This window comes from Populus euphratica, unplaced genomic scaffold, assembly GCF_000495115.2.
Source record: "Populus euphratica unplaced genomic scaffold, PopEup_1.0 scaffold271.1, whole genome shotgun sequence".
NCBI classification, from domain to species: Eukaryota; Viridiplantae; Streptophyta; class Magnoliopsida; order Malpighiales; family Salicaceae; genus Populus; species Populus euphratica.
Window position 1 is genome coordinate 810,241 of NW_011499926.1, and position 54,168 is coordinate 864,408.

General features: G+C 33.7%; 3 protein-coding genes and 4 long non-coding RNA genes across 9 annotated transcripts; 2 read left to right on the forward strand and 5 right to left on the reverse strand.

Annotated features, from left to right (window-relative positions):
- Positions 1–16,198: 16,198 nt before the first annotated feature.
- On the reverse strand, positions 16,199–17,103 carry LOC105135718 (agamous-like MADS-box protein AGL80). Its single transcript, XM_011040749.1, has one exon. The coding sequence runs from the start codon at positions 17,093–17,095 to the stop codon at positions 16,247–16,249; it is 849 nt and encodes a 282-aa protein (XP_011039051.1). The 5' UTR covers positions 17,096–17,103; the 3' UTR covers positions 16,199–16,246.
- Positions 17,104–19,816: 2,713 nt separating this feature from the next.
- On the reverse strand, positions 19,817–21,185 carry LOC105135719 (uncharacterized). Its single transcript, XR_844230.1, has 3 exons — positions 20,653–21,185; positions 20,421–20,524; positions 19,817–20,055 (listed from the first exon to the last, which is right to left on the reverse strand). It is a non-coding gene; the product is annotated as an uncharacterized LOC105135719 (long non-coding RNA).
- A 3,551-nt stretch (positions 21,186–24,736) lies between these two features.
- Positions 24,737–25,515, forward strand: LOC105135721 (uncharacterized). The gene is made up of 2 exons (XR_844232.1): positions 24,737–25,028; positions 25,141–25,515. It is a non-coding gene; the product is annotated as an uncharacterized LOC105135721 (long non-coding RNA).
- LOC105135720 (uncharacterized) lies at positions 25,330–25,889 on the reverse strand. Its single transcript, XR_844231.1, has 2 exons — positions 25,723–25,889; positions 25,330–25,579 (listed from the first exon to the last, which is right to left on the reverse strand). It is a non-coding gene; the product is annotated as an uncharacterized LOC105135720 (long non-coding RNA).
- A 4,034-nt stretch (positions 25,890–29,923) lies between these two features.
- Positions 29,924–32,016, reverse strand: LOC105135722 (uncharacterized). Its single transcript, XR_844233.1, has 2 exons — positions 30,649–32,016; positions 29,924–30,561 (listed from the first exon to the last, which is right to left on the reverse strand). It is a non-coding gene; the product is annotated as an uncharacterized LOC105135722 (long non-coding RNA).
- Positions 32,017–40,485: 8,469 nt separating this feature from the next.
- On the forward strand, positions 40,486–45,484 carry LOC105135723 (transcription factor PIF3-like). Of its 3 annotated transcripts, XM_011040753.1 has the most exons (8): positions 40,486–41,426; positions 41,559–42,786; positions 42,886–42,990; positions 43,109–43,174; positions 43,517–43,582; positions 43,678–44,199; positions 44,851–44,980; positions 45,087–45,484. In XM_011040753.1, exons 1-8 carry the CDS (start codon positions 41,332–41,334, stop codon positions 45,095–45,097), a joined length of 2,223 nt encoding a protein of 740 aa, XP_011039055.1. In that variant the 5' UTR covers positions 40,486–41,331; the 3' UTR covers positions 45,098–45,484. The 3 variants fall into 3 exon arrangements, with proteins under 3 accessions (XP_011039055.1, XP_011039053.1, XP_011039054.1); XM_011040751.1 differs by having other exon boundaries at positions 44,851–45,484; XM_011040752.1 differs by having other exon boundaries at positions 41,562–42,786; positions 44,851–45,484.
- A 362-nt stretch (positions 45,485–45,846) lies between these two features.
- On the reverse strand, positions 45,847–49,939 carry LOC105135724 (neurofilament medium polypeptide-like). Its single transcript, XM_011040754.1, has 2 exons — positions 49,526–49,939; positions 45,847–48,308 (listed from the first exon to the last, which is right to left on the reverse strand). Exons 1-2 carry the CDS (start codon positions 49,571–49,573, stop codon positions 46,083–46,085), a joined length of 2,274 nt encoding a protein of 757 aa, XP_011039056.1. The 5' UTR covers positions 49,574–49,939; the 3' UTR covers positions 45,847–46,082.
- Positions 49,940–54,168: the final 4,229 nt, after the last annotated feature.

Consider the following 54,168-nt stretch of genomic DNA (forward strand, 5'->3'; position numbering starts at 1 on the left):
GACATCAGTCCCTAAAATTAGGAGACTTTGTTTAAAATGTCGATGTTTATCCCTAAAAAGGAGAGTTACGTCTGATTTACCAAAATAAATAATAATGGACATAATCCATATTTGGTATTTAATTTTTTTGATAGCGGTCCTTTTCTGTAAATAAAAGAGACGTGTCGACAAATAATATTTATTTTATAAAACAAAAATTATTTTGATATCATTGACAAATAGATATATCAATTCTTGAGAATTGGGTTTTTTACCCATGAACAGTGATATGATAAAATGGGTGTTGAACCCGCGTCGTTATTTATTTTGGTTTATTTTTTGTTCTTTTCACATGCAAAAATTTACAAGTATTTAAATATAAAAATATAAAAAATACCATAAATTATCATAGAAAATTACTTGAGTACCCCTGTATAGGCAAAAGACTGAAATACCCTCGGATTGATCGAAAATTTATGAAAATGCCACTGGCGGCGCTTGTGGCTCACGTGCGGTTACTATTGACGACGGTGAATTTTTTTGGTGAGATTCCGGCCAAACGATGGTTGCTTCTAGTAGATCTGAGGACGAGGATTCTGATGGTGGTGGTCTCGTTGGCCATTGATGTCTTAGGAGGGAGAATCGATGACTTGAAGGTTGATTGGTCGATGACGATCGCGGCCTTTTTCCAGCCAAAATAGCCGGTGAAAAAGTGTAACACGGCCGGGGTTTTGCTTCAGAGCAGGCGATTCACGTTTCTGTGGTGGTTTCACGGCTTGAAACGGCCGAAAATGGGAGATCGGCGGAGAGAGAGAGAATCGCCGGCGAGAGGAGAGAGAAGCTCTGGGTGTTGCTATGGTGTGGACGAGTGTATGGTGCACTCATGCGTCTAAAGCCTGGGAACTGTTGGATCTCGGATGAACAAATCGTGCGGTTGTGATTGGTTTGATCTTTAAGTTGATCAGACGGTCAAGATTGAATGAGCTACGATCTGATGTGTCGCGGTGTACCGAGTGCTTGGTACATCTGCTGACGTGGCGCAACAGGATCAAAGGATAGATTATTTTAAAGGCAGAGATTGATTTGGGTTTTAATCTGGTGTGGTAAAACCTATTGTATCCTTAGAAATCAAAGGCTCAGATTCAAACACTATTAGATCTAACGGTTGAGATATTTTTGGTATTTTTCAATTTGTTTAAAAAAAATTTAATATCATAGAAAAAATATTTAAAAAATAAATAGTACCAAATAGTAACAAATAGTAAAGTAAATAGTGACGCTCAATTCAGAATTCACAATTCTTGGTTTTTCTCCGTGTCCCTTGTCTCTTGATTTCATTGGCTATTTATAGCCAATGAAAGGAGACAACAAATCACATGATTATGAAAATAATCACGGGATTGTCAAAATTTTCAACGTGCACCGAGTACCATCGACAAAATTGAATTATTTTTTTTGTTTTATTATATATAATAATACTAAATAATAACAATAATATTTATTTATAGAGGTAAAATTAAAAATTCAAATCAATATTATAAAAAGTTTTTCATCCACTAAAAATCAATTTTAATTACAAAACAACAAAAAAAAATCTTTATACGGGTATCAACTCGGTGGACCGGGTTTTTTTGACCAAAAATATCAATTTTAACCAAAAATAGTCTAAAACTTTTTTTTTTATCGCGGTCGACATGGTGGGACCCGTATTGACCCGGTGGACTCGGTTTTGACTGAAAATGACAGTTTTGACCCGAAACAATCCGAAACTCATTTTTCATCTCGGTCGACATGGTGGGACCCGTATTGACCCAGTGAACGCGGTTTTGACCGAAAATGATGGTTTTGGCTCAAAACAGCCCGAAACTCATTTTTCATCCCGGTCAACATGGTGGGACCCGTATTGACCCGGTGGACTCGGTTTTGACCGAAAATGATGGTTTTGACCTGAAACAACCTGAAACTCATTTTTCATCCCGGTCGACATGGTGAGACCCGTATTGACCTGGTGGACTCGGTTTTGACCGAAAATGACGGTTTTGATCTGAAACAGCCCGAAACTCATTTTTCATCCTAGTCGACATCGTTTAACCCATATTGACCTGGTGGACTCGATTTTGGTAAAAAGATACGGTTGACTCGAGAAAATATATTTTAAACTCTCTTTTTTCTTCTTCTTCTTTTCTTTTTTTTCTTCTCTTTTTTTTTTATTTATTATATTTTTTTATTATGAATAATAAGATAAAATAACATTCAAAAAAAAAATTAGTGAATCCAAAATTGGGTTACAACATAAGTGATGAAATTATTAATAGGATTAATGCATTTCTTTTCATGATCTGATTTGACAAGCTGAAAGGAGTCCATGAAGAAGAACACTAAGCATTCAACAAAGAGCCTTTTACTAAAGCTATAAGATACATGTCTAGATAACTTGGCAATTCTATGAAGGTTGATGATGCATATACTTGAAAGGTATGTTTCAATTGGAGGCAAGTCCATGATTAATTGGCAATCTAAGACGAGGTCGACACTAGAAAACCTCTTAATGGGTGTTGGCAAGATGCACACAACCAATTAGAGAATAATTTTTAGAGGAATTCAAGAGATAAGTTCCTTCATGGAATCAAGCTACATCAGACTTTGGGGCATTGTTAGCTTGATAAACAACTAAAGCAGTGATCATCGTGAACAGACTAGGATGGGTACTGCACTTGTATTTGAGTGGAAGGCTAGCATGCAAATAAGCCAATACATTGAAAAAACAAAAAAGGCTTTAGAATGCAAACAAAGGCACCCTATGATGATGGGTCATCAAGTAAGGGGGACCTATATTCCAAATCATATAAGAATGCATGCATGTCATCTAACCTCAAAACATTGCACAATTGTTTTTGAATTGTTATAAGAAAAATCCTTAATGAGGTCCAGCAAGATTATGGAAAAAGAAAGAAGCATTGCATTGATGATAACAAAGATTCGATTTTGATCATGAAATAAGAAGAAGATGAGATGAACCCTGCAATTAGAAAAATCTCAAAGAAATGAAAAGATCAATCTCTGGTAAGCTCCGAGTTTTCAACCCCTACAATAAAAAAAGCATTGAGTTTCCAAACCCTATGATCAGGATTTATTAGGAAACACCACGTTTTCCAGCCCTTCTCCTGTTATCCTTTCAGGACTTCGCTAGGTAAATCCTGTTTTTCACACTTGTCATATCGCATCTTTCATCTGGGTAGGTCACCCATTATAATGAATTACTTTTTATATTTTTTTTGTTTTGGTTAAAGGAGGTTGCCAGATAAGATCTTAGGTGGTTGTGGTTATAGGGAATCACCAGATGGGATTTCAGGTTGACCGAGCTACACATATTCTTTAGTTTTGGTTAAAAAAGGTCGTCAGATGGGATTTTAGATAGCTTTGGTTAAAGGGAATCGCCAGATGAGATTCAGGTTAACCGAGCTACATATATTATTTTGGTTCTAGTTAAAAGAGGTCGTCAGATGGGATTTTAGGTAGCTTTGGTTGAAAGGAATTGCTAGATGGGATTTCAGGTTGATCGAGCTACATGTATTTTTTTTGTTCTAATTGAATAAGATCTCCAGATGAGATTTTAGGTAGCTTTGGCTAAAGGGAATTGCTAGATGAGATTTCAGGTTGATTGAGCTACATATATTTTTTTGGTTCTAGTTGAATGAGGTCGCCAGATGGGATTCCAGGTAGCTTTAGTTAAAGGGAATCGCTAGATGGGATTTCAGATTAACCGAGCTACACATATTCTTTGGTTTTGATTAAAGAAGGTCACTAGATAGGATCTCAGGTGGCTTTGGTTAAAGGGAATCGCAAATGAGATTTCAAGTTGATCAAGCTACACATATTTTTTTGGTTCTCAGAAGAATTTAAATTTTCAAATGTATTTTGAATGCATTCAACTTGTAACGCGTTAATTTTACAATCATTGATTTTTCTTGTTGAATCGATATTGATATTACTCATTTTTAAAAATAAAAAAAAATAAGAAAAAATCAAAATTGACAAAAAACATCCTAAACCTAAACCTACCAAGCACAAAACTAGCCACCCCCTATTGCTTTGTGGGTTTTTTAGCTTCATGGTGGCCGCTCCCTTTAGCAGCCACCACCAACCCTCTCTTTTTCCCTATACCGGGACCGACCCCTGATCTCCCTCATCTCTTTCTTGGCTGCACCTTTATTTTTAGCTGAAAATCAGAGGGGTCTTCTCTGCACAAACCTCTATTTTCCCCTCTCAACCTCAGGTCCCTCAACCATCTCAACCTCCCCTCCTTTCCCCGTTACTCCTCGTCACCACCAAGGAAGTCGCCTTCCAGTCTGCAGCTGACAGATCTTACCTCTTCAATCGGCTATGGTCTTCCTCCTCAGCACAGACGCGATGAAGCTTCCTTTATTTGCATGAACTAGCCACCAGCAACTATGCAGCCATCGACAAAAACCCATTCTCTAGTCGATCGCTTAAAATATAGAAGAAGGAAAAACCAAAGGAAAAGAATCAATATATAGAGAGAAATATATCCGAAATGGAGAAGAAGAGAAGGAGAAGTAGATTTATAAGGGAAAGAAAAATTAAAACCAACTATTGTTTGTGTGTTTTTTTATTGTTATAGGTGATGGTGAGCCTTACTGCCGGTGTAGGAAGATAGAGAAGAAGCAGGCATTCCCTATCCACCAGTTTTACTAACTTGACACTGTGCTACTGGCTGTAATGAGTAAAGGAGACACGTCGCCATTGTCTTGTAGCTCTAGAAATATGCTTGACACTGTTCTGATAGTGTAGAAGGCCTTCCCTACAAATTCTGAAGTTTTAGGAGCTATTTTGTAAATTTTAAATTATTTAATATAGTTTTTGTTTAGTGTTGAATTTTTATAATTTGTGATGTGGATGTAAAAAAGAAAAAGAAAAAAGAAAAATACAGTGAAAGTGATTTTTTTGTATTTTTTTATTGAATGTTTCTTTTTATGATAAAATTATAAAGAATAAAGAAGAATTTAATATTTTGATTTCATCACAGCTAAGAATTATGAGCTTACACATAAGTCGTATTTCTAAATGACAAATTGAACAAATTGACAGCCAAGGATGTTTCTGGAAAATGCGCCAAAATTAAAAGGCTTAATTGACAAAAATCGGAGGTGAAATTGAAGAAATTGAATGTTTAATGGTCAATTACGGGTTAAATTGCATAAATCCAAGACCAAGGATCATATTGCAAAAGGCGCATAAATCTAAGGCTGAAGTTGAAGTTACGCCGAGACCAAATTGTATTAAATCAAAAGTTTAGGGTCAATTAGGGATTCTATTGAAAGAAATTAAAAACTGGAGGACTAAGTTGAATATCAGCAAAAATCCTTAATTTTATCTCAAAATGGCGTCGTTTTTGTGTTAAAAAAAAAACCAGGTGACGCGTGGCCTGGTCACTGTCCATCATCTTTTCTGTGAATACTGCCTGGGTGGCACTTTTGCAGGTGTTTTTATTGCCTCATATATCCCCTAAAATTGACAACATATGCACCAAAATGGCCACCTGAAATCCCTCTATCCCCGTGTATTGTCCGTTCAGGCTTATAAACATCAAAACTGCTCTAGTGATTGACCTAAATTAGCCAACTTGGGCAGCCTTAGGCTTTCAAATTTGGCAGTTTGTGTTGCAGACTTTAAACCAACGGTTTGGATTCTTCTGGTCAAATTAAGGCCTGAAAATTTTTGCCCCGTGAAGACAGGATTGCCCTCTTCCACCTCCTATAAATTGAGGTGGATTTCATGGCCTGAGGAGAAGAAAATCAAGTGTAAAGTTGATAAAAAAAAATCAGTTTTTCTCCCTTGTTTCCATCTTTTTCTACTTTCTCTTTCTTAGTCACACCTTTGGCTACCACCATTATCACTATCGTCCTTCCCACTACATTCTACATCACATCTATACACTCAAAAACCTTGCATGGTGGTTGCACCATGACATGATCAAAAGATTGATATCTTCTCTCATGTGTAGGAGTCTAGATATAATAAATAATCAGCAAGATCGAGGTCGAACCACAGGGAAGTTAATTGTATAAATTATAAATACCAACAATACAATAATAACAACAATAACAACAATAACAATAATAATAATAATAATAGTAATAGTAGTAGTAGTAATAATAGAAGAAGAAGAAGAAGAAGAAGAAGTTAATGAGAACTTTAAGATGAAAGATCAATGTAAGGATTAAACAATGATAACAAAAAATGTCAAGGTTAGAGGATCCACTAATGGTATTTCTTACAAATATAGTATAAACTCTTATTATTCAACTGGAAATAACACACAAAAGAGGTTTCGATTGGATTATGAATTGTTAACATGATTACATTAGTTATGTTATTTGAATAATACTAATACTTGTAAATATTTTCAGGTATTCATGATTATAACTTATGTTAACAACAAATCAAGTTCTATTCATAGCATAGGTATAGGTTATAAAAGTGACAAGTATTTGTTATACCAAGAGTTATACAACATAAATCTAGATTAATCATTTAACAAGCAAAGTATTAAGAGTGAACAAGATAATAAATGCAAAAAATGTTAGTATCAAATATTAAAGTCCATATTGAGTTTACACTACACTTATTCTTACATCATTAGCGTAACCTTCTCACCTTGACATAATAAACTTAGTTAAATATAATGAAAGAGAGAAACATAAATAAACAAGATAAGAACATAAATGAAATTAGAATTTTAAAAGACCAAATTTCATTTGTACCAGTGAATTGATTGAAATTAAGGGCCAAATTATAAGAAAATTGAAGTTTTAGGGTCAATTAGGGGTTAAATTGAAGAAATTAATAGCCAAGGATGTTTCTAGAAAAGGCGCCAAAAGTAAGGGGTTTAATTGACAAAAACTGAAGGTGAAATTGAAGAAATTGAAAGTTTAATTATCAATTAGGGTAAATTGCATAAATCCGAGACCAAGGACCATATTGCAAAAGATGTGTAAATCTGGGGCTGAAGTTGAAGTTACACCGGGACCAAATTGCATTAAATCAAAAGTTTAGGGTAAATTAGAGATTCTATTAAAAGAAATTGAAAGCTGGAGGATGGAATTGAAGATCGAAAAAAATCCCTAATTTTAACCTAAGTCACTGTTTATCATTTTCCTCGTGATCACTACCCAGGTGACAATTTTATAAGTGCATTTAATGTCTCATATGTCCCCTCAAATTGATAACATATGCACATAATTGGCCACATGAAATCTTTCTATCCCCGTGTATTGTCCGTTCAGGCCTATAAACGTCAAAACTGCTCCGATGACTGGCCTAAAGTAGCAACCCTGGGTAGCCTTGGACTTTCAAATTTGACAGTTCGAGGTGCACACTTTGAACCGATAGTTTGGATTCCTCCAGTCAAATTAAGGGTTGAGAATTTTTGCTCCGTGAAGACAAGATTGCCTTCCTTCACCTCCTATAAATAAAGGTGGATTTCATAGCCTGAGGAAAAGAAAATCAAGTGTAAAGTTGATAAAAAAAATCATTTTTTCTCCCATGTTTCCATCTTTTTCTACTTTCTCCTTCTCAGTCGCACCTTCAGCAGTCGCACCTTCAGCCACCACCATTATCACCACTGTCCTTCCCACTACATTCTACATCATAACTTTACACTCAATAACCTTACGTGGTGGCTGCACCACCTCTCTCTCCCCCCCTTTTCTGCAAAACTCTTTTCCCTCTCTTCCACCTAGACCGTAGCAGTAGCAGCAACTACCCCTTCCAACAACTGCCACCTTTACCAGCAGTAGTAGAGGTGGCGACTCTCTCCCCATCCACTCCAACTGCAAGCAACCCTAGCACCTGGTGGCTTAACTCTCCACCATCGCCACCACTTGCACCACGTCGTCCTCATCAGTCAGACCACCTTTATGCCAGGTCATTTTCCTCTTCCTCTTTGTATCCCTCATCTTCTTCTTCTTCATCTTCTTCTTTACTATTGTTCACTACATGAACAGAAGGCATGAATTATAATTCATGTCGTCCTACTGTTCACATGAACAGTGGCCGTGAATTATTATTCATGCCCACTACTCATGCAATGGATGTTGGGTTAGGTCGTATCTGGCCCAGCCTATATTTATGGGCCAACTTCTGCTCGACTCCAAAAAAATAAATAAAAAGTGTTGGATCGAGATTGAACTAACCATTTTGGGCCGAAATCGACCCGCCCTCTTCTGTAGTTGTATATTTACACTGTAAAATACAAATTTGATATTAAAATTCTTGATTTTCTCTGAAATATTTCAAAAAATATATTTTCATGCATATGGCCAAATCCTAAAAAAAAATTCCAAGCATATTTTCACCTAAAAAACGACTTGCATCTTTCTTATGTTTTGAAAATAAAAAATGGATATCATAACTGGTTTATGATCATCCATTAGGGTTTGACCAAAATATAAAAAATCTTTTTTTTTAATTCTTTTGGGATCCAGATGTAGACTTTAATACTTGTGGGTGTAAAATTACAAGATAAAGTACACCTTCACGTATTAAAAATACAAGGTGTAAATAAATATGATGCTAAAATTTAGACTTTAGAATAGTTAGAATTCAACCCAATAAGATATAGACTTTCTCATGAAAAAAGATCTACCTTGAACCTTAAAAAAAACCAACGAATAGAAACTCGACTTAGAAAATAACTAAACAACAATGCAGATTATCCTAGGTATGGTCCACTAGGGTGATGCGTCTTCCCCTTGCACAACAAATCCCTTACCCCAACTCTCACATATCATAGGTTCCTAGTTACCATAATACTAGCTAAACAACAATGCAGATTATCCTAGGTATGGTCCACTAGGGTGATGCGTCTTCCCCTTGCACAACAAATCCCTTACCCCAACTCTCACATACCATAGGTTCCTAGTTACCATAATACTAGGTGGCGACTCCCAAACATTAATCATATTTTTATGATTAAAACAAAAAAAAACCTTTCCAACACAACACCTTACACAGGAGGCACAACAAGAGCCTCCACTGTCGCCAGATGACATCGCGGTACTATCTCGCGATAACCATCACCTCAGAATACTTATTTTGTTAGTGATTCTATTAGGGAAAGTATACCTTAATATGAATAGTTCTTTCCATCCAGCCTTACACTTACAAACTGAAGTAAATCATCTCTTTCAGTAATCATAATCAACAAACAAAGAAAACTAGAAAGCAAAGGAAGTGAAAAAAAAAATATCAAAGTGCAGAAATTGAACAAATATTGCAAGAACTGAACAAATATCTTCTCGAAGTTATATGATTGGTATCTATCTTTCGGCAGTTGTTCTTTGTATTTTGTGATATCTTCGAGGTACGGTCTTTCATAGTCTTTTACTTCAACGCGCCTCTTTCTTGGAGCTGCATGCATACTCTGATGTTAATCATGACAATGATCCTACAGATCACAAGTCTGTTATTGGTTTCTGTATCTTTTTAAATGATTTTTTTTTATTTTTTGGAAAAGTAAGAAACAATCCATTATGTTTCAATCTTCAACCGAAGCAGAATATCGTGCTACAATATCTACAAAAATATTGTTTGGTTAATTGATTACTTGCATATATGAAAGTCTCTCTTTCTCATCCTACTCCTCTGTATTGTAACAACTAAAATTCTATTCGGATTACTCACAATTCAATTTTTCATGAACGAACTAAACACATTGAGATTAATTGTCATCTTACTCATCATCATCTCAAGCATGACATCATTACCTTTTCTTTTATTTTTTTTCTTTTTTATAAATTGTAAATTTCTTTACTAAGTCGCATTTCATTTCCTGGTTTGATTTTCTAATTGGCAAACTCTCAATACTTATAGTGGTCAAATAATGAGTTTAAGGAGAGATGTTAAAAAATCTATTTATTCATTAAAGGTGGAATTGTATTTTTTGGTTTAACCGATATATAATCTTTTTGTTTTTAGGTTAAAACAAGAACTTTAGAAATAGAGTGTTTTATAAAACTCTAGTCTTCTCCTTTCTTATGTTTGTATTTCTTTTTATTTAATTTAGATTGTATAACACATAAAACTATCAAATTTAAATCTAAAATCTTCAATATCATTCAAGTTCTCATGAAATCGAATGTATATAATATTGTAATTGAGAAACCTATGGAAGCTCAAAATTAATTATAGGATTAAATTAAAGTTATTATGAAAATCAATGAAATGATACATTACTCTTTAGCATGATAAGATGTGATTGTTCGTCACATAAATAAAAAGATATGATTTATAAAAATTTAATTTAAAACTATCGTTAAAAACACAATGTTTTATAAATATATAATTAAAAAGTGATTGGATATAGTTATAATTTTTTAGAATAATTTCAATCCTTTCAAAATACAAAAAAGGTATGATCTATATCCTTTAATTTAATAAAATAAGACACAAAACTTGAAACTATATCATCTATAAATGTTATTAATTTAAATAAAATGAATGAAAGACACGATATTTGTAAATATACAAAAACATTTTATAGAGGTGATTATTGATGGGATGAAGTTGTAATTTTGAGCAATAGTTGAATTTTAAAAAAAAATTGAATTTCTAATGAGAAAATATATACGATTTTTAATATAATATACATAATTATTCATAAGAGAGGTATGATTCATAAACGTAATTAATTTAATGAATTTCATTAAAAACACATTTCTTTACATGGGTGTGATGGAAAGATATGAAAGTTCAATAATATCTTTTTAATACAAATAAATAAGAGATTTAAATTGATTCAAAATACTGTATTATGTATTTAATATATATTCATTATTAAAAAAAATCATTATATCTACAATAATACAATACATGATTGAATATTATTATTTTAAAAAATTTAAAACTAAAAGCGTATTAAAATTACAAGATTATCCTAGATATAAAATGCAAGTACACGACTAGCTAGCTGTAGAATAAATAAAATTATACTATCAATGCTGATGGATTTATATTCATCAAACCAAAAAGAAGAAGAAGAAACAAAGCGCTCGCACATGGACAATTAAGGCGACTAATCACCTGGGCCAATGAACATCGAAATAAGGGTTCTAATCTTATTCCTCTATTGGTAATGTTACAACTTAATTTTTTATTTTTTATTTTTTATTTTTATATAAAAAATGAAGGATATGAAACAAATAAAATGAATGAACAAAAATTAAGATTTAGGTTAAGACAACAAAAATTAAAAGTTTTGAGAATTAATCAAGATGAAATTATAAAATTGGGAGTCAATTTTGGTAGAAATTGAAAAACTTGATGAGTTTGGGGGCTCAATTAAGCTTTTTATTAATTTAATTGATAAAATCAAGAGTTTAATTGAATAATTAATAAGTTTGAGGACTTAATTAAACTCTAAATTAGTTTAATTAATAAAATCAGAGCTTAATTAAAAACGGTCTTTCATAGTCTTTTACTTCAACGCGCCTCTTTCTTGGAGCTGCATGCATACTCTGATGTTAATCATGACAATGATCCTACAGATCACAAGTCTGTTATTGGTTTCTGTATCTTTTTAAATGATTTTTTTTTATTTTTTGGAAAAGTAAGAAACAATCCATTATGTTTCAATCTTCAACCGAAGCAGAATATCGTGCTACAATATCTACAAAAATATTGTTTGGTTAATTGATTACTTGCATATATGAAAGTCTCTTTTTCTCATCCTACTCCTCTGTATTGTAACAACTAAAATTCTATTCGGATTACTCACAATTCAATTTTTCATGAACGAACTAAACACATTGAGATTAATTGTCATCTTACTCATCATCATCTCAAGCATGACATCATTACCTTTTCTTTTATTTTTTTTCTTTTTTATAAATTGTAAATTTCTTTACTAAGTCGCATTTCATTTCCTGGTTTGATTTTCTAATTGGCAAACTCTCAATACTTATAGTGGTCAAATAATGAGTTTAAGGAGAGATGTTAAAAAATCTATTTATTCATTAAAGGTGGAATTGTATTTTTTGGTTTAACCGATATATAATCTTTTTGTTTTTAGGTTAAAACAAGAACTTTAGAAATAGAGTGTTTTATAAAACTCTAGTCTTCTCCTTTCTTATGTTTGTATTTCTTTTTATTTAATTTAGATTGTATAACACATAAAACTATCAAATTTAAATCTAAAATCTTCAATATCATTCAAGTTCTCATGAAATCGAATGTATATAATATTGTAATTGAGAAACCTATGGAAGCTCAAAATTAATTATAGGATTAAATTAAAGTTATTATGAAAATCAATGAAATGATACATTACTCTTTAGCATGATAAGATGTGATTGTTCGTCACATAAATAAAAAGATATGATTTATAAAAATTTAATTTAAAACTATCGTTAAAAACACAATGTTTTATAAATATATAATTAAAAAGTGATTGGATATAGTTATAATTTTTTAGAATAATTTCAATCCTTTCAAAATACAAAAAAGGTATGATCTATATCCTTTAATTTAATAAAATAAGACACAAAACTTGAAACTATATCATCTATAAATGTTATTAATTTAAATAAAATGAATGAAAGACACGATATTTGTAAATATACAAAAACATTTTATAGAGGTGATTATTGATGGGATGAAGTTGTAATTTTGAGCAATAGTTGAATTTTAAAAAAAAATTGAATTTCTAATGAGAAAATATATACGATTTTTAATATAATATACATAATTATTCATAAGAGAGGTATGATTCATAAACGTAATTAATTTAATGAATTTCATTAAAAACACATTTCTTTACATGGGTGTGATGGAAAGATATGAAAGTTCAATAATATCTTTTTAATACAAATAAATAAGAGATTTAAATTGATTCAAAATACTGTATTATGTATTTAATATATATTCATTATTAAAAAAAATCATTATATCTACAATAATACAATACATGATTGAATATTATTATTTTAAAAAATTTAAAACTAAAAGCGTATTAAAATTACAAGATTATCCTAGATATAAAATGCAAGTACACGACTAGCTAGCTGTAGAATAAATAAAATTATACTATCAATGCTGATGGATTTATATTCATCAAACCAAAAAGAAGAAGAAGAAACAAAGCGCTCGCACATGGACAATTAAGGCGACTAATCACCTGGGCCAATGAACATCGAAATAAGGGTTCTAATCTTATTCCTCTATTGGTAATGTTACAACTTAATTTTTTATTTTTTATTTTTTATTTTTATATAAAAAATGAAGGATATGAAACAAATAAAATGAATGAACAAAAATTAAGATTTAGGTTAAGACAACAAAAATTAAAAGTTTTGAGAATTAATCAAGATGAAATTATAAAATTGGGAGTCAATTTTGGTAGAAATTGAAAAACTTGATGAGTTTGGGGGCTCAATTAAGCTTTTTATTAATTTAATTGATAAAATCAAGAGTTTAATTGAATAATTAATAAGTTTGAGGACTTAATTAAACTCTAAATTAGTTTAATTAATAAAATCAGAGCTTAATTAAAAAGTATTAAAATTCAGGGCTGATTATTGTTAAAATTACAAGAAATTAAAGTCCAATGACCAAAGTTAAACTTTGGGGTACTATGAGGAGTTTAATTGATTTTTCCAGTGATAATTTTGAAACAATTAAAAGTTGAAGAGTCAAAATTGATTAAATTGGAACTATGGACTCTTTTGTAAATGGCTCTGAAATCAGTGGTCCAATTGTAATTGACCCAGGGGGACACAATTAAAAACAAAAGGGGTAGTTTCCATGAATAAGGGTCCGATTGCACAATGTCATAAGACCAGTTACCAAATTGAAAAATGGCCGACCCAGCTTTCGTTTCGTGTTCCTTCGTCTTCTTCCTCCAGAAGCAGAGGAAAGCCACCAGCCAAAAACGAGGAAGAAGAAATGCTGCCCAGGTAAATGTGGACCATTTGGTCTACTGAAAACACAGCTTCAATCTAATCTCCCTCGAACCCCAACACGCAGCTGGAGTCCGGGTCAAAATCCATCACCAACAGTCCAGCCATGGCGAGACTGTTGGTGCCCGAGTCCTTGCAGGAAACCAACTCCCCATGCTTATCAGGAGAGGAGACGTGGGCTGAGGCAAAGAAGAAGGACAGAGGAGAGAACAAGAGAGAGAGATAGACCGAGAAAAACTAAATAAAAAACAGAACAGAAAAGGAACATGAAAGGAAAGAAAGAATCAGAGAGAAGAATAACGAAAGGAAGAGCAGAAGGAGCATTGTCCAGAGCGCGCCATCGTCTTCAACTTCGGTCTTCAGCTGCAGGTAAGTTTACAATTCTTCTTCCCCCGCTTTTGCTTTTTAATACACAGGTACTCTGGTGAGTAATTCACGCAAGCCAGGCTACATTGACCGGGCTGGTGACTGGCTCCGGCCAGTGACCGGTACAGGCCCTCTGGGTCTAGCCCAGCTTATACGGCTCCAACTGACCCAATTTCCCATAAACTAAGGGTGTGTTTGTAAGATCCAATTGTGAGGATTTTCATTTATAGATTTACGAGTTTCTTGTATTTTTTTAGTTTTTCCAATATATTTAATTTATGGACTTTCATTATAGTATGTGAATATGATATTAAATATTTTTTTTCTTTTCTTAAAAAAAATAAAAAATATTTTTTTATTTTAATCTAAATTTTATAGATTTATTTACTGATACTAAAATCAAGAGTATTATACTTTTTTGAATTACATAGTATTTATCAACTTCAATATTAATAATATTTATAAGTGAATATTTATTGATATCAGAGTCAAAAATAATATATAAAGACCATAAAAATAGAATAAAAAAAACTCTTAGCAATTTAAGATAACTTCAACAATGCAGTCTGTTTTAAATAGAATATTTAAGGGATAATAATATTTTTTCTTTAATGTAATCAGTCATGTATTATAGAATTTTTATTGACTAATTAGGATTTGTATTGAATTTTTATTGACTAATTAGGATTTTTAATTACTACCGTAATAGATGATGACTTTTTAAATTAGATATTTTTTTATCTAAAAACAATATGAAGATATCTATAAAGAATCCTTATCTTAATTATAAAGTAAAAATAGAGTGTTTAAGTATCGTTTGTCCAGGAGAATTAATACAATGATCTAAATTGATTATAAGGATACTATATAGTCTAAGATCATATTTATTGGCATATATATAATCCTTCAATTATGAAAATTGAAACTCTAATATCATTAGTACTAGAATATGATTGATTTGTGCTTATATGACTGCCAAAATGTTCTAAAATAGTTCTTTGGAATTGTGATATTTGTTATTTTTTAAATTATTATTTTTTTGTTTGGAAATATATTAAAATAATATTATTTTTTAACTTTTTTATGTCAAAATCATATATAAAAAAAGTAATAATTTGAAGTAAAAAATATTTTTTTAACACAAAAAAAAACACAATCTAAATCTCAACCATAATTACCATATATGAGTTTTAGTGAGTTGATATTGTGCTCCTTCTTCTTCCCTTTTTTTTCATGATGTAACATGGAAGAGTTTTACTATTTCTCTGCCGATCCTGCAGCTCAGTGAAGAGGTTCGTTTGGATATACAATATTTTCTTTCTAATTTCCCTGATCCCCGGCCACTAGTTGTCTAGTTAGTGAATTGCTAATTAAGACAATTTGCACGGTGTTCCAAAAAGAGGAATGAATTAGGGTCCTATCTACAACACCAAGATGATGCATTTGACCCCAAATATATGCATGCATAATGCATTTGGCTACACATAAAATTACTGCCCTTTTTCAAGAGAAATTATATATTTGTTTCAGATGGGAAAATGCGGTGTTAAAATATATGAAATTCGTCTGTTCTGTTCCTATATATCATTTATGTTTCACACTTCTTGCTTTTAGTATATGGTGATATTGTGGTTAGAAATGCTTTAATTTAATTGATTATTACTCTATATTGTCAACTAATCATCATTAATGGCCTCGATCGAGCTTGGTATGGAATATAGAAATGATAATATGATTGAAAATCAGAGAATACATTAAAAAAAAGGTGATTGAGAAACTTGATATAATACATGTAGAGATGATAAACAAGGATTTATTCATAGGAATAAGGCGCGACGATGCATGGTGTCTGTCTCCAAACGAATGAAATCAGGAAATTAAAAGATATTTCACGATTAATTAAGATACCAAGTTAATTTTAACCATCAATTCAAGGGGAAAAACGGATTAGAGAATAGAGCATTATGATTGGTATCCCCAAAAGGCAGCATCATATTGTCGTCCCCGCCAAACCCCATTGCAGTTTCTTGAGGGGTTACCATGTCCATGAACCATTGTTGTCTCAGCATGGAATCCGCATTAACCCCAAGATTAGTAGCAGCCAACACGTCTGCTTTCTGTGATGACTCTGGTGCTTGCTGTCCAGCATTGGTAGGTCCTGCCCCAGTGGCTGCAACTGCCGCCAATTGGGAAGTATGACTAGCACCCCCAGTACTACTCCTACTCCTTTTGTTTAGGCTTTCAACCCTATTTTCAACGTCCTTCAGGTTACGGTCGATCATCCATCCAAGGTCATTCAAGTCAATCATGTTTAGGTTAGCCAAGTTAATTTTTCCAGTCAAGCATAGGAACATGGCTTGAGTGACCTCCTTCTCACGGTTTTCCTTCCGCTGTTTCCTGAGTTGTTCGCTGGCTTTTGCGATCCTTTGCCTAAGGAAACTCTCTTGATTCACCATTTTCTTACTTTGCTCCATTTCTGGCATGGTTTTGAACTTAGACAACACTCTTTGGACTCCTAAAGGAGAGGGCCAAACCTCGGGTTGAGAAGCATACGGACTATAAATGATAGCACAAGCATCAATCCCACAAAGGGTGCTTAGCTCACTCACCTTCTTCATTAGGCCCTTCTTCCTTTTCTTGAAGGTGGCTTTTCTTGCAGAATCACTAACTATAAATGCAAGCTTCACCTTCTTTCTAGTCATGGCTGCTGGGCTATGAAGGGTTTTAGAATTTGTACAGTCTAATATGGTTTGGGTGCATCTTGCCTCAAACATTCTATGCCATATATATATATATATAGGGCAGGAACCATACAGGATGATTACGGTGCCTTTTGTGAATTCCTAGGTGTAGATGATCTATTTGGTAAGTACCAACTACACAAAAGGTGGCATATACACCTATATTAGCAAGGATGATATTTGGATACCTAAATGGGCATGCAAAATGATTATTTCTCAACAACTTTTAGGCTTAATCATGAGAAAACAATTGGTGATTCGAAGAGCAATTTGGTCTATATATTAAGAAAGGGGTGCCCTAATGAGGATAATTATAGCCTGAGATGTGATTTTAATTTTTGCGAGCTGGTAGGAGTTGAATCACAGTCAAAACAATATCTTTGATTAATGAGTGTAATCTACGAATTATTTTATTTTTGAGAATTGCTTATCTGTTTCCTTGATTATGCATTTTATAGAATCCTGCTTTGGTTCTCCTTGCATGTAACCGTTGATCTTATCCATACTAAATGGCCAGCATGGTTTTCCATATATAAACGTATGGGATATATCGGGAGGTAATGACGGATCAGGGGAGGCACTCAGGCAAGAATGTGGATATGACATTGGTTCAAATTTTTTTAATGGCTTCCAGTCGGCAAGGTGCCAGGGTGGTCTCACGTTCATGTTATGTTTTTTAATGAAATAATAATATATAGTGTTATTTATTTAAATTTGATGATCAGGGTTTATTCAAATGTTTTAGAATTCGAGAATCAATGTTTTCTAGAAATTTGGCAGAACGAGTTGCCGGCATTTTGGATTGGAAATACTAAAAAATTAAGAACCTGAAATACATGGAAGTATGAATAATCAGATTCGTAGATGTTGTGAATTTGTAATGAAATTGACAGATGATTTTTTGGGAAAAATACTGGTTTCCAGTTTAGAAAAATATTTTCCTTTCTAATATTTTTTTTTTCATTTTAGTTTAGAAATCCCTATAATAATTGTATTGTTATTTATTATGATTTTTCTTTCTTTTTAAAATTGATCTAGTATAGATAAAGATATTTAATTTATAATTCAATAGAATAACCCAAGAGAAATGATTAGTAATAAAATTTCAAATGAGTTTTTGTATGGTTATCTGTAAAATTTTGTATCATTTATGCTTCATGTCTTTCTTGTGTTATTTTTTTTACATTAATTAGTATTTGAGCTAGACAATTCCCGGTGCTTAGTGTTTTATGTTGGAATAACTATGATTAGAAGGATTACAAAATAAAACATGCTTGTATGTAGGGAGGATAAGGATATACTTCTCTCTTGGGAAATAAACATTTAGGAACTAATGATGATGAACATGAAGAGATAAATGATAGAATTAACTCATTAATCAGAGGAGATAAACTTGCATAGGTAAGTTGAAAAATTATTCTGTCAATTGAAAAAGATAAAGAAGTAAAAATTGAAAAATTATGAGAAAATTAATTATAAATTTATAACTAATTTAAAATATACAATGAAAAAATTGTTTGGTCCTTAGATGTTGTTTGGTCCTTAGATATCTTTAGAAACATGGTGCAAACTAGTTTCTTTAAAAATTTTAAAAAAATTATTTAAAATAATTTTTTATATTTTTAGATTGTTTTAATATGATGATATCAAAAATATTTAAAAAAAAAATTAGAAAACACTTTGAAGTGTCATCACTACCACAAACTTAAACATCTCTTAAGTCTTTAGTTAATTAAGTTAAAGTTTATGTTAATTATACTTCTTATCTTTCTTGTATTATTTCTGTCTTTGTAAAATATTAAGAATTAAATAATATGATAGGGGTTAATTTGAAGCCTTTCATTTTTTGTAATCTTTTGATTGTCAATCATGCAAAGAAAGATCAACTTGAAGCTTTATATTGTCCCTTTTGTTTTCGTTTGAAGATTGCTCCTTGTTAGCATTAATTTAATATTCGATAATGGAAGATTATGTCAATTCCTAGGGCAACGTCTTTGGATAATTCTTGTTTATCATGTGAGGTTATTCTTCATTGATATGGGATATATTAGATAATTGGATGTGGTCTTCAGGCTAGCTAGAGCCTTGTCTTTGAGGTCGAGACGCAACCATCTTGATTAATCACCAAGTGTTGTTCCTTTGTCCCTTTGTGCTCGGAAAAAAAAATAGTTTCGTTTGAAGAACCGCAATTCTAAAGCACTGCAAACAAAACATTAATCCCTTGATTTCATGATCCAGCTAGTCAGTGTTGACTCGTTTTTTTGTTTGCTTTGATAAGCCAGATGGCCACCTTAAGTTTGTTATTTAAATTGCCTGCAGGTTGAACGAGCGGTGCGCCAGTACTCTCTGCCTTGATGATGAGAAACGGTTGTGTGATATTGAGCTCATGGCTAATGCAGCCATATACAGGCCGGTGCATTATTCTGGTGGGGCAATCTGAGAGGATAGCTTCATGGCGAAGACAAGTGTACTGGTCTTTGTCAATGCTCTGTAAGAGAGTCCCACTATATAGTACTCTTAAGAGCTTGTTAGGGTAAAAGATGCACATGCATCTTCCTTTCTCGTTTTGCTCTGCTTTTGAGTCAGGAAATAAAGCTTTCTTTTCACTCTTGGATTGATTCAAAGTTGTATCCAACAGTCAATATCCAAGAAAAAGTAAGGAGAACAACTATATATCGCCTAACAGTCATTGAATCCACAAGCAATTAGGTAGACAAACATGCAAGGGGCTCACAACTATATATAGAGAAGTTAAGAGGGAAAGATACTGCTTAACAAGAACACTAATCATCCATTACGGCCTTAAGTACCCATACTCACAAATTAATGTCACTCAACAACAATTGCTAAGCTCCTTCACAACAAATCATTTCTTGCTTAATTAAGGAAAAAAAAAGACACAACTATGAAGAGATTAAGAAGAATAAATCCAAGTATTGATGTACACCAACAAGGGACTTTTCATTGAATCAAGCGGTTATGTGCCTCTCCACCTGTCCAAACAAACAAACAAAAAACACCCAGCAAAGACGTCATATATTAATTAATTAACCAACTAACTAATACATGTCAATTATTAAAGGCAGGTCATGTTGATCACTGGAGACCCCATGCATTGAACTATTGCCATGCTTTTAATAACATATATAAAAGTAGCCAAGGAGCATGTTTGGCAAGGCATCGCTTTCACTCATTCAATCAACAGTTAATACGTACCCCACGAGTCTTGAGTAGTGCTGGTTAAAGTGGGAAGAAATTAATTATATATCGTTTATTTTCACATAAAATTACTTCATAGCCCTTTAAATTTACAGGAACAAAGAGAAGGAAACAGCTTTTGGGGGGTGGAGGTGCTTACAACAGATAAGATCAGGATCTTCACTTGGTGATGGCGTAGACAGCATAAATAATGCCAGGGAGGTAGCCAAAGAGGGTGAGAAGCAAGCAGATCCAAAACTCCACCTGAACGAACCGTGCATATATATGTACATGTATATGTATATAATCACATGATCAGTGTTTAATTATAAGTAAAATCAACTGTGTGTGTGTGTGTGTGTAAATTAATGAAAGAATATGGACGGGCGTACCCCGCAGCCAAACTTGAGGAAGACACCAAGAGGAGGCAAGATGATGGCCAACAAGATGTCTATGCAAGTAGCTGTTCCCTCGTCTGCCATCTCCTTAATTCTTCTGAAGGATATATATATATACTGCTCTTAAGAAACTGTTTTTCTTCTTCGTGGTGCTAATATGTTCTGCGATGCATAGAGAGTTGAAGATTGAGGTTGGTTATATAGAGGCGCCCCAGAGAGCCACCCCACTTCCCACTAACACAACCTTCCGGTGTACACGTGTCCCACACGTACGTGGTCTAGTAATACGTAGCTAGTATAAAAATGAAGATCATATGCACTCTCTTAATTCCTTGGTGTGAGAGTCGTTAATTAGACGACAAAGGGAAGGGAAGGGGAGGGGTGGATGGCACGCTTTTGGGTTGTAATTAAGAATCGTATTCAAATTTGATATTTAATTATGTACAGGTAGATAGCTAAGTTTCCTCATCACGTGCATGCTGCTTTCCCTGCCATGTGATTTTGCTTTCTAATTCTACCACTGGGCGGGCACTTAGCTGTATCGGGCCACAAACACTCCTTCCTTCCTACGCTGCCATGCTTGTTCGTTTCTGCGATTCTGTGTTTCATTTAACTTTAATTAGTTAATGCATCTCACACTTTCTTATGAATCGTGCTAAAATTCTTTTAAAAAATTACATCTTATAACTTTCTACTTCTCTAGACATAATTTCTCAAATTATAATCATAAAAAATACCATAATTAACATCAAATATACTCAAATCCTGTAATTGATAGTTTTTTTTTTGTTATTTTATTTATAGTAATTAATATCTTCGTATAATTAATTAGCACAAGTATTCATAACAAGTGACATAGTGTCCTCTACACATGCATCATTGATACTGCATGCGTGTGTGAGATATGTATCTTATACTATATATACTTATCTATGGAATTAATTCACTCATCCATTCATGATGCAGCACGTTAGCTAGCTTAGTTGTTTTGAGATTCAAGATTTTAATTAATTTCTATATATTAGGTTGAAGGTGCGTAGATTTAATTGAATTGATTTTTTGAATTTGTCACTATTTATGTGTATTACAATTTGTTAATTTTGGAAGATGGACAAACATATTTATTGGTGAGGTTGAACATGCTCTTAACGTACGAAATTAAACGTTAACAATCATTTAGTTTTTTTTATTCAAATCATATATTTCTTTTTTTTCCCTTGGAGTTTATTGTAAGTAAAAAAAAAAAACATTCCCATACAAAAAAAATTTAATTAGTTGTATATTTAATTAATATTACCGCTCTTCTACACAATTTAACATAAATGAATACATTTAGCGGATGTCTCTTAGTGATAGCCTTTAGATTTTCCCTATATATTATAATTAAAAAAAAAAACAAAACAAAACAAGAAGAGGAAGAGAGCTGGTTTGAAACGAAGTCTGGTTTGTCAAGGCACCGGCCATTGTTTGACCACGTGAAAGCCATTGACTTATGGTGATAATTTCCTCCAACCTCATCTTATTATTGACAGTCAATAATGAAATAAAATCAGAGGGTTTTTAGGTCACCGCGTAGAGGACGAACAGCGGCGGCGATGGAGGCTGAAAAGGTGCATGCATAGCGTCGATATAAATATTGTTATATTCCATGTGAAGCAGCCGTCCTTCCCAATTCTTGTTTTTATTTTTCAAGGCTGATAATATTCTCTACTAGTTTTCTTTTTACATGTTTAAATTTTTTACTTAATAAGAAGATTATTCACATCAGAATTAAATGATTCATAAAAAATAAATTTATGTATCATTAATTTTATTTTAAATTTGAACTTGAAAAAAAATTCTCTTGAAACTATCTTAATCTTTTTCTTCGGTAGTATTTTTCTAAAACATGTTGATTAAGCTTTATGATAATGGTGTATAGCTTTTTTATTAAAAGTGATTTTTAAATCACTTTTCATTTTCGTTGTAGTAACTTAGAAGATAAGTCAAAACTTTCTTATGTTTTTAGTCGGTGAAATCTCATTTCAACAATCCACAGTTAAATTCACTTCTTTTTACTTTTAATTTTTTTTATAAATATTTTTTTAAATTCGCTAATCCAGTTAGCTGTATTTTATTATTGTATTGTGATATAATATTGTATCATTTATTATTTTAAAAATGAATACTTTTGCTTAGAATCCAATTGAAAAGGGATTTTAAAGGATCAATTCATGCATCATTTCTTTTTATTTCTTGAAATAATCATTAATCAATTGACATCTATTTAACCTCATCATTAAGAAGCATGGCCATAAATATTTATTGGTGCTCATCCTATCGAGTATTTTGGCCTAACATGTACTCTAATGCTTGAGCCCCAAGGTCCCATGGACCAGCCGAAGTTTTATTTTCCCTTTGTTTTTTCTTGTCCCCAGGTCAGGCGAAGTGGCTAATATTTTTAACTTAATTATTATCTTATTTTAATAATTTGAATACATGTGAATAAAACTATTTTTAATAGTTTTGATACTGTGTTTGATTCTATTTTTTAAGTATTTTTTAATAGTTTTAATATATATATATATAAATTTTAATTTGATTTTAATTAAGAAACACCCTTTTATCAATTTTTTTAAATACATGAAAAGCAAAATATGTGTATTTATTTTAACTTGAGTTATTAAATAGGATATAAAGATTCACAATTACACATGGGCTTGAAACTGAATTAGTGTTTAGAAAGGTATTTCTCCACTTGAACCCACCCACAGAAATGGGCTTGCTGTATGTGTAAATCATCTCACTTTATTGTTCTTTTCCTGGTGGGACCATTTTTATCACTGGGACAGCTGTTGGTGACGATAAGATGGGGTGTGTGTGAGCAGGTAACTAATGAAACTTGCCCTTTGATATTACAGGTAAGCTTGTCGGTCTACAGGACCCACATCGATCGAGCGTTTTCTTCATCCGATAAATGGCCCTCCCTCTGACACTGCAGCAACAGCCCTCCCGGCCCATTGCTCTTATCAAACCAGGCAGCATCTTAGTCTGATGTTTGTTTTTTAAATATTTTTTATATTAAAATATATATAAATAATATTTTTTTATTTTTAATGGGAGGTTTTAGATTAAAAATATAAAATAAATTCTTAAAATATTTTGAAATGATATTTGTTCTTTAAAACAGATATGAAAAGCATATTATATTATAAATAAAACTAAGAACATGGGATTAATTAAGTTCATATATTATTTTAATGACACGCCATCCTCCTTGTTTTGTGGCTTAATTAGTCAAAGCATGTGGCTGGCTTGTAAAGGTCGCGAGCTCGAGTGTAAGGAGACTAATATCTTATGTTATGTGATAAACATCATGTTTGTCAAAAACTTTTAAAAAGAAATAAATGCCTAGGCACATGGCCTGACTTCGGCCTAGGCGTGAGCTGTTCTATAACAGGCCCTTCGGTTTTTTTCAAATCGGTGTTTTTTTATTTAATTAAATCTAAATATTAAGTTTTTTTTTCAAAAACATCCCTGTTAATCTGGATTCCTAATTTTTTTTCAGTTTTTTATTTAATTTTTATAACTATTTTTTTATTTTATAAATAAATTTTTAAGATTAATGCTATCATAAAATTAAATAAAAATAATTTATAAAAACACTAAAAATATAAATCTATTAAAGTTATGAGATAATTAGGTCAATCCAAGTCAATCTAATTTTATATCATTTCAATTTTTAACAAAATTATTGTCATATTCTTTTCAACAATTTAAATAGTCTTTAAACTCATTATTTAATTTAAACACTTCAAAGACATGAGAATTAATTTAAAATAAATTATTTAAAACTCAAACCGAATAAGAAACTGAATTGGCAAGTTTAAGGTAAATACTATAAAAAAAAATCTACATATTCTTAATATTTTTTTAAAACCTAATTTGAGAAAAACTAATTTGATCCGCGGCCAAATATGCTAGTAATTTCTATTTATTGTTTATTTAAATACCGCAGGTGACCGCTACGTTTATGGTTTTTTTTTTTTTTGTTTCCTGGCTAGCTGTGATATTTTTAAAAATCTTTTCTTAATTGATTCTACATGCTAGAAACTTTCTAACAAATGTTATCTTGGAAAAACACCCAAAATAAAGCTAATCAAATGAGTAAAATTGAACTTCAAATCTAATTAAGGAGCTGAATTAGGGACCCATGTATATATTAAATTAAGTAAAATGAGTTAAAATTAACTTTAAATCTAGTCAAGGGCTTGAAATAGGGACCCATGTAAATATTAAATTAAGTAATACATGTTTAAAGGCAAGGCAGTTACTCATATCACCGGAGACCCCATGCATTAAACTTTCGTCATGCTTTTAACAGCATGAAAGTAGGTTTATGTTTCGTAACTCGTCATTTTAGTTGAGGTTAATTTCAACATCTATGTTAATAATAATAATAATAATAATACCCCATGAGTCTTGAGTACTGGATCGATGAAGAGTAGTAAAACAAATTAATTAAGCAAGAACGGTGGCTAGCTACCACAATTTCTGATGCTTCCATGCATACACATCATGCACATGTACCTATCACATGAATAGATCATATCTTGTAGTGTACTCCAATTATCAACACCTAGATATCTTTCTCGACACATCATTTTTTTCAACAAATTAAATTTATTATTTAAAAATTAACAGTCATGATATAATATGTATACATATATATATCCTTTATTTTCGCAAATACTTTACAGCCCTTTAAATTTACAGGAACAGAGAGAAAGAAACGGCTTTTGGGGGTGCGGTGCAGGTGCTCGCAGCAGAGATATTAAGATGGTGAGATCAAGGATCTTCACTTGGTGATGGCGTAGACAGCATAAATAATTCCAGGGATGTAGCCTAAGATGGTGAGGAGCAAGCAGATCCAAAACTCCACCTGACCGATCGAACCATGCATACATAATAATCACATGATCATCAGTGCTGTTTAATTAATTATAGGTGAAATTAATTAACTCTGTGTGTGTGTGTGTGCGTGTCTAAACGAATGAATGCATGAGAATTAATGGACGGACGTACCCCGCAGCCAAACCTGAGGAAGACACCAAGAGGGGGCAAGATGATGGCTATCAAGATGTCTATGCATTTAACTGCCCCTGCCATGATCTTCTTATTGATTCTCTACTGGAGTACTCTCCTGAAAAATAATATCTTGCTTTCCTTCTCTGTGGGATAAATTAAGTCGAAGACTGAGGCTGGCTAGTTATATATAGCCCCAGAGCCACCCCACTGCCTGCCGCCACCAACGTGTACACATGTCCCACACGTATGTTCTAGGTTCGGTTTGTCTTGGCTTTCGACTTGTTTTTTATCCCAAAAATATTAGGCTGAGAAGCTAAGCTAAATAGTGGTCACTTAATATAAAAATGAAGATCAGGTGCGCTTCTTTAATTAACTAACATGTTTAGATTGTTAAACGTCACAGAAATTTGTAAAATAGCGATGGAATTATCCACGGAATAGCTTACTCCACCGGTAATGCCTGATTAATTATAGTAGTGATGATATATTCTTGTCGTTTATTTTCAACATAATTACGCACGTACTGATAGAAAATATCTTATGAGAATTAGTGATGAAATCATCGAAATAGTAAAATAATTAAAAATATTTTTTATAATTACATCATTTATATAAATTACACGTCATTTTTAAACTAGTTTAGCTATAATATATTTTATTTTAAGAATTTTGTTAAATAATTTTAAGAGTACCATTGTCGACACGTTGTGAGAGTTGATAAATCAATACTAATATGTTTTCATATGAGAATTTTTATGTTTTAAGAGTTTTTTTTTTAAAATTAATTTTTTTGGTTTTTTCTTCATTTTAAATCTATATTTTTTTTATATTTTTTAAATAATTTTAATATATTAATTAAAAATAATTTTTAAAAAATAAAAAAACAACGTTAAAAGACCCTACACCGCTGTATTAAACGACAAAAAAAAGGAAAGAAGGGGTGGATGCCAGTATTAAACGACAAAAAGGAAAGGAAGGGGTAGATGCGACGGTTTTGGGTTGCAAGAATCATATTCATATTTGATATTTGTGTACAGCTAGATAGCTTGTCTCATGATACTCTAACGTGGCAGATCCATGTTGCTTTGCCATGATATTCTTGCCTTCTTCTGCCACCAGCTGGCTGGCTGGATCGGCCCTCTAGCACTCAACTCCTCCACTGCATGTCGGTAGGTTTTTTGTTTTTTTCTTGGTAAAGACTAAAGAGTATCCCCGCGTCGATATTAGAAGCTTCTGCAGTAGAATAACTATATGGAAAGTACAAAAAAAATAATATAAATATCAAAAATATTTTTTATTCGTTGATTTTAGGTTTTAAAAGGGATGGTTAGATGAGATGTTCAAATTTCTTTACCAGAATGAAAAGTCATTTCTTAATATTTATTTTAAAAGCCATAAAATAGAAGAATTATTTTGTTTACCTTTTCTCTTTAAACTTCTCCTCTCCTCTCATTCTATGTAGAATACAAAATGACTTTTAAAAATGTCCTTCTTCGTGAAAAACCGCAAAAAAAAAAAAAAAAAAACTAAATTACACTTTTTATGTGTTGATAATTTGGCTCTTTTGCACAACTTTTGTCATCGGAGATACTCTAAGATTAGGGATTTAGTGGTCTGTTTTTCTATGTGGCAACTAAATCCTATTTTTCTAAGTGGTAATGTTACGTTTTAAAATATATTTATTTTAAAAAATATATTATTTTTATATATTTTCAAGCTAAACATAATTAAAATTACATAAACAAACATAATCTTAGTCTTTACTTATATGTCATTCACACTACATGTATACGTGAGATACGAAGAAATCTTATGATGCAAAGAATATTTATAATATATGAAAAATATAAATACAAAGGGAGAGAAAATTAATCATACATATCGTGATGTTTTTCATGAGATAACTTTCTCATGTTATATTTACCTTTAAATTAATTAATTAATTAATTTTTAGATAGAGCAAATGTATTTTTTTAATGTATTAAAAGAATAAGAGAAACTACACACTAACTTGATAATAATAATAATAAAATTATTATGAAAATATAAAAAATCCATCAACATTACTTTTATTATGTAATTTTAGTTATTTTACTATGTGATTGAATCGAGAAAAAAACTATTTATTTTTAATTAATTTAATAATAATTAATGAGTTATGCAAAAAAAAACTTTAATACCATTAAAAATCTGTATTAATCTTCTCAAGCGGGGAGGAAAAATCATAATTGCACCGATACAATTAATGGTACAAATAGTTCAACGTGAAAGATGTTAAAGCTAATTATAGTGCCATCAATAGCAATCTTTGCGTAAAAGACATGTTTTCAAAATAATTGAGCAACGAAACCTTAGTTTTAATTTGATTTTAATTTATCAATAAAATGATCAAATCAATCACTTGATAGAAGAGGAGGAGGAGGAGGATCGAAACGAAGCCCGGTTTGACAAGACACGGGCCATTGAAAACCATTGACTTTTGGTAATAATCCCTTCCCCCCTCATCGTCTTATTGACAGCTAATAATGAAATAAGAGGGTTGCCAGGTTGCCGCGGAGAGGAGGAACAACGGCGGCAATGGAGGCCGAAAAGGTGCATGGCCACAGGCATCGATATAAATATTGTCATCATCGAGGCGAAGCGACCGCCCTTCTCAGCCATGTTTTTCTTATTTTTATTTTTCATGGCTGATAATATTCTCTAGTACTAGTTTTTTTGTTTAACATGTTCAAATTCGATTAATTGTTTAATTGAAAAAAAAAGCGAGTCATTAACATCAGGATTAAATGATTCATGGAAAATAAATTTGTGCGTTATAATACTTTAAATTTAGAGCGTGAAAGAAATCTATTTAACTGTTTTTATTTCATTTCAGCAATCCCGATTAAATCCACTTCTTTTATCTTTTATTTATTTATAGTGATTTTGCTGTTTTCGTTAACTGTACTACTTATATTAAGATATGATATCATATAATTTTTATTTTTGAAGGCGAACAATCCTGCTTAAAATTCAATTAGAAAGAATCATGGAAAATATTATATTTAAAAGAATCGGGCTCTCTCTCTCTCTCTCTCTCTCTCTATATATATATATATATATATATATATATATATATATATGTATGCGATTTACACGGTGGTTACATATTTGGTTATAAATTCTGATATGCCAAGGCTAAAAAATAGAATTTGCCATGTAGAAACACGAGCATTCCAACCCATAGGTTCTCCGTTCTCCGTTTTCTTTCCCTTTTCCCATTATTATTCTTGTAGGATACATAAAACTCATGATATTTATAAAATATAAATACGATACATTCAGATTTTTTTAGATTGGAATATGTTTAACATGTTTTGGCTAAAATTTTTATAAATATTATAAATATTAAAATTTTTATTTTTTTAATATTAAAAAATACCTTGTTCCAACTATTGGAATTAGATAATACACTTAAAATACATATATTAGAAACAATATAAAAATTATAATTATTTTCATATAAAAAAATCAAATACTTTATTAAACAATTAGGGTGCAATATAATACAAAGATGAATTAGAAAAAAATATCTATTAAGTGGTTTTAATTTTATGATTTGGTTAAGAAAATAAAAGTTTAATCTATATTCTTGAAATTTCCATTTATTTTCTCATGATATCTTGCTTGGTCGTTGAACAGAAAATATTAGAATTGAAAAATGCATTGTCACTTCAACAAATCAAAATTTTAAAATGTATAACTATAATTTATGTAAAAGTGAAGAATAAAAAGGAAAATCAAGAGAATAAGAAATAACTTTAAGTGTGAAAGTAAAAGGGAAAAAAAACATTTATGCTAAAGACCTGAGTTACTGATATCAAGTTATATAGTTTCAGTCAAGTTAAATAGTAACATCTAATTTTAACCGGATGGATTAAATAATTCAAATAACATCTAATTTATTTATTAATAATAGATTAAAATTTATGTAAAAACATCTACACATAACCTATAATATTTATTTATTAATAACATCTAATTTTAACCGGATGGATTAAATAATTCAAATATTACAGATGTCTGTCGTGGCCTAACACCCCTCCTGCCCACAGCAATGGGTAAATCATCTCACTTTATTCCCCTGTCTTGGTGCGTGAGATGGAACCATTTTTGAGGATCCATGTTTTAAGCAGATAATTAAAGTCAGACTTAGATTAACATAAAGATCCACAGGGATGTGCTCTTCGACATTACCGATAAGATTTTCAAATCCAAAGGACCACATCGGGCATTTTCCCAGCACCAGCACCCACCGACGCTGCAGCAACAGCTCTGCGGGCCCATTTCTTTTATCAAAGCGGGCAGCATTTTCGGCATCTGCTCTGTGCTGGTCTGTGACTCTTCCGTTTCCTCATATGTTCAACTTTTTTTTAAATGGGTTTTAGTTTTAAAAAGATAATCAAACCGAGCTGTTGCTTTTTTGAGTTTTTTTCAATAATTTTAATAAGAAGATGTCAACATGATCTGGAGACCGTTAAAAAGAATTAGTTAAATAAAATAAATATGTTTAAGGGCAGATGAGATTTATGATAGCTGAGAAAGTTGGAGGACTTGGCGAAGAAAAACTGGCATGTAGCTGAAACTAGGAGCAGAGCATGTGGGATTCACTGAGAAACGCGCCCTTGCATTTTAGCTTCTAGCACACCTCCTGCTGGGGCACCAATTCGTATAAAGATGAATCTGAGAACTTGTGGAGATGGCCACAGAGTTATGAAGTTTGCTCCAGAGAGATTCATGACAGGTTATTGTGGAAGATTTCAACCGGTTTCACCAGTTCGCCAATGGTTTGTGTTCCTGCATGGATTATTGGTGACCGATTGTTTTACAATATTTTGGAAATTCAGTCTCACAAGGAATATTAATCTAGCTCTGGAAATATACCAGTAATACAGCTGCTCAACACTTTAATTCACATGGAGAAGTTTAATCCGAGTTAAAACCTGTCAAGCGAACCTCTGTTCGCAGGCCTCTTTTAACATCTTCCGAGTAGTTGAAATCATATCCCCCCAGCACATGCTTATTTGCTTTGCTTTGCTTTGCCTTCACTGGGTTGTTCTGATTTAAGCTGGAAAATTTAAAACTATGGCCGCCTTTATTTTGTTGCTGTAATAAAGGACGGCGTTCAGGGTGCAGTGTCACTCAACGAATGCTTATATTCGAACGAGTCACAGCTTGTCAGTGAGGACCTTCCATGCCCGGCGTCTGCTCAACTGGGAACTCAAGATTCAAGATTAGTTTTGCAGTACTCACTGCGATTATCGTATGAACAGGAAATCACTTTGAAGGTATTTGTTCTTTATTTATAGCTTAGTTTACTAGACTTGCTTATATTATTTACACTTGCATAGAGATTCACTTGGAAAGAAACTACTTAAAGAGTGCCGTTCAGATAGTAGATGAGGGCTTCAAGAAAACGTAGAAGTATTCACTAGCAGACGAGATAGACTAGATCCAGAATCCTGCACACAAGATCCATCCATATATTCATAGACACAACACAGAGAGATTGATCCGCGTCCGCGTGTATACATGCAGGAGAAGTATACAAACCAGATAAACAGGCCATGATAAGCAGAGTGATGAGGAGAGGGAGGAATGATCGGAAACCTATGGGATGGGTGGAGTAGGGAAAATAACAAGTAATATCTTAAAAACCAAAGTTATTTTCCCCGGTCACCCACCCTATAACCTTCCGAAAAACAGACTCCCTCTCCATTTCCTCCCATACATGCCAACTAACAAGCGGCTACCGAGGCAACTATGAACCCTTATCCTGGCCTTCCATCCCTTTATATTGTGTTGCCAATTTCCAACCCTAGCTACTTTAATTGTTCACCGCCAGATCAAGGGCATCTCTTTGGGGAAACAATGATCTTGGCCGCTCATTTCCACCTTTTAGTCAGTGAACATGGAATGCTTTGGCAGTTCCTTTTGACCTTTCCCACATGGATACTGTCGGTCTCTTTAGTGAAAGCCCCTTAGGGTTTTTCCCTCTATGGGCTTATTTTTGTGACATGTTTGGGCTCATTCATATTTCATGTATGTTGATTGAGGATTCTGGCAGTGGAATGGCCCATTATCTTACAAATTAGAGCATGGCCTCAAATTCCGGATTCACAGAGTCTTCCCCATCAGGGATAGTTTTGAGTCCAGTGACTATTAACCAGTAAACATTTTTCCTTTTGGCAGAATGTCGTAGTAAGGTGAGGACAACCAATGATTTTCAAAGTTACGGTAGAGACTAGAAGCTGACAGGATTAGGAACTGAAGATGATGAGGATATGAGTTCTGATTGTTTTTCAATATAGATTAAGATTTTCTTCATTATATATTTTTCAGCGATCATAGCTCTGGTTAAGCTATACTAGAGGGCTATAAATAGCCCAGATATATTCAAGTTTCAACAAGAATAAACAATAAGAAAAATATCATGCAGCTCTGGTTAAGCTATACTAGAGGGCTATAAATAGCCCAGATATATTCAAGTTTCAACAAGAATAAACAATAAGAAAAATATCATGCAGCTCTGGTTAAGCTATACTAGAGGGCTATAAATAGCCCAGATATATTCAAGTTTCAACAAGAATAAACAATAAGAAAAATATCAAACACCTTTTAGGAATTTTTCTAACCTATCTTTCTCTTCTTGAATTTTCATCATAAGGTCAGTGCACTATCTAAGCAAATAGATGTACCTCAGGAGGAAGGAATTGCATTTTGGCAAGCTTTTGCAAGCAATATCATGCTGTGTTAACTACATTTAGTTACTAAAAAAAAATTATCCTCATAAGCATGTTCTCCTCAAAAATGACATGCTAGATATAATTGAGGATGACGTTAAGCTTGATGACATATAGTGATTAATGTTGTAGATCATGATAAGATGTTCAGAAAACACAGGAAAGCAAGATCCAAGATGGAAATTATTGACTGATTCCCTCTCCTACCTGTAAATAGACGGAAAATCATGTTGTAGTACTATGCATTTGTATGCTTGATCTTGCACTAAAAAAAAATATTGGTATTATGAAAAAATGTTGAATAAACTTCTGATCAGGTCGATGGCTTTGCATGTTCAACAAGGCTTCATGTATGAATGAGTTCGTATCTTGGTTGACCCGAGTAAAAAATTGATAGCTCGCCAAATTGAAAGAAATATGTATAGATATATATATATTTCATGTATGAGTGAGTTCCATCATCATGAGTCTCTTTGAGGAGAAATTAAGTTCCTTGTGCGATCCTTAGTTTCCTCAAAGAAATATATATAGATATAATTTCACATAATTCAAAGATAACAACTGGGTCTGAATGTGATGAATCTGGAAGAACACATTTAAGGTGACAACATGAAAGATAAGTCATTGACAAATAAATTAGCTGTCCATACAGGACCATGTTGTTTGAGGACCATGAATCGTTGTGAATCATGGGTGGACTGAGACATGTAAGGATTCAAAGAACGCTTGTGGAGCATACAGAGAGAGAGAGAGAGAGAGAGAGCTAATTGTATTTTTATGGAGTAGAATAAGTTTGAGATTGATTTGGTGCTGTTTTGACTTGTTTCTGACCTTCATGCAAAGGCATCATGTGATCAACTTGCATTCTTAATCATATCTCATCATCATCTCATCATCAAACTGGTCTCATCCGTTCAGCTTTTCCTTTAAAATCTCGTACAGTTGTGTGCATGCATCTCTTAGATAGGACTTGGACAATTGATTAGATTAGCTAGGCAGGTGTCATCCTCTAACTTAATCTGTCACGTCCATGATTCGCCACATGGAAATTGAAGAAAGAGCATTTGTAGGGGCAAACCCGCCGAGAGCCATCGGTTTTTGACAACTCTTTTCAAGTCCAATGGGCTTGTAAATCTCTTTATCCTTTTCGTTTCTGATCAAATAAAATTCCTTATGACGTGTTATGTTCCGCATGCTTCTAGCTGTTTTTGAACTTGTGCTAGCTAAGCACTCAACAGTATCTGATCTGTTAATATTTGGGCCATCAGTGCATTGCCTAATTATTCTTAGCTTCAGAATTAAACACTGTGGGCATGGCTATTTTAATTCAGCAATAACATGGGCCCTCCCCCCCAACATGCTTGAACAAGTACAACTAGATGCTTGCTAGGTGTTGATCACAGTGTATAATTACCGTGTATGTGTATATATAAATGATGGACACACATGCTTAAGCACAGTGAAACATAGGAGCTTAATATTATGATTTATTCAAAGAATAGCAGGATGATTGTTAGTTTTATCAATCTAGGACTCAATATCTATATGTATATGTATATAGCATTTGGGAATTTGCTTCGACTAGCGGTACTACGTGACTAGAAAAGATAGAATACGATGTAGTAACAAGTAGCTGGTTGTTTTTGTTTATAGCATCTGGAACTCTGCTTCTTCTGCTAGTAGCTCCACATACATAGAGATGACGTCAGTCAAAAACTTTTGATTTTCCATGGTTATGCCTATTAGTGTCTGAACTTGATCACAAGAACACAAACTAATATGTATATATGTATATAGATGTAGCATTTAGGAATTTGATTCGACCAATGGTACTACGTGACTAGAAAAGAGAGAATACGATGTAGTACCAAGTAGCTGGATGTTTTTGTTTATAGCATCTGGAACTCTGCTTCTTCTGCTAGTAGCTCCACATACAAAGAGATGAAGTCACTCAAAAACTTTTGATTTTTCATAGTTGTGCCTGTTAGTGTCTGAACTTGATCACGAGAACACAAACTAATATGTATATGTATATAAATGTAGCATTTAGGAATTTGCTTCGACCAATGGTACTACGTGAGTAGAAAAAAGAGAATATGATGTAGTACCAAGTAGCTGGTTGTTTTTGTTTATAGCATCTGGAACTCTCCTTCTTCTGCTAGTAGCTCCACATACATAGAGATGACGTCAGTCAAAAACTTTTGATTTTCCATGGTTATGCCTATTAGTGTCTGAACTTGATCACAAGAACACAAACTAATATGTATATATGTATATAGATGTAGCATTTAGGAATTTGATTCGACCAATGGTACTACATTACTAGAAAAGAGAGAATACGATGTAGTACAAAGTAGCTGGATGTTTTTGTTTATAGCATCTGGAACTCTGCTTCTTCTGCTAGTAGCTCCACATACAAAGAGATGAAGTCACTCAAAAACTTTTGATTTTTCATAGTTGTGCCTGTTAGTGTCTGAACTTGATCACGAGAACACAAACTAATATGTATATGTATATATGTGTAGCATTTGAGAATTTGCTTCGACCAGCGATGCTACGTGACTAGAAAAGATAGAATACGATGTAGTAACAAGTAGCTGGTTGTTTTTGTTTATAGCATCTGGAGCTCTGCTTCTTCTGCTAGTAGCTCCATATACAAAGAGATGAAGTCACTCAAAAACTTTTGATTTTCCATTGTTATGCCTGTTAGTGTCTGAACTTGATCACGAGAACGCAAACTAATATGTATATGTATATAAATGTAGCATTTAGGAATTTGCTTCGACCAATGGTACTACGTGAGTAGAAAAAAGAGAATATGATGTAGTACCAAGTAGCTGGTTGTTTTTGTTTATAGCACCCGAAACTTTGCTTCTTCTGCTAGTAGCTCCACATACATAGAGATGAAGTCACACAAAAACTTTTGATTTTCCATGGCTGTGACTGAACTTGATCATGAGTACACAAACTTTCCTCCAAAATAAGTTTCTTGTTTAGTCAGCAAGTATAAAAGAAATATAACTTGTGAAAAAAATGCACGAAAAGAAATATACAGAGAAAAAGAATCTATAGACCAGGCTGAAAATGACATGAGTAGCTTTGATTTTTATAACTAGAATGAGAATGTATACAAGAGTGGAGACATGAATTTTTGTTGACCTAGATTATTAAATAAATATATAATTTTTTAAAGATAAATTATTAATTTATGTACATGGATTTTTAAAGTTAATAGTAAAGTTTTAATTCAAATACATTACTTAAAATATTAAAAAATAAATTTGAAAGCATATAAAATAAAAATGAAAGTAAAAATAAACTCACTATTAAAGTTACATCTTTCAATATTTTATGGAATATTATTCATCTATAATCGAATCTGAATCGATATTATAATAACCCCTCAATCGGGATAAAATAACAATCTCATATCAACTAAAAAACTAAGTAATTAAATTTTTTTCCTCACTTAATTTCTCATTCTTTCACTTAATTCTTATTAGATTAGTATTTTATAAGTTTACAATGTTATTCTCTCACTTTTTTTATTTTTTGATATTTTCCCCTTACTTTTCTCTATTTCTCCATCACCTTTTGTTTTCTTTCCTTTTCTATTATGCTTTTGCCCAGTTGAAAACATATAAAAAAAAAAGAAGAAGAACTGATTTATTTTATTTTTTAACAGCAAATAACTATTTTATCCTTAATGAGTCATTTTGCTATTATTTTTATATTTTTTTTGTTAGCACAACCAAATTCTGTTCATCTTAAAGTTTTAATTAGATTTTATTTAATATATCTTAAGATCTCTCGTAAAATTTTAGCTTAATTTGATTGTTGGATTGAAAATTACACCTAATAATATAAAACTAGTTAAATTATGATTTTTTTATTAAAATTTTGAAGTTTTTCAAAAGTTCTGAAATTTTAACCTAAGCTAAAGCATCATAATAAAAAGCTCTATATAAATTTTTAAAATTTTTTTATATCTCAATTAAAAACTACAAACTATTTTTTATATAAAACTAATTAAAAAATATTAATATGGACTAGAAACCATCCAGGCCCATCCGAGCCTTAGCCCTTGAATGTGTATTTTCAAGTGTAGCTTTCAATGGCTAGAAGGAGCTTTGCGCATGATAAACTATCGATATAGAGTTTGCACGGTGATTGAGAGTATTTATATATCTAGAATTTGGAATTATTTCACAGAAAATAAGGTTTATTATTGATGGAGAAATTGATGTGATAGCTAGCTAGTCATGGTGAGTTGTTATGTTATGTTATAGTTGTTGTATCACGTACGTTATTGGTGATATGATATGTTAGTGATGTGCAGTGTTATTGATAGAAAAAAATAATAAGATAAATTAATGTGCGTGTAGAAAAAATTGTGCGCGTGAAATGTGTGCACGTGGAAAAAAGATGTTGAAAGGTGTACCAGGATAAGATTAGATAAATCTAGTTAGTTGGCTCATATGCTGTGCTGAAAATCCCAACCATTTGGGTGAGGATTCCAGCTCTTTGAGCTATTTCCAAATATCTGCAAACCCAAACAGCTGGATTTTTTTATGTTATCACACGGTAAAAGCAATTAAGAAAATAATAGTTTATAGTTATAAAAATACATGTGCAATGTGTATGTTAGATATGGGAGGAGAGTGGACCTCCCTGGAGGGGCTATTAGGGCATTGAGAGAGCACGATTCGTCTAAATTAAGGTCCAATTTATTTATTAGGGCTGCAAAGCCAAGAAAACTATTAAATTTGTGTTGGACCCCTCTTACTCTTAGCGTCAGCATTCTAGAAAGGGTCGCTTGTATTTTATTTTTAATTTTTTTTACATTTTCGTTTACTGTCCTCACATCCCTGCAACAGTAAGAGGTACAGCATCCCCTTTATTATATAATTCTTGAGTGCCCATTATCTTGGGGATGTCCTTTACACTGATATTTGTTTAAGTTGTTTTGTTTATTGTTTTTCCTTGAGAAAATGCTTCCACTATGTATCATTTGCTTAGGTTTCATCACCTACCATGGCATGAGAATTTGGAATATTAATAAAGTACATATGGAATGGGAGTCATCACAGCTGAGCCATGTATGATTCAGAATGCGGATGTAGTGCGCGGGGGAGAAATGTGCAGTGACGGCTGCGTGGTTTTTTCCATTACTGGGATTGCATCAGCATCAGCAGCAGGACCTAGAAAGTAGCATTTCGAAGGACATGGCCTCTTTATCCCGCCTGCATAGACCAGGCGTAAAAGATTTTCAGGTGTACTGGCTGTCAATTACCGCATTAATGCTAGCAAATCCGGTGGGTACAGAACATTGCTGATTGGGATACCTGACTGGAGCTGATAGAACCCAGAACTCGGTGGATGGAATCATTCATCGGAGAAGAGAGTAGGTGGTGGGTGATGATTCCAGGAAAGCTATGTGTCAATGGTGCCAATGGCAATGGACGGACGACACACATGAACCAAAGAGCGAGTCACGTGAAATTAATGCAAACACGTGAAATTCACACCATCACCCTGTTGGATTCTTCTTCAGAAGGGTCAATTCCAGTGAACAAAATCCAAAGGTGTGTAAAATCAAGTCGCATCCACCTCGTAATTTCTCCATCCACCATCATGTCGCCCTGTACAGTGCACCAAAACAGGGGATGTATAGAGAAAGATGCCCTGGCAGCTAGCCGCAACCTGGGGGTCCACTGAAACACTGCCGAGTCCCCTACTGGCTCGGCTCTACAAGGGTCCAAGTGGACAAATATCATTTCACTTGGGAAAATATAGCACATGAGATGAACAGCTAGGTTCTCTCCATCTTCATGTATCTGTATATCTATCCAAACCCCTTAACTTTTGTTCATGGAATCCTTTTGTCCTCACCGTTAAAGACACGCAAGCATCCCCTTGCTGATGATCCCTGCTCAAGCAAATGTACTTCCATTAGAGCTCCCTCTATCATCTACTCTAATTAGAGAGAGACTGTGAAAAGGTACGGATATATATATATATATTTTTTCAAATGATTTTTTGTTTTGCATATACGTTAAAATAATATTTTTTATATTTATTAAAAAATATTTTTTCATAAAACAAGATTAATTTATTTTAAGAAAAAGAAAGAATTCAAATTTATATAAAAAACATAGTTTTAATCATCTCATTTACAATTTACATAAAAGGGATTATTTAACGAATAAGATGGATATTGTGAAAAGTGCAGGCTTAAAATCATTTAGATACAAGACTTGGTATTATTAAACAAATATATGTACCCTAAAAAAAAATATAATCAATCTATTAAATTAGTATTCTTTGCTTGATAAGTTATCCCACTTCAACCCTACAGCATTTTATATTTTAGTTGAATGGGTCCAACATGTTTATCCAAATCCAATTTAATATATTAAACTAGAGATCTTGATGTCCCCTAACTCTAAGCTTGCTTGTTATACAGTGAGATGTAAATTCACTTACTCTCGTCAAATCCCAGTCTTGACCTCATGAGAGGTCATGTTATGACCTCTAGTGGAAAGGGCAAAAATGATAATCAAATGCATAGATTTTGTTCACCTGAGAACTAATCATGCAATCACTGGATATCACAATTGAGATGTTCAACTTTAGACTCTTTTTCCCCCCCCTTAGGCCAATTTTCTCATGATTAGATTTCATATCAGTGATCACAGTCTATCAAGTAAAACCAAATGCCATTATTTCTTAAATATTTTAATAGATTCTGTTTATAATTTTTCTCAAAAACCCACATCCATCCATCTTGAGCAGGCTCTGTTCACATCGATCCTCCACTGCTGGCACGCAAGAATGACAAGAGTTACTCCAAATTAATACGAAGACCACGAAGATGAGTTTGAGTCACCATACCTAGCTGAGTCAAATGACTTTTTCCTAATCCTCATGTGCATAATTCTCAAAGCTTTTGAAAGCAGAAAATAAATGATGTAGATATGATGCTTTTGTTTTCCATAAGAAAACAAGCATCGAAGGCCATATATAACTAGACAATATTTACTGCAGGATAATATATATATACACGTTGGTGTTCAAATTCATGGAATAGGGACATTGTCCCTCAAATTCTAGCAAGATGAACCTACCTCAATTGCCCTTCTTGAACTTAAACTCACAACCTTCTCTTTCTTCTTTTTTTTTTGTGTCGCTATGTAGTGTTGTAGGATCTTGTTTGTGTGAAGTGACTGATTTTACCTTTCCTATTATTCAGTTTACAATGAATCACTCACTGCCAATCTAACAGATTTATGAAAATATTCAAGCTTCAAAAGGGGAAGCACCCCCTTGCCTATAATCCCCCTTGAAGAAGAAAATATACAAGTTTTTGTAAAACTTTTATGTTTGTTTTGTACTGTGATCCATGATATTTTTTGTATTAAATGTTTATTAAAATAATATTTCTTAAAATCTTTAATATTAATATATTAAAATTATAAAAAAAATATTTTAATCTAATACTCTTTTAAATAAAAATTAGTTTTGAAATAGATTGGCATGCAAAAACAAATAAACCGATGGTTGCTTCTTCTTCTTTCAACGAGGAACCAAGGGAATTTTCAATCATTTTTTATGTACACACTCTAAACTTGAAAACCTGGAGCATCCGTTCTCTATATTTTCCATATTATGCAAACAAACCTTCATATTATGATGGATTCAAGATTCATGTTTGAAGAAATGAGAGTGGTGGGAGTGCTATCGCAGAGTGAAATTGCCTCTGTGGGACCCTACAGCACTCCCTGAAGAAATGGCCCCACATCACCAAACAAAGAACAAGGAAAAAAGAAGAAGAAGATAACAAGGAAAAGACCATATTGAATTCTAACACTAGCTAAAAGGAAAAGAAGATCCAAAAAAAGGAGGGGTTAAAGTTAAAAGAAACGTAAAGTTGGTTGTTTTTTATCTGTGTCTTGGTCCCCTGCAATCTCTACAAGCCTTTCGCCGTCTTCTACGTCCACTTGGCCTCTCTGTCTCTTGAGATTTTGAGTTCTCTTTCTTGGAGCTCAAACTTTTAAAGATACAAACTTTTGGTAGCTTCTATTAAGCTTAAGAGTATGATTTGCTCAGCTAAGTTCTCTCATTTTTAATGCATTTGGATTAGTGTAACTTTCGACTAGTTCGAGGAGCTCAGATTTTCTCAAAATTTTCTTCCTTTTTATCAGTTTATTGGTTGATTGCTAGGCAAGAAGTGTTTTGAGTTCTTCAAGTTTATAGCATATCACTCCCTTTTGGGGTTTTTAGTTTTGATTTGTACTGATAAAGTTAATTAGTTTCCAAAATCTGATCTGGGTTTTTGTTGGTTTCAAGTTTAATGATTAAAGAAGCGGAAAAGATCATTTCTTTAATTTAAAAAAAAAAATGCTTAAAGTAGCTTGATTTGGAGGGTTTTTGAATCTTTGAGAGTGCCATTAAAGAATATGTTTTTTGACTGCTACTTTAAGTAAAACTATGTGTTGATTTATAGTTTATTTATATATCTCACTTCCAGGTGACAAGGACATCAGTATAAATGAAAGAAAGATAATATTCTGTCCTGTAAAAGAAGAAGCACTCTTCTCTTTTATTTCTTTTGTGAGTTAGATACAAACTGGGATTGTATTGTACTTGTGGGGTTATTGTCGAGCTTTTTATGTCTTGAAACTCTGTTGGCTCCATATACATATGTTTTTGGGTTCTTTGAACTTGTGATAGAGTGGTTTACAAAAGGTGCCAGTAATGGCTAAGCAATTGAACTAGAGAGGATTCTTACTAGGAGGAAGTGTTGCTTACCAACACCTTCACCATGCCTTTGTCTGAGCTATTATATCGAATGGCTAAAGGAAAGATTGATTCTTCTCAAGAGAAGGATCCTAGTTGTTCAACTGATCTGTCTTTTGTGTAAGTTTCAATTTAATTTCCTTTTTTTTTATTGAGCTTCCTTTTATCTTGGATTAGTGAATCATTTCTCCATATTGATTTGTTTCTTTCTGGTATCATTTCTTCTATTGTGTTTGTTGGTGTCCTACAAAGCAGACCTGAGAATGACTTTGGTGAGCTAATGTGGGAAAATGGTCAGATTCAATCCAGTAGAGCTAGAAAGATACAACCTTGTAGCACCTTAACATGTCAAAACCCCAAGATTCGATATAAAGACATAGGAAGTGGCACCAATATTAGAACAGGAAAGTTTGGGATGATCGAGTCTACACTGAATGAACTCCCGATGTCAGTTCCCGCTGTTGAAATGGGGGTGAATCAAGATGATGACATGGTGCCTTGGTTGAATTATCCATTGGATGAATCTCCTCAACATGATTATTGTTCTGAATTTTTGCCCGAGTTATCTGGTGTTACTGTGAATGGACACTCCTCCCAGAGTAATTTTCCGTCGTTTGGTAACAAAAGTTTTAGCCAGTCAGTTAGGGACTCCCGCACTGTTTCTGTACATGATGGTTTGAGTTTAGAGCAAGGAGATGTGGCGAAGAATTCTTCAGCAGGGGATACTGAAGCTAATAGGCCTAGAACTAGTGCTAGCCAGTTATGTCTATCATCTTCTGAGCATTGCCAAACATCATTTCCATATTTTAGATCCAGAGTTTCAGCTAAAAATGGTGATAGTGCAAGCAATGCTGCCCACCATGTCGTTTCAGTGGATTCTATTCGAGCTCCAACATCAGGAGGTGGTTTTCCCAGCATAAAGATGCAGAAGCAAGTTCCAGCACAATCCACAACCAACTCTAGTTTGATGAATTTCTCTCATTTTGCAAGACCTGCTGCTCTTGCGAAAGCTAATCTTCAGAACTTTGGCATGAGAGCTGGTACAGGGATTTCAAACATGGAAAGAATGCAAAATAAAGATAGGGGCTCAATTGCAAGTAGTAGCAATCCGGCTGAATGCACTCCCATTAATTCATGTAGTGGTTTGCTAAAGGAAACGAGCTCCCATTGTCTTCCTGTTCTGATGCCACCCAAGGTTGACGCTAAACCATCAGAGGCCAAGCCTGCAGAAGGATTTGTTCCTGCTGAGCGACCTGAGGCTACAATCTCAGAAGGTGACTCTAAAAATGATAGAAACTGTCGTCAAAACTTTTGTGAAAGTGCAATTAAAGGAGTAGCAGATGTTGAGAAGACTAAAGAGCCTGTGGCTGCTTCATCTTCTGTTGGCTCGGACAATAGTGTGGAGAGACCTTCGGATGATCCAACTGAGAATCTGAAGAGAAAACATCGTGATACTGAGGAGTCTGAAGGTCCTAGTGAAGTGAGTTTCATTCATAGGTTTCACATTTTTACTATGTTTCTTGTTGTTCCTACACTCTCTCTCTTTCTTCCATGTACTAAGGAAATAAACAATGCGCAGGATGTAGAAGAAGAATCTGTAGGTGCAAAAAAACAAGCTCCTGCTCGAGCAGGTAATGGCTCCAAGAGAAACCGGGCTGCAGAAGTTCATAATTTATCTGAAAGGGTGAGCAACAACATTCCAATATTTCATCTGAAGATATGTGCTTGTTCATTTGATGTTATCCTTGGTAGTTATGAATTATAGTATCTTGATCGGTTCTCATCTGGACTTCAACAAACAGAGGCGAAGGGACAGGATCAACGAAAAGATGCGGGCCCTACAAGAACTCATACCAAACTGTAATAAGGTTGGATATTGTATTTATGTTACTCAGTGAATTTCTCCGTAATCTTGTGAAAATGAGGTTTTCTATAAAGTCACCATGGCTTGGGAGTATCAAACCTGCACCAAACCTTGGCCTAATTGAAATTTAATTAATTATTTGAGTTTGTTCATGTTTATTGAAGTTCAAACTATTCCAAGTTCTTGACCGTTATGTTAATCGAATCACCCCTCAGTTTTCTTAGGTTAAAGTTATTGCTGATCTCCAGGAAATTTGAAGGAATTTGAGAAAAGCCAAGTAATTAAAGTGTAGATGATTTCATATGCATCTTTGCTTCCATTTTCTTTGACATTTTTGCATTATAAGGTGGATAAAGCTTCAATGCTTGATGAGGCCATTGAGTATTTAAAGACGCTTCAGCTTCAAGTTCAGGTAAATTCTGCTGATTCCTCTCGAAGTTTATTTAAGAAACTTGATGAGTTCGAAAATCAAAGAGCTGCTTGAGATCATTCACCACCTGTATGCAGATCATGTCAATGGGAGCTGGATTGTATATGCCATCAATGATGTTACCCCCTGGAATGCCTCACATGCATGCAGCTCATATGGGGCAGTTCTTACCCATGGGTGTGGGAATGGGAATGCGTATGGGAATGGGAATGGGTTTTGGGATGAGTATGCCAGACGTGAATGGTGGATCTTCTGGTTGCCCTATGTATCAAGTGCCTCCTATGCATGGACCGCATTTCTCAGGCCAGCCAATGTCAGGGCTAAGTGCTTTGCATAGGATGGAAGGATCGAGTCTTCAGATGTTCGGCCTTTCAGGTCAAGGATTTCCAGTGTCATTTCCCTGTGCACCCTTAATGCCAATGTCTGGAGGGCCTCCTCTGAAAACAAACATGGAACCAAATGCTTGTGGTGTGGTAGGTGCTATGGATAATTTGGATTCAGCTACGGCCTGTAGTTCACATGAAGCAATTCAGAAAATCAACCCGCAAGTGATGCAGAATAATGTTGTCAATAGCTCAATGAATCAGACCTCTAGTCAGGTTTGTTGATTCTTAACTAAGTGGCATATTCTATGAGAATGAAAAGCTCAAAATTGAATGTGGCTAAATGGGTTTTCATTTCACGATGATGATTGATGTCTGTTGTTCTTGATAATCACCATCTTCACGGCTCCTCTCCACTCCCAATAGAAGGAATTTAGTAGCTTTAGGTGCATTCTAATCCCATACCAATGTTGCATGATGGAAAATTGCAAGTATGGCCTTCATATAAGTACACGACTATTAAATTTTGATCTATCTATTTATGTCTTTAAAGCTGTCACTCTTCGTCCATCGTCCTGTAAAAGTAAAAACTAAATCAGTGTCATTTATGTTTTCCTCATGAAGGATATTTCCATGGAGAACATGTTTTTTTTATAATTTATCAAACTGTATTGTTCGTTATCCAATTTCTGTTCAAAGATCGTGGGCATGTTTCGATTGGAACGTAGAATCTAGATCCAATTATAGATGTTATTTGGGGTGTCATTTTCATAACCTCCTAGCAGCCAAGAAGTCTTTATAAAGTACAAAGTTGACTTTGATAGTTGGGGTAACCTCACAGAAAACTATGTTCTCTACTTCAACTGAGTTACCTTGTGCCATTACTGAACCCAAATCTAAAATTAGCTACATTGTTCATGATGCCAGTGCCAGGCAACAAATGAATGCTTTGAACAACCTGCTTTGGTGCAAAAAAATACTCAAGGCTCAGGAGTTGCTGACAATGGAGCGTTGAAGTCGGTTGGTGGAAATGACAATGTACCAAGTAGTGAGGCTGGTGAGCATTTGCAATGACTGTTGGCTGTGCTAAACGTTGATCTTAAATCTACTCGATATGGCTTGTAGAGGTAAAAGTTTTTTTTATCTACTTCAACGCGCTGCAGGTTGGGACTGATTGGTAGTTCTGATGCTTTGCAATGGGAGAGGTGAACCACTTTTGCTTCATGTCAACATCTAAACTTTCCTTGTATGCAGTAAATCTGTGGGATTTTGGGTACATGACTATGCAGAAAGGTTCCAGAGTTTAATGAAGTCAAGTTTTTACGATAATCGTCGGAGTTGTAATTTCAGGGAAGTAGAATTACAAATTGCACAGATTTTTTGTACGTTGAGGAGACTCAAGGAGGTTTTTTCTAGCATCTGTACATTCATTTGCACAACCTGAGAAAATAATGCGCTGTCTAGGAGTGAACCAACCGGAAATATGTATTCGAGTGTTTTCTGTTGTAGGTCTCTCAATACAGTTTCTTTGAATTAATGAAAAAAAACACCTATTTTCCAATACCGTAGTTATACAACCTCTCAAGCATAATAACCATGTACCATTTTTCCAGAATCTCTACATCATACTGGGCTCATAAAGCTTCTTACAAATCTAACTTCAATATCTGTTATTCGTTGTGACTGCTGTTTCAATGTCTGCTTCAGTACCAGGTGAGGCACGTGTCACCATACATGGAAAGAGTGAAGTCTCATTAGCTCTTCCGCAAGGTTCAACCAATTCTATGTTCTTCTCTACTCAAAATCCTGAAAAGCCTATATAAATGGAGACACACGATCGTTGGTATTCATCTAGCTGGAGGTTCCTACACCCTTCATAAAATGTTACTGTGCAACTAGTTGACAGATACAAAGAACACAAAAGAATCCAATCTCATACACAAATCAACATTATCGCTGTGTAACAACAAGTACATAATTTTTTCTGCTACTGATAAAATCAAACCCAACAACACCAACCACCATCACACTATCAATACATACAACCAAGTGATCGGCGTGGTGGGGAAGAAGAAACGCCTTTATGCACACCTATATACTTCGCAATGAAAGGTTCCAAATCTGTATAAGTATATGCAAACTTTGTCATTCTGATGCATTTAATTATTGACTTTAACATCCCCCTTGGTATCAGAGGAGACAGTTTTTGGAGTTGGTGATTTCCCGATAATAGCTTTCTTTGCCTTCACAAGTGATTGCTTTACCTTTGTTAAAATGTTGTTTGAATGCTTTTGAGTTGGCTTGGCTGGAACTTCTCTTGGCAGATCCTGTGATACTTTTATGTCGTCAGCATCCTTGGTGGTGGAAGGCTCTAAAATCTGTGCATCAGATTTCGCTATCTCATCAAACTTTTCCTGCTCGGAGTTTTCTTTGTTGTTTTTTGCACTTTCTTCTTCTTTTTCTTCTAACCCAGAATCTTGGGATTCTTTGGCTGTTTTACTGCCATTTGTGGTGGCTTCATCCAGCTTTCCCTCTGTTTTCTGATCTTTTTCGGTTTCCTCTCCTGCTGGTATCTCCTCTTTCTTGTCTTCTACAGCAGGCACAACATTTTCAACTGTCTTCTCTCCCTCAAATGATTTTTCAGTAACTTCAGCATTTGAAACCGCATCGCTGACATCTTCCACTTTGATGGGATGAGCTAGTTCCTCTTTCAGTGTTTCACTTGCTATATTCTCGCCCTCATCTTTGGTTGTCTGAGCTTCTTTCTCTTCTCCACCCTTTTCCGCTTCTCCCACAACCTCTTTTACTGGCACTTCAACCGGATCAGTTCCTTCAGCCTCTTTTTTTTCATCTTCTGAACCAACCTTTCCTACAACTTCAGGAAGAGAAGATTTTCCTATATCCTCTTTGACATCAACTTCAGCCTCTTGAGTAATTCCAGCTACTTCCTCTGGCTTTTCATTAGTTGGCTTAATCTCAACCTGTTCACTAACTTCAGATCGTGCTTCAGTTTTCAACTCTACTTCATGTTTCTTTTGTTTTTCCGTATGTGTAGTGACTTCAGGTTGTTCTTCTGGTTTCACCTCAACCTCAGGACCCAGTGATTCTGTTTTTTCAACCTGTTCAGTTACTTCAGGTTGTTCCACCAATTTCACCTCAACCTGAGGAACCGCTGATTCTGGTTTTTCCACTTGTTCCATTACTTCAGATTGCTCTTCTTGTTTAACCTCAACTTCAGGAACTGCTGATTCTGGTTTATCAACTTCAGGCACTGCTACTGAATCATCAATATCTTTTACTGCAACTGCTTCTGATTCTTTAACAGGATGAACTTCCGATGAATCCTGTGTTTTCTCAATAGCTTCAACAGATTTCTCCCCTGTTTTTTCTACTTGTTCAGTGACTTCAGACTCCATTTTCACTTCCCTGGGTTCAGGAGCTACTGCTTCAACTTTATCAGCTTCTTTAGACAATTTTTGTGAGCCATCAATATCTTTTACAAGAACTGCTTCTGATTCTTTGGTAGGAAGAACTTCCGCTAGCTCCTGTGTTTTGGCGATTACTTCAACTGATTTCTCTTCTGGTTCAACTTTTTTAATGACTTCGGATTGTTCCTCCAATTTCACCTCCATTTCAGGAATTACTAATTCTGATTCTGGTTTATCTTCTTCTATTAAAACTGGTTCTGAATCTTCCGCATCTTTTACCACTAATGCTTCTGATTTGATAGGAATAACTTCCAAAGGCTCCTCTGGTTTCTCAATCACTTCTGTTTTTGGCTTTTCAACTTGTTTACCAACTTCAGATTGCTCCTGTAGTTTCACTTCAACTTCTGGAATTACTAATTCCGGTTTGTCCACTTCTTTTAATACCCCTGAATCTTTGGTGTTTTTTGCCACAATTGGTTCAGATTCTTTAATAATAAGAACTTCTGATGGCTCGTGTGGTTTCTCAATGGCTTCTTCTAATGATACGGGAACATCAACTGTCTTCGGCTCTTCAAGTGGTAATTCCGCCAAGGATGACGATAATGGTTGCTCTTCTGCTTCTTTGGGAACAAACTCTATAGCTGGAGCAACTGATTCACCATTAACAACACTGGTCACCGGAGCTAGAACACTGGATGTATGTGAGTCAGGAATGGAATCTTTTTCCAACTCCTTTTCATCATAGACTAGAACATCAACAATTGGAGCATCATTAATCATCTTAACCTCATCTGTTGGAGGCTCTGCCTCATCTTCGGCTTCTCCTTCTGATTTAGCTGACGGGGTTGATTGACTTGCTAATTCATTAGATTTGAGGTCTTCTTCTTCTGTTTTCTTGGCTACAGAAACAATTTCAGGTTCCTCAGGCTTTACTACTTCGGCGACTTTCTCCATTGGCTGGAAGAAATGAACAAAGAGAATTAAACAGGGAACACCCTTTGACATTTTTAAATCAAAACAAGTGGATACTATTGTGTAGGTGCATAAATAAAAGAAGAAGAGAACAGCAATCAAATATGAAGCACTGCAAGCATCATATTTCTGTTACGAAACTTGCTGCAATAATGATGAATATTGCACAAGATAGGAAACAAAAAAACACATAGATTTAACATGGTTCGGAAATATATCTATATCCACAAGAACAGAGAGCTTTATTTTACTGTGTCAAATTAGAGTCATATAATATGTATTTATAGTAAACCCTAGCCATACAAGATGTATTAATAATTTACAATCTTGCTCTGCTCCACTTCACTCCAGCATCATTTTATAAGCCACATACTACAACAATTTCTAATCTCCCCATCTAAAGAGTACGGATATCTCGTCCCCCTCGCAAACCGGAAGAAAAAATAATGCCTAGTTGATAAACAAGAGAATCTTTATGGCAGAATCAGAACCAAGTGACAGCTGATATAAATGCAGAAGGACGCCACCATGTTTGATAATTCATATCCCACAAAAAAAAAAAAGCTTAGGCAATAAAGGTGGCAAGACTAACTTTCATTATGGATTTGATATTTTCTTGAAATGAAATACCTTATTCCTAGCGTACCAATTTCACAGCGACAGTATCTTTCAACAGATTTGAGAAAGCGAAATGTATCAGAAAATGGTGTATGTTCCAACTCGACTTCGTATGTGCTTAGACTGATGATTAGTGGAGATATAAAAGAAAGATGTCATTTATTTTTCCAGATAATTATGAAAGGGACACATCCAAGTATATATAATCTTTCTCCTGTCAACAGCAGACACTACTCAGAGCTTCTGATACAGTGAATAGAGTGAGAGACAAGCATCAAGAACTGAACTTATCCAATCATTCATGAATGATATCCAAAGAAACTACAAGTTCTAAGATTTCCATACAGTCAGATAAACAAATCTATGATCATTAAAACATTCATGCAAGTCCAGGAGTAATAAAACCCTACATGGATCTTACTGAAACATCAGAGATCATATATATAATTATGATAAGTTAGAAAAGTAAAATTATAGGAAAGAATTAAAGAATCCCAAGAAGTAATGATCAGTTAAGCAATAGTATATCATACTTTGATCAGAACTGAAAAGAGAAAAGATAGTCAGGATGGTGATCTAAAAACCTCGTGGTCAGAAGGAGTTTGATGTGATGGAGCAGTCTCGGTAGCCATGGGGATTGATAGAGGCAGAGAATAGAGATCCTTTCAGAACTAAGTTGATGATCGTTAAGAGATTATGAGAAGTGAATAAAAAAGGAAAGGGAAGATAGTGGCTGGTAGCAACTGATCAAAAAAATAAAATAAAATAGTGTAACAGCAACAACAGAAGCAGAAAAACAGTAGTGTGTGACAGACTGTATATCACATGATCAATCCAAAATGGATGATTAGGATTCCATTAAATTTTATATCTTGAAAGCAAAAGGAAACCAAAAAGAATGGGTTTGATTGGATAATTAAAGTGAGAGAGCAATAGCCAATGGCATTTTCCTTTAGGGTAGCAGGCAAAGTTCCAGGGGGACCAGACCCTTTCCTCCCCAGGAAAATGCTTTTCATTTTTGCTAGCTGTTAACTGTCTAAAGACTTAAAGAATAAGAAAGATGCTGATATGCCTTCCTTTGGGCCTGAACTCTGTGGTTATTTGGACTGAACATTCAAAATGTAAAGGATGCCAAAGGTCCATACGAAGAATTACAGGTCCAGTTTTTTACTAATCCAGTATCAAGCTGTGTGCTGTATTGAATGGTTGGTTAGGGTTGCTGAGCACTTGAGTAATGTGGAGGAAAGGGAGCCTGAAATTGGCCCAAACATTAACATGGATCTGATGATAGTGGCGGTACCTTAGATTCTGTGTTGTTTTGTTTTTGGTGGAACTGATTAGACAAGGCTAATCAACACCTGTTATTCATGCTCCAATTAAACATTCACAACACACATCCCACATCAAGCGAAACAGCCCTAGAATGAAAAGTAATGATGCTAATTTGGCAAGAAAGTTGACCATAATTTCCCACTACAAAGCTAAAAGCAAACACCTAATTATGATTATATGGGACGTTCTCAACCAGACAAGGCTTTTTTATATATATAATTTCCATAGGAATAAAGGCCTTGAGGCCTTTTGATAATTGTTGATGTTGCCTTCTAATTAAAGTCAATTTCCACTATAATCTTGCTGGCCCTTCGTCCCAGCTTTAACTTGAAAATCAAATTCTATCACTGTCACTGATCTTTTCCTTACATAGTATGCTTAATTACATGCTGTCAATGCCATTTGAACACCACTGCTTTGCTCAATAATGATGGCTAATGAGATCTTAAGCTTCCATTTATGGTAAGCAACCTCATGATAGCAGCCTTCGTGTTTCTCTAATTATCATTTGTTGCTGTGATAAGACTAAAGCTGATCAAGTTTAGTTGCTAAGTTAAATGCCAAACTTATTAGATATCCATGTGCTTGTGTTTCCAACTAAATGTTAATGGGCCAATCAAGAATAATACTCCATAATAATGATAATTTATTAAGGTCATCTCAAAAGGGCCCCCCTCCCCTCCCTCTCTCTTTCAATCCTCTTAGCTTTCAACATGTTTAGGCAAATCAACGTGTGATGCTTCCAGCAGATTTTTTTTTTTATCTGATGGTAATATTTTGAATACCAATCTCTTGTCAAAGGCACTGCTTGCTCCAAAGCACTATGTCGGTTGCTTCATTAGGTTAAAAAGGTGCGAGATGGGAGAATTTTACAGCAATCAAGTAAAGATAAGCATTACTTTCAGGTACTACAGAAGTTCTGCTACTCCTTCAGCAACGGTAGCCTCTATTAATAACTTGAAAGCATGGAGGATAAAGAATTGCTGAATTAGGATAGACTGATGCATGGATCTCTATATATCCTTGGTTAATTCAGAAAGATGCTAGTGAAGTTGTTTTCAAAGATGATTATGTGATGCAACTATTTTTCTACTTTTGATATTGGAATTTTTTTCTTTTTCAAGAATAGTTTTTAGTTAATGAAGATAATCATATTAGCAAGGACCCTGTGATGAGTGTGATTCCATTATTAGAGTAACAGTTGCTCTTTCTTGTCAATTAGCTGTCTGTCTCAGAATCTGCTTAGAAACATATGACTTTAAGGATAATGAGAAAGAGCTCTCCATTTTCAAGGTCATATGGATGGTGTCCCCCTCCATTTCAAATAACCATTCGATTATTATCTTCAAAATCTTTGTTTTCATGGGTTTTAATTGGCCTATTTCCCATCAATGCTACATCGAAATAGGCCATTATGCTTGTTAATTATGGCTTTGTTTTACCAGAATGTTATTATGATTTACACTTGTTTAAATGATGAAAAAATTGTTCAAGCCAATGCCTTGAACTCAGTAACTAAAGGTTCAAACAAAGTAATCCATTGACAAGAGATTGACTTCTTTTCTGCAGGCCTAAAGTTAGCTGCAATTTGACTAATTTACCAAGGAGAAGATTTGTGTAAGATAAATTCATCTTGTTTTGATTACAAAAAAGATAAAAAAAATAAAAAGGAAAAAACACTATTGATACTAACTAATCTTTGATGATTTTCAGGAACAAGGAACATCAGATGGTAGCTTAATGCTCAACCACATAAACTAATTCTGCAGTAAATTCCCAGCAGGAATAGCAGATTAACCCTTTTACTCTGCTGAAGTTTTCAAGTGCTGTGCTTCGTACCTGAAATTGAACCCTAGTCGTCTGGGGACGGGTCCTAAAAAAGTTGACATCACATACACTTATTTGTGGAGTCCCACAGCTGTTTCCAATAAGATTCCTAATTAATGTGTTTATGCAAAAGATAACCCTCTAGGGACCAAAGGGCACCATTTAGGGTCGGTTTAAGAGCTCAGAGGAATCTTGAAACAGCAACTTGTGAGACATGAAAACACATCAACGCTTAAGAGCTGATTTTTGGGTTAGATCATCCTTGACTATTGTATGGCTGTAATTAAAAAACATGTCTGATACTTTTGTTCTACTTCTTGTCGTCGGTGGCCGACGATTGATTGCAGCAACATCAACAGGATCATCACCCCTTTACCTCAACTCACCTCGAGCTAGCCCTTAACACGGGAAAAACAAAAAAACTTTTTTACCTGACCATGCCTAGCTAGCAGAAAGCCAGAAACTTGGTTATACCTCTGACTGTTACCATGGAAATTTGTATGGTTGCGGTTTGAAAAAATATATTTAATTTTTAGTGGATGCATATAAAATTAATCAACTATTTTTAAATATGAAGTAGAAAGAAAATGCAGACCGCGTAAAGCAAACAAACAGAGACTCAATTATTATACAAAACAAAGATAATGGAACAGTTATGCAGCTGTGAAAGTAAGCTCATGATAGAACTTATTAAATTAATTGCCTGTACTGTTTCTATTCCTTTATGCTGCCAGTTAATCATTCAAAGACAAGGATTCATTCCCTAGAACTGAAGCAAGTGGATAAAATAAAGAGGCATGCATCGAAAGTAAGAGTGAAAAATATAATATATAGTTTAACTTAACAACTTCATTATTAATTTGAAGGGAATGTTAACAAACCCACCAGATTAAATAGGGATTAATGACAGCAAAGCCAACATATATATGATTAGCAAATACAGCACAAAGAAGAAATAGAAAAATAAAAGGTGAGGCAATGGTTGACTTCAGAAAACAGCTCATATGGTCCCTTCAACAAGATAAGCGTAAGAGGGCATTATGAGGCATGTATGGAGATTACAGGCATCTTTTCATATATATTATCTTAATTAATTAACGTACATAATATATATATATATCCAATTGGGATGTCTTGGTTCATATATGGGGCAATAAGAAGAGCAAAGGAGACAGAGACAGACTATATGTTACTCCATTATTATGGTGGTGATGAAGGCTCTCTCTCTCTCTCTCTCTCTTTCTCAAAGTCTAAAACGTGTTTAATTAAAAAATTTAAGTAAAATAATAATCACCCTTTTCTTGTTTATTATTATTGTTTTTTAATCAAGCCATTGTCGTGCAGCTTGCAGCATCCCTTGGAGAGAATATCATGTCTTCCTGCCTGACAACACAGGAAAAAATGTCCTGCAACTTGCTTGGGGATATATAATCAGATTAACAAATACTGAGCCGCCAATAATTAGGTTTTTTTTTTTCAATTATATTTTTATTGTTATCATCATTAGCTTACAGAGGCTGTTTTACGGTATGGCTCTGACTATTTTTATGTTGAAATATATAATAATAATTTTTTTATTTTTAAAAAATTATTTTTTACATCAACACATCAAAATAATCTAAAATATATTAAATTTAAATAAAAAAATTTAAAACTTTTTAAAAATATAATTTACATCATATTTGTAAATATATGATGTGATACGGTGAAGATTTTTTCAGACTGTTTATAGTTTCAAAAATTGTTTAGATTTCATTGTTTAATCCTGCTTTTCATCTAGTAAAAAGTTAAATACGAGAAAAATTATAATTTATAGTTTTTTTTAACTTGTTTTTTCAAGCAAACGACGACCACACAAACCGGCAATGCGAAACACACTTCTTCTCCCCCTTTCCATGTATGTATCATGTATCATTATGATACTTTGGACATGACAGGCATGTACATCCAATCAATTAACTTATCTTTAATTTGGTTAAATTGATATAAATTATACACAGGCGGTAATTAATCCAGAATTAATATTTAGACGTCTATCCTTTTCCTTTTTCCTTCTTAAAAATATAAA

What these genes read in the sequence shown, in the direction of transcription:
- LOC105135718 (XM_011040749.1), bottom strand. Translation starts at nt 17,095, where the DNA reads ATGTTTGAGGCAAGATGCACCCAAACCATATTAGACTGTACAAATTCT.
- LOC105135724 (XM_011040754.1), bottom strand. Translation starts at nt 49,573, where the DNA reads ATGGCTACCGAGACTGCTCCATCACATCAAACTCCTTCTGACCACGAG. An exon ending in AAACTCCTTCTGACCACGAG is followed by an intron (nt 48,309 to 49,525) that starts GTTTTTAGATCA and finishes CATTTCTTCCAG; the next exon opens with CCAATGGAGAAAGTCGCCGA.
- LOC105135723 (XM_011040751.1), top strand. Translation starts at nt 41,332, where the DNA reads ATGCCTTTGTCTGAGCTATTATATCGAATGGCTAAAGGAAAGATTGAT. An exon ending in AGTCTGAAGGTCCTAGTGAA is followed by an intron (nt 42,787 to 42,885) that starts GTGAGTTTCATT and finishes AACAATGCGCAG; the next exon opens with GATGTAGAAGAAGAATCTGT. An exon ending in TGAATCAGACCTCTAGTCAG is followed by an intron (nt 44,200 to 44,850) that starts GTTTGTTGATTC and finishes TCATGATGCCAG; the next exon opens with TGCCAGGCAACAAATGAATG.